Here is a 72,089-nt window from a genome sequence, read left to right as displayed (position 1 = left end):
CAACCATCACCCCTGTGTTCCAATGGCACATAGTGTTAGCTAATCCAAGTTTATATAATTTTAAAAGGCAAATTGATCATTAGACAACCCGTTTGCAATTATGTTAGTACAGGTGAAAACAGTTGTTCTGATTTAAAGAAGCAATAAAACTGTCCTTCTTTAGACTAGTTGAGTATCTGGAGCATCAGTATTTGTGGGTTCGATTACAGGCTCAAATGGCCAGAAACAAATAACTTTCTTCTGAAACTCGTCAATCTATTTTTGTTCTGAGAAATGAAGGCTATTCCATGCAAGAAATTGAAGATCTAGTACAAGGTTGTGTACTACTCACTTCACAGAACAGCGCAAACTGTCTCTAACCAGAATACAACGAGAGGAAGGCCCCCGTGCAAAAGTATTTATTTTACCTTCATATAACTAGGCAAGTTAGTTAAAAACCTCCTTTGGGATAGGCGGGATGCAAATGTCTCAACTGGCCAATTGAAAGGGAAAATGCAGAGCGCCAGATTCAAATAAAATACTATAAAATTCAAACTTTCATTAAATCACACATGTAAGATACTCAATTAAAGCTACACTCGTTGTGAATCCAGCCAACATGTCATATTTTAAAAATGCTTTTCGGCGAAAGCATAAGAAGCTATTAACTGATGATAGCACCAGCAGTAAACAAAGGGGTTAGCATATTTCAACCCTGCAGGCGCTACACAAAACGCTGAAATAAAATATAAAACATGCATTACCTTTGACAAGCATCTTTTGTTGGCACTCCAATATTTGTCATAAACATCACAATTGGTCCTTTCGTTCGATTAATTCCGTCCATATATATCCAAAATGTCCATTTATAAAGCGAGTTTGGTCCAGAAAAAAACAGCTTACAAAAAACGCAACGTCACTACAAAATATTTCACAAGTTGCCTATAAACTTTGCCAAAATATTTCAAACTACTTTTGTAATACAACTTTAGGTATTTTTAAACGTTAATAATCGATCAAATTGTAGAAGGGGAAATCTGTGTTCAATAAGGAATGAAAACAAACCAGCACCGCTTTTCACGTCTTGCGCAACTCACAAAAGTGTTACCCAGTTCCTAGTTGTCTACTTCTTCATTGCACAAATGAATAACCTCAACCGAATTCCAAAGACTGGTGACATCCAGCGGAAGCTATAGGAACTGAAAACAGGTTCCTAAGAAATATCTCTTGGCAATAACAACTCAGGGAACAGAGAGGCAAAAAATAATAATAATTCTGAACAGTTAGTCCTCAGGGTTTTTCCTGCTACATAAGTTATGTTATACTCAGACATGATTAAAACAGTTTTAGAAACTTCAGAGTGTTTTCTATCCAAATCTATGAATAATATGCATATCTTATATTCTTGGCATGAGTAGCAGGAAGTTGAAATTGGGCACGCTATTTATCCAAAAGTGAAAATTCTGCCCCCCAAGAGGTTTTAAGAACAAATTCTTATTTTCAATGACGGCCTAGGAACAGTGGGTGAACTGCCTTGTTCAGGGGCAGAACTACAGATTTTTACCTTGTCAGCTCAGAGATTCGATCTTGCAACTTTTCGGTTACTAGCACAATAGACGCCTCGCAAGTCTAGCATCCCGGAGTCGCCAGCATCCCGGAGTCGCCTCTTCACTGTTGACTTGTTTTGCGGGTACTATTTCATGAAGCTGCTAGTGAGGACTTAGGCGTCTATTTCTCAAACTAGACACTCTAATGTACTTGTCCTCTTGCTCATTTGTGGATCGGGGCCTCCCACTGCTCTGTCTATTCTGGTTAGAGCCAGTTAGATTGACGAATTTCAGAAGAAAGTTCTTTGTTCTTGACATTTTGAGCCTGTAATCGAATCCAAAAATGCTGATGCCCCAAGATACTCAAGTAGTCTAAAAATGGCCAGTTTTACTGCTTCTTTAATCAGAACAACAGTTTAACTGTGCTAAGATAATTGCAAAAGTGATAAATGATAAACTTAGATTAGCTAACACAACGTGCCATTGGAACACAGGAGTGATGGTTGCTGATAATGGGCCTCTGTGTGCCTATGTAGATATTCCATTTAAAAAAAAATGGGCCGTTTCCAGCTACAATAGTCATTTACAACATTAACAATGTCCACACTGTATTTCTGATCAATTTGATGTTATTTTAATGGACAAAAAATAATAATAGTATTTTCTTTCAAAAACAAGGAAAATTCCCAAACATTTGACCGCAAACTTTTGAACAGTAGTGTATATGTAAAAGTACAGCTTCCGTCCCTCTCCTCATCCCTACCTGGGCTCGAACCAGGGACCCTCTGCACACATCAACAACAGTCACCCACGAAGCACCGTTACCAATTGCTCCACAAAAGCCACGGCCCTTGCAGAGCAAGGGGAACAACTACTTCCAAGGTCTGAGTGAGTGGCGTCACCGATTGAAATGCTATTAGCTCGCACCACTGCTAACTAGCTAGCCATTTCACATCGGTTACATATGCAGTACACTAATGTTTTAGAACAACTATTCAATCAAGGATTTATTTTTATTTGGACTATTTTTTACATTGTAGAATAAGAGTGAAGACATCAAAACTATGAAATAACATATGGAATTATGTAGTAACCAAAGAAGTTTCAAACAAATCGAAATATATTTAATATTTGAGATTCTTCAAATAGCAAAGCCTTGATGACAGCTTTGCACACTTGGCATTTTCTCAACCGGCTTCATGAGGCCTTTTGCATTTTGGTAGGCCATCATCATAAATGAGAATTTGTTCTTAACTGACTTGCCTAGTTAAATAAAGGTTAAATAAAATAAATAAATTAGGTAGTCACCTGGAATGCATTTCAATTAACATGGGTGCCTTCTTAAGTTTATTTGTGGAATGTCTTTCCTTCTTAATGTGTTTGAGCCAATCAGTTGTGTTGTGATAAGGTAGGGGTGGTATTCAGAAGATAGCCCTATTTGATAAAATACCAAGTCCATATTATGGCAAGAACAGCTAAAATAAGCAAAGAGAAACGACAGTCCATCATTACTTTAAGACATGAAGGTTAGTCCGGAAAATGTGAAGAACTTTTAAGGTTTATTCAAGTGCAGTCGCAAAAACCATCAAGCACTATGATGAAACTGGCTCACATGAGGATCGCCACAGGAATGGAAGACCCAGAATTATCTCTACTGTAGAGGATAAGTTTAACACTTTCTTGGTTACTACATGATTCCATATGTGTTATTTCATAGTTTTGATGTCTTCACAATTATTTTACAATGTATAAAATAGTCAAAATAAAGAAGAATGAGTACACTAAAAAAACGGGACAAGGTGGGCTGTCAGATTTACGAAAACATTGTGTAATTTACTCAAACATAAAACGCCTGGTTACAGTTTGAAGTTTTTTCCTGAGTGGGCAGCTCGACGATAGCCAGTCAATATTGATATCACCCAGAAAATATACTTCTCTCTTGATATCACATACATTATCAAGCCTTTCACACATATTACCCAGATACTGACTGTTAGACCAGACAGGAGAGCATTACAGTAACCAAGCCTGCTTGTAATAAAAGCATGGACGGGTCTCTCTGTATCAGCCTGAGATAGAAAAGGACAGACCTCGGCAATGTTCCTCGGGTGGTAAAAAGCTATTTTGGTCACATTCGTAATGTGTGATTCAAAATTTAGTTCAGAATCTAAAATGACACCCACAGTTGAAGTCGGAAGTTTACATACACTTAGGTTGGAGTCATTAAAACTTGTTTTTCAACCACTCCACAAATTTCTTGTAAACAAACTATATGTTTTGGTAAGTCGGTTAGGACATCTACTTTGTGCATGACACAAGTAATTTTTCCAAAAATTGTTTACAGACAGATTATTTCACTTATACAGTGCCTTGCGAAAGTATTCGGCCCCCTTGAACTTTGCGACCTTTTGCCACATTTCAGGCTTCAAACATAAAGATATAAAACTGTATTTTTTTGTGAAGAATCAACAAGAAGTGGGACACAATCATGAAGTGGAACGACATTTATTGGATATTTCAAACTTTTTTAACAAATCAAAAACTGAAAAATTGGGCGTGCAAAATTATTCAGCCTCTTTACTTTCAGTGCAGCAAACTCTCTCCAGAAGTTCAGTGAGGATCTCTGAATGATACAATGTTGACCTAAATGACTAATGATGATAAATACAATCCACCTGTGTGTAATCAAGTCTCCGTATAAATGCACCTGCACTGTGATAGTCTCAGAGGTCCGTTAAAAGCGCAGAGAGCATCATGAAGAACAAGGAACACACCAGGCAGGTCCGAGATACTGTTGTGAAGAAGTTTAAAGCCGGATTTGGATACAAAAAGATTTCCCAAGCTTTAAACATCCCAAGGAGCACTGTGCAAGCGATAATATTGAAATGGAAGGAGTATCAGACCACTGCAAATCTACCAAGACCTGGCCGTCCCTCTAAACTTTCAGCTCATACAAGGAGAAGACTGATCAGAGATACAGCCAAGAGGCCCATGATCACTCTGGATGAACTGCAGAGATCTACAGCTGAGGTGGGAGACTCTGTCCATAGGACAACAATCAGTCGTATATTGCACAAATCTGGCCTTTATGGAAGAGTGGCAAGAAGAAAGCCATTTCTTAAAGATATCCATAAAAAGTGTCGTTTAAAGTTTGCCACAAGCCACCTGGGAGACACACCAAACATGTGGAAGAAGGTGCTCTGGTCAGATGAAACCAAAATTGAACTTTTTGGCAACAATGCAAAACGTTATGTTTGGCGTAAAAGCAACACAGCTGAACACACCATCCCCACTGTCAAACATGGTGGTGGCAGCATCATGGTTTGGGCCTTCTTTTCTTCAGCAGGGACAGGGAAGATGGTTAAAATTGATGGGAAGATGGATGGAGCCAAATACAGGACCTTTCTGGAAGAAAACCTGATGGAGTCTGCAAAAGACCTGAGACTGGGACGGAGATTTGTCTTCCAACAAGACAATGATCCAAAACATAAAGCAAAATCTACAATGGAATGGTTCAAAAATAAACATATCCAGGTGTTAGAATGGCCAAGTCAAAGTCCAGACCTGAATCCAATCGAATCTGTGGAAAGAACTGAAAACTGCTGTTCACAAATGCTCTCCATCCAACCTCACTGAGCTCGAGCTGTTTTGCAAGGAGGAATGGGAAAAAAATTCAGTCTCTCGATGTGCAAAACTGATAGAGACATACCCCAAGCGACTTACAGCTGTAATCGCAGCAAAAGGTGGCGCTACAAAGTATTAACTTAAGGGGGCTGAATAATTTTGCACGCCCAATTTTTCAGTTTTTAATTTGTTAAAAAAGTTTGAAATATCCAATAAATGTCGTTCCACTTTATGATTGTGTCCCACTTGTTGTTGATTCTTCACAAAAAAATACAGTTTTATATCTTTATGTTTGAAGCCTGAATTGTGGCAAAAGGTCGCAAAGTTCAAGGGGGCCGAATACTTTCGCAAGGCACTGTATGTACATGAGTGGATGCATAAATCTATACATAATTGAATCAAATGAAAAAATAAATGTAATGAACAAAATGTATATTTACAGGTCCATGATGTTTGTCTACTACATTTGTGCTGCTTTGTCTACCCATTCAAAGGCTGTATAGTGTTAGTGAGCATTGTTAGAGGTTGTTTTAATACCCCCCCAAAAAAATTGCTCTGAATGTCAGTCGTTAGGTCTTATAGTATTTCTGTTCTCTTTTTTTCAGTGTTGTGGAAATGTAAGGAGTGTTCAGAATTGGTGTCAATTAGGTCCCAATTTTTGCATAATTACAAGTTAAAGCACCCATATTACGGCCGTACTGTCCGTTACCCATATACAGTACATACAAAAGTGAACTTTTGCCCCACATATCCCTCAGGAGAAACAGAAGAGAGCCTCAGTAAAGTTCAAAATGGAGAAGGTGTTTGCATACAGGAGACATGAAGTTGTCCGTGACGCACCCATGGTAGAGGACTTCATGGCAAGATGGCCTGCACTCTTTGAAGTCATTGAGATAAATTAGCCATGCTTGTCTTATTGTTGATCTATTGGGTATGTTATTTGGGATTTGTTGGTGAGAGTAGAATATTATTTTCCCTCAGCTTGCCACATAAGTGAGCCTTATTTAGAGTTATCACCATTTGTGCTGACTGCCTATTTATTTCTCTCCATATAGAGAAGGTGGCGCTACAAAGTATTAACTTAAGGGGGCTGAATAATTTTGCACGCCCAATTTTTCAGTTTTTGATTTGTTAAAAAAGTTTGAAATATCCAATAAATGTCGTTCCACTTCATGATTGTGTCCCACTTGTTGTTGATTCTTCACAAAAAAAATACAGTTTTATATCTTTGTTTGAAGCCTGAAATGTGGCAAAAGGTCGCAAAGTTCAAAGGGGCCGAATACTTTCGCAAGGCACTGTAATTCACTGTATCACAATTCCAGGGGGTCAGAAGTTGACTGTGTTTTTAAACAGCTTGGAAAATTCCTGAAAATGATGTCATGGCTTTAGAAGCTTCTGATAGGCTAATTGAAATAATTTGAGTCAATTGGAGTTGTGGATGTATTTCAAGGCCTACCTTCAAACTCTGTGCCTCTTTGCTTGACATAATTGGAAAATCAAAAGAAATCATCCAAGGCCTCAGAAAAACAATTGGAGACCTCCACAAGTCTGGTTCATCCTTGAGAGCAATTTCCAAACGCCTGAAGGTACCATGTTCATCTGTACAAACAATAGTACGCAAGTATAAACACCATGGGACCACGCAGCCGCCATACCGCTCAGAACAGAGACGTTCTGTCTCCTAGAGATGAACATACTTTGGTGAAAAAAGTGCAAATCAATCCCAGAACAACAGCAAAGGACCTTGTGAAGATGCTGGAGGAAACAGGTACAAAGGTATCTATATCCACAGTAAAACAAGTCCTATACAAGAAGCCACTGCTCCAAAACCGCCATAAAAAAGCCAGACTAAGGTGTGCAACTGCCCATGGGGACACAGATTGTTATTTTTGGAGAAATGGTCTGATGAAACAAAAACAGAACTGTTTGGCCATAATGACCATCGTTATGTTTGGAGGAAAAAGGGGGAGGCTTGCAAGCCAAAGAACACCATCCCAAACGTGAAGCACGGGGGTGGCAGCATCATGTTGTGGGGGTGCTTTGCTGCAGGAGGGACTGGTGCACTTCACAAAATATATGGCATCATGAGGGGGGGAAATGATGTGGATATATTGAAGCAACATCTCAAGACATCAGTCATGAAGTTAAAACTTGGTCGCAAATGGGTCTTCCAAATGGACAATGACCCCAAGCATACTTCCAAAGTTGTGGAAAATGACTTGAGGACAACAAAATCTAGGTATTGGAGTGGCCATCACAAAGCCACTCCAAATCATTCTCGCTACTATTATTCTGACATTTCACATTCTTAAAATAAAGTTGGGATCCTAACTGACCTAAAACAGGGAATATTTACTGGGATTAAATGTCAGGAATTGTGGAAAAACTGAGTTTAAATGTATTTGGCTAAGGTGTATGTAAACTTCCAACTTATGTTAGCACATCTGAAAACTGTCGCTCTGATTAAAGAAGCAATAACACTGGCCTTCTTTAGACTAGTTGTGTATCTGGAGCATCAGCATTTGTGGGTTCGATTACAGGCTCAAAATGGCCAGAAACAAAGGACTTTCTTCTGAAACTCATCAGTCTATTCTTGTTCTGAGAAATCAAGGCTATTCCGTGCGAGAAATTTTCAAGAAACTGAAGATCTCGTACAAGGCTGTGCACTACTCCCTTCACAGAACAGAGCAAATGGGCTCTAACCAGAATAGAAAGAGGAGTGGGAGGCCCCCGTGCACAACTGAGCAAGAAAACAAGTACATTAGAGTGTCTAGTTTGAGAAACAGATGCCTCACAAGTCCTCAACTGGCAGCTTCATTAAATAGTACCCACAAAACATAGTAGTACCCGCAAAAGTCTCAATGAAGAGGTGACTCCGGGATGCTGGCCTTCTAGGCAAAGTGGCAAAGAAAAAGCCATCTCAGACTGGCCAATAAAAAATATATATTAAGATTGGCAAAAGAACACACACTGGACAGAGGAAGATTGAAAAAAAGGTGTTTATGGACAGACTAATCTAAGTTTGAGGTGCTCGGATCACAAAGAAGAACATCCATGAGACGCAGAAAAAATTAAAAGATGCTGGAGGAGAGCTTGACGCCATCTGTCAAGCATGATGGAGGCAATGTGATGGTCTAGGGGTGCCTTGGTGGTGGCAAAGTGGGATATTTGTACAGGGTAAAAGGGATCTTGAAGTAGGAAGGCTATCACTCCATTTTGCAACACCATACCCTGTGGGCGGTGCTTAATTGAAGCCAATTTCCTCATACAACAGGACAATGACCCAAATAACTATTTAGAGAAGAAGCAGTCAGCTGGTATTCTGTTTTCTTACGTGACCGTATGGTACGTAAAAAATCCTACTCTTCTTTAGAACAACTTCAGCAGGTTATCTGAGTGTATATCAAGTTTAGAAAGACATTTGGACTGGAGTGGGGTTGTGGTGATTCTCTTAAACTCAGCATTGATCTGAAAATAGTAATGAAACAAATTAGATTAAAAACTGCAGAAAGGAAAATAGACTGGAGGTGATCAACCAAGCAGCAAACTAGAGGGTTCTCTATATGGAGAGAAATAACTAGGCAGTCAGCACAAATGGTGATAACTCTAAATAAGGCTCACTTATGTGGCAAGCTGAGGGAAAATAATATTCTACTCTCACCAACAAATCCCAAATAACATACCCAATAGATCAACAATAAGACAAGCATGGCTAATTTATCTCAATGACTTCAAAGAGTGCAGGCCATCTTGCCATGAAGTCCTCTACCATGGGTGCGTCACGGACAACTTCATGTCTCCTGTATGCAAACACCTTCTCCATTTTGAACTTTACTGAGGCTCTCTTCTGTTTCTCCTGAGGGATATGTGGGGCAAAAGTTCACTTTTGTATGTACTGTATATGGGTAACGGACAGTACGGCCGTAATATGGGTGCTTTAACTTGTAATTATGCAAAAATTGGGACCTAATTGACACCAATTCTGAACACTCCTTACATTTCCACAACACTGAAAAAAAGAGAACAGAAATACTATAAGACCTAACGACTGACATTCAGAGCAATTTTTTTGGGGGGGTATTAAAACAACCTCTAACAATGCTCACTAACACTATACAGCCTTTGAATGGGTAGACAAAGCAGCACAAATGTAGTAGACAAACATCATGGACCTGTAAATATACATTTTGTTCATTACATTTATTTTTTCATTTGATTCAATTATGTATAGATTTATGCATCCACTCATGTACATACAGTGCCTTGCGAAAGTATTCGGCCCCCTTGAACTTTGCGACCTTTTGCCACAATTCAGGCTTCAAACATAAAGATATAAAACTGTATTTTTTTGTGAAGAATCAACAACAAGTGGGACACAATCATAAAGTGGAACGACATTTATTGGATATTTCAAACTTTTTTAACAAATTAAAAACTGAAAAATTGGGCGTGCAAAATTATTCAGCCCCCTTAAGTTAATACTTTGTAGCGCCACCTTTTGCTGCGATTACAGCTGTAAGTCGCTTGGGGTATGTCTCTATCAGTTTTGCACATCGAGAGACTGAATTTTTTTCCCATTCCTCCTTGCAAAACAGCTCGAGCTCAGTGAGGTTGGATGGAGAGCATTTGTGAACAGCAGTTTTCAGTTCTTTCCACAGATTCGATTGGATTCAGGTCTGGACTTTGACTTGGCCATTCTAACACCTGGATATGTTTATTTTTGAACCATTCCATTGTAGATTTTGCTTTATGTTTTGGATCATTGTCTTGTTGGAAGACAAATCTCCGTCCCAGTCTCAGGTCTTTTGCAGACTCCATCAGGTTTTCTTCCAGAAAGGTCCTGTATTTGGCTCCATCCATCTTCCCATCAATTTTAACCATCTTCCCTGTCCCTGCTGAAGAAAAGAAGGCCCAAACCATGATGCTGCCACCACCATGTTTGACAGTGGGGATGGTGTGTTCAGCTGTGTTGCTTTTACGCCAAACATAACGTTTTGCATTGTTGCCAAAAAGTTCAATTTTGGTTTCATCTGACCAGAGCACCTTCTTCCACATGTTTGGTGTGTCTCCCAGGTGGCTTGTGGCAAACTTTAAACGACACTTTTTATGGATATCTTTAAGAAATGGCTTTCTTCTTGCCACTCTTCCATAAAGGCCAGATTTGTGCAATATACGACTGATTGTTGTCCTATGGACAGAGTCTCCCACCTCAGCTGTAGATCTCTGCAGTTCATCCAGAGTGATCATGGGCCTCTTGGCTGTATCTCTGATCAGTCTTCTCCTTGTATGAGCTGAAAGTTTAGAGGGACGGCCAGGTCTTGGTAGATTTGCAGTGGTCTGATACTCCTTCCATTTCAATATTATCGCTTGCACAGTGCTCCTTGGGATGTTTAAAGCTTGGGAAATCTTTTTGTATCCAAATCCGGCTTTAAACTTCTTCACAACAGTATCTCGGACCTGCCTGGTGTGTTCCTTGTTCTTCATGATGCTCTCTGCGCTTTTAACGGACCTCTGAGACTATCACAGTGCAGGTGCATTTATACGGAGACTTGATTACACACAGGTGGATTGTATTTATCATCATTAGTCATTTAGGTCAACATTGTATCATTCAGAGATCCTCACTGAACTTCTGGAGAGAGTTTGCTGCACTGAAAGTAAAGAGGCTGAATAATTTTGCACGCCCAATTTTTCAGTTTTTGATTTGTTAAAAAAGTTTGAAATATCCAATAAATGTCGTTCCACTTCATGATTGTGTCCCACTTCTTGTTGATTCTTCACAAAAAAATACAGTTTTATATCTTTATGTTTGAAGCCTGAAATGTGGCAAAAGGTCGCAAAGTTCAAGGGGGCCGAATACTTTCGCAAGGCACTGTATAAGTGAAATAATCTGTCTGTAAACAATTTTTGGAAAAATTACTTGTGTCATGCACAAAGTAGATGTCCTAACCGACTTACCAAAACATATAGTTTGTTTACAAGAAATTTGTGGAGTGGTTGAAAAACAAGTTTTAATGACTCCAACCTAAGTGTATGTAAACTTCCGACTTCAACTGTGGGTGTCATTTTAGATTCTGAACTAAATTTTGAATCACACATTACGAATGTGACCAAAATAGCTTTTTACCACCCGAGGAACATTGCCGAGGTCTGTCCTTTTCTATCTCAGGCTGATACAGAGAGACCCGTCCATGCTTTTATTACAAGCAGGCTTGGTTACTGTAATGCTCTCCTGTCTGGTCTAACAGTCAGTATCTGGGTAATATGTGTGAAAGGCTTGATAATGTATGTGATATTAAGAGAGAAGTATATTTTCTGGGTGATATCAATATTGACTGGCTATCATCAAGCTGCTGGAAAAAACTTCAAACTGTAACCAGTGCCCAGTGCCTGCAACCTGGATCAGGTTGTCAGTCCACCTAACAGGGTAGTTACAAACAGCACAGGAATTAAATCAACATGTATTGATCACATTTTTACTAACGCTGCAGATATTTGCTTTAAAGCTGTATCCAAATCCATAGGATGTAGTGATCACAATATAATAGCCATATCTAGGAAAACCAAAGTTCCAAAGGCTGGGCCTAATATAGTGTATAAGAGGTCATACAATAAGTTTTGTAGTGATTCATATGTTGATGTAAAGAATATTTGCTGGTCTGTGGTGTGTAATAAGGAACAACCAGACGCACTTGACGCATTTATGAAACTACTTATTCCAATTACTAATAAGCACGCACCCATTAAGAAAATGACTGTAAAAACTGTTAAATCCCCTTGGATTGATGAGAAATTGAAAAATTGTATGATTGAGAGGGATGAGGCAAAAGGTATGGCAATTAAGTCTGCCAGCCCAACTGATTGTCAAACATACTACAAATTAAGAAATCATGTGACTAAACTAAATAAAAAAGTAAAAACACTATTAAACAAAGATAAATTATACAAAAAATGATAGGAAAAAGCTTTGGGGCACCTTAAATGAAATGTTGGGGAAAAAAGGCAACTCGGCTCCTACATTCATTGAATCAGATGGCTCATTCATCACAAAGCCCACTGTTATTGCAAACTACTTTAATGACTTTTTCATTGTCAAGATAATCAAACTTATGGATGACATGCCAGCAACAAATGCTGGCACTACACATCCAAGTATATCGGACGAAATTATGAAGGACAAGAATTGTACTTTTGAATTCCGGAAAGTCCGTGTGGAAGAGTCGAAAAAATAATTGTTGTCTGTCAACAATGACCAGCCACCAGGGTCTGACAATCTCGATGGAAAATGACTGAGGATAATAGCAGACGATATTGCCACTCCTATTTGCCTCATCTTCAATTTAAGCCTACTAGAGAGCATGTGCCCTCAGGCCTGGAGGGAAGCTAAAGTCATTCCGCTACCCAAGAATAGTAAAGCACCCTTTACTGTCTCAAATAGCCAACCATTCAGCCTGTTACCAACCCTTAGTAAACTTCTGGAAAAAATTGTGTTTGACAAGATACAATGCTATTTTACAGTAAACAAATTGACAACAGAATTTCAGCATGCTTATTGGAAAAAACACTCAACAACCATAGCACTTACACAAATGACTGATGATTGGCTGAGAGAAATTGATGATAAAATGATTGTGGGGCCTGTCTTGTTAGACTTCAGGGCAGCTTTTGACAATATTGATCATTGTCTGCTGCTGGAAAAACATGTGTTATGGCTTTATACCCCCTGCTATAATGTGGATAAAGACTTACTTGTCAAACAGAACACAGAGGGTGTTCTTTAATGGAAGCCTATCAAATATAATCCAGTTAGAATCAGAAATTCCCCAGGGCAGCTGTTTAGACCCATTGCTTTTTTCAATTTTGACTAACGACATGCTACTGACTTTGAGTAAAGCCAGAGTTTCTATGTATGTGGATTACTCAACACTATACACGTCAGCTTCTACAGCGACTGAAATGACTGCAACACTCAACAAAGAGCTGCAGTTAGTTTCAGAGTGGGTCGCAATAAATAAGTTAGCCCTAAATATTTCTAAAACTAAAAGCATTGTATTTGGAACAAAACACTCACTAAACCTAAACCTCAACTAAACATTGCAATAAATAACGTGGAAATTGAACGAGTTGAGAAGACTAAACTGCTTGGAGCAACACTAATTGAAAACTGTCATGGTCTAAACATATTGATGCAGTAGTAGCTAAGGTGGGGAGAAGTCAGTCTATAATAAAGCGATGCTATGCGAGAGATTGGAAGAGAGATTGACTTCATCGCTACTTTTATTTATGAGAGGTATTGACATGTTGAATGCACCAAGCTGTCTATCTAAACTACTGGCACACAGCTCGGACACCCATGCATACCCCACAAGACATGCTACTTCCGGCGCCAACAGAGATGACCGCCTCGCTTCGCGCTCCTAGGTAACTATGCAGTATTTAGTTTTTTTTTACGTGTTATTTCTTACATTGGTAATCTTAGGTTTTATTCCAATTTGCTTACCGCCCCAATAGGTCCACAGACGACGCAATCGCCACCACACTGCAAACTGCCCTAACCCATCTGGACAAGAGGAATACCTATGTGAGAATGGTATTCATCGACTACAGCTCAGCATTTAACACCATATTACCCTCCAAACTCGTCATCAAGACCCTGGGTCTCGACCCCGCCCTGTGCAACTGGGTACTAGACTTCATGACGAGCCGCCCCCAGGTGGAAAGGGAAGGTAACAACATCTCCCCCCCGCTGATCCTCAACACTGGGCCCCACCTGTACTCCCTGTTCACCCACGACTGCGTGGCCATGCACGCCTCCAACTCAATCATCAAGTTTGCGGACGACACTACAGTGGTACGCTTGATTACCAACAACGATGAGATAGTCTACAGGGAGGAGGTGAGAGCCCTCGGAGTGTGGTGTCAGGAAAATAACCTCACACTCAACGTCAACAAAACAAAGGAGATGATCGTGGACTTCAGGAAACAGCAGAGGGAGCACCCCCCTATCCACATCGACGGGACAGTAGTGGAGAGGGTAGTAAGTTTTAAGTTCCTCGACGTACACATCACAGACAAACTGAAATGGTCCACCCACAGCGTGGTGAAGAAGGCGCAGCAGCATCTCTTCAACCTCAGGAGGCTGAAGAAATTCGGCTTGTCACCAAAAGCAAACTTTTACAGATGCACAATCGAGAGCATCCTGTCGGGCTGTATCACCGCCTGTACGGCAACTGCTCCACCCACAACTGTAAGGCTCTCCAGATGGTAGTGAGGTCTGCACAACGCATCACCGGGGGCAAGCTACCTGCCCTCCAGGACACCTACACCACCCGATGTCACAGGAAGGCCATAAAGATCATCAAGGACAACAACCACCCGAGCCACTGCCTGTTCACCCCGCCATCATCCAGTGCAGGTGCATCAAAGCAGGGACCGAGAGACTGAAAAACAGCTTCTATCTCAAGGCCATCAGACTGCTAAACAGCTGCCACTAACATTGAGTGGCTGCTGCCAACATACTAACTCAACTCCAGCCACTTTAATAATGGAAAATTGATGTAAAAAAATGTATCACTAGCCACTTTAATCAATGCCACTTTTATATGTTTACATACCCTACATTATTCATCTCATATGTATATACTGTACTCTATACCATCTACTGCATCTTGCCTATGCCGTTCTGTACCATCACTCATTCATATATCTTTATGTACATATTCTTTATCCCTCTACACTTGTGTGTGTATAAGGTAGTTGTTGTGGAATTGTTAGGTTAGATTACTCGTTGGTTATTACAGCATTGTCGGAACTAGAAGCACAAGCATTTCGCTACACTCGCATTAACATCTGCTAACCATGTGTATGTGACAAATACAATTTGATTTGAAAAGGTCTCTCCACAGTCCAAGTCCAGAACAGACTATGGGAGGCACACAGTACTACATATAGCCATGACTACATGGAACTCTATTCCACATCAAGTAACTGACGCAAGCAGTAAAATTACATTTAAAAAACAGATAAGGATATAGGACCCCTCCTGGGGTTGGCCCCGCTCTCCCTGGGTAGTCCCCATCCCTTTCTGCCCCTCTCCCCTGATCTCCCTAGTGCAGGGAGCTGGCTGGATGGAGTGGTGCCCCCTTGCAGCCTTGGCAGCGGGCAGAGATCAGGCACCCTGTCTGGGGTCGTCAGGCACCCTGTCCGGGGTCGTCAGGCACCCTGTCCGTGGTCGTTCCCCCCTCTCCCCCCTTTTCCTGGTGCAGGGGAGCTGGGTGGATGTAGTGGCCATGGGTGGGGATTGGCCCCCCTCCCTGGGTCGGCCTTAGCTCTTTCTGGCCCTCTCCCCATATCCCTGGGGCAGGGAGCTGGCTGGATGTAGGGTGCCCCCCTGGTGACTGCTGGTCGGGGTCAGCAACGATTTGAACCTTTTGGCTTTCCATACTCAATTCAATTAACTTTCAATCCGGATTCACCCATCAAAGTGCTGAGGGTTGATATTAGATTTAAAAAATAAAAAAAAATTTAGTGCATATTGACAGTGCATATATTTGTTCTCAAAACCGTACCTGGGAACATCTGCAGAAGGAAACTATCTACTAGGTAATGTTAAATGATAACTTTCTATTTTTCTCAGTCACAAGTTAACTTTACTTCTCATTTGCTGGACAGCAAATTCAATCCGTATCGTGGAAATTCAGCATTGTCCCGGAAGTGCTGGCTGGGACCAGAAAGGCTGGGGCGGTCCTATGTAAAACAATAGTTCATGATTCGTTCCATTCGAAACGTGCATATCCAACCAGCGTAGGGTGCCGGCTTGAAGTCTGAGGGCAAATTCCCTTCATTATCGTAGCTTCCTCAAATAATATGGATATACTGAGAAGTACACGTCTTTCCACCCTAACAATGTCGTTGTTCACAAATCGACAGGGTGGGCTGTTTAGCTTCAGCCAATTATTTCTTTGGATTAGTGGATACATCTCATTATTGTAATAGTTTAAGTATTCAATGAGGGTTGTTGACGTCAACCGCCGGTATTAAACAGAGAGAGATGCTATGTCACAAGCCTCATGACATGAATGAGCATAGCCATCTCCGTTATAGTGTTTAAAAAAAAATAGAAGTTGTCAAGTGTCCTACTTATATCAGTATAATCGTAGCAACTTTACTTATATTAATTAAGCATTACTTATATTTGATCAAGTAAAAATCGCGTAGCAAATAAGCCATTCATTTTTTTTGGTTCACCAAATTCGACACGCTTATTGACCATACAAAAAAAACTCGTTACATTGGTGGGCGAAACAATGAAAAAACGTCACCTGCTGGAGGGAGACGATTTTCCGCCGAGTTGGACTTCTCTGTCTTCGTTTAACACAAAGCAGCCGTTCCTGACACTGAAGTTAAGGACGTAGTGAGGCTGGTGTTAGCAAAACTACCATAAATATCGAAACAGCTAAAATATATTGATGATTTCCTTTCACTGAGATCATATAGCATTTTGTTTTTACAGCGAGCTTTTATTTTGAAGGCGGAATCGAAAACAGGAAGTCTACATGCTGCCAGCTGTTACAAAACCAATCGTCAGTTCCACTTTCCCGATAGGTTGGAATGTGTCCTGTCCAATGAGAACAGAAGTGATATTTTTGATTCTCAACGGTTTGGCTACACTGCAAGTCTGCTACGGGTGAGTTTGTTTGTTTACTAGCTAATTTACAAGTTGTTTCCCCCCCCCCCCGGCTACTTAATCAAAAAAACCTGGGTACTTTCGTTGGCAAAACTTGCACTAGCTAAAACGATGGTAAATTGGTTAAAATGTTAAATTTTAGAGTTCGCTATACTGCTGCTAACGTTAGCCAAATATTTTACTTAAACTATAAGGCATGAGGGGTGTGGTATTTTGCCAATATTCCACCGCCAAAGGCTGATTTTATCACGACACACCGCGGATTGCCTGGATGCAGCCCTTAGCCGTGGTATATTGGCCAAGTATCACAAAGCCCACAGATTCCTTATTGCTAGTATAAACTGGCTACCAAATTAATTAGAGCAGTACAAATATGTATTGATGTATCGTTGTGACATATGAAATACGAGTGATTGTGTAATAACTACGTAAACAATTTTATGAACGTGTTAAAGTATGTGACGTGCAGTCATATTCAGGTCCTGATTGGTCAACAAACTTAATTGACACGTAAAATTGTATATTTTGACTCAAAGACGCAAAACGGCATTCCAAATACATCCTGGTTGTGAATGAAACGACTAAACAAAGGAACGAAATAGCACAGCAAGTAAGTGAAATAAATAGGTTTTGATTATGTTTTACTGTTAATGAGAATATGCGTAATGTGTGTGTGGATTTGAACCAGGGACAGTACTGTAGTGACTGCTGCGTCCGTAACTATTTAACTGTGCGAGGAATACTTAAAAGGCCGCTAAAATTGTAAATGGCGGTTATCGGTATAAGTGTCCTTTGACCTTTGGTGCGTCACTAATTAAAACTAAATGCCAAGAAAGCTGTAGGCTATTACACCATTATTTATTATCACTGCATGTAAGGCACATGAAAAGAGCAAATGGACTTGAAAGTGTGGTTTGATGAGAACACCAATATTTCGCCAAGGCACATATGTATGGCTGAGTCGCGCACAGACTGCAGTGGACACATCAATTCAGGCTACAAGACAAATGCCAAATATCATTACACGTTTTGGAACCATATGTCTCTATCCATTCTTGTGGTGGGTGCACAGTGTGCTATTTGAATGGAATTATTTTAGTGGATGAATGTGCATGGGTGACTTACAGTAGGAGCTTTTTGAAGTAATCCGATGAAAACAACATGACTTGTTGTCACATTAAAAGGTACATTCTAAAAGCTACATTTTACTGGTAAAATGTTATCAATCCTGCAGCAGCCCTCTCTTCTAGCGAGCTAGCTACTTATCGACTCATTAGCCAGTTCGTTTTAGCTCTTGCTAATAATGGCCTACCTAATGACGAATGCTCTTAGAATTGTCAATATAAGCATTTTATTTTGTACAGTTAACAAAAAAACATTAAACATAAAGACAAGATGACAGAAGAGCTAAGTCAAGTAGAAAATGTTAGTTTAGCTAGCTAGCGACCTTGCCTCATTTTGGCAGATTGTCTACTCGGCTTGTTAACTTGTGATAATTTCAGGCTCCTCAATTGGAGAGAAAAAATTCTCACTGAACAAAAATATAAACGGAACATGCAACAATTTCAAAGATGTTACAGTTCATATAAGGAAATCAGTCAATTGACAAATTCATTAGGCCCTAATTTATTTTATTTAACCAGGTAGGCTAGTTGAGAACAAGTTAGCATTTACAACTGCGACCCGTTCCAGTCATAGGCAGCAAAGAACTGGAAGGAAAGGCGGCCAATGGAGGAATTGGCTTTGGGGGTGACCAGTGAAAATATAACTGCTGGAGCATGTGCTATGGGTTGGTGCTGCTATGGTGACCAGTGATCTGAGATAAGGTGGGGCTTTACCTAGCAAAGACTTATAGATGACCTGGAGCCAGTGGGTTTGGCGATGAGTATGAAGCGAGGACCAGCCAACGAGAGCATACAGGTCGCAGTGGTGGGTAGTATAGGGGGCTTTGGTGACAAAAAGGATGGCACTGATGGCACTGATAGACAGCATACAATTTGCTTCCGTCCCTCTAGTTAGAGTGCGCTAACTAGCTAGCCATTTCACTTCGGTTACACCAGCCTCATTTCGGGAGTTGATAGGCTTGAAGTCATAAACAGCGCAATGCTTGACGCACAACGAAGAGCTGCTGGCAAAACTCACGAAAGTGCTGTTTGAATGAATGTGTACGCGCCTGCTTCTGCCTACCACCGCTCAGTCAGATACTTGTATGCTCAGTCAGATTATATGCGACGCAGGACACGCTAGATAATATCTAGTAATATCAACAACCATGTGCAATTTCCGGTCGGAGCTATTTCACCTACAAAAATAATATTTTGGAAAAAATGAACTTTGGCTATCTACCTGGGAGTCTCATGAGTGAAAACATCCGAAGTTCAAAGGTAAACGATTTGATTGCTTTTCTGATTTTCGTGACAAGGTTGCCTGGCATAATGCTATGCTAGGCTATCAATAAAATTACACAAATGCTTGTCTAACTTTGGCTGTAAAACATATTATGAAAATCTGAGATGACAGGGTGATTAACAAAAGGCTAAGCTGTGTTCCAATACACTTGTGATTTTCATGAATAGGAAGATTTTCTAGGAAGATTTATATCCATTGCGTTATGCTAATTAGTGTCAGTTGATGACAACGGTCCCGTTCACGGGATGGGGTGTCACTAGAGGTTAAAACCTCTTGGAACTACCCATCCCGGATCCGGGAGAATTGTCATCACCTACACTAATTAGCATAGCGCAACGGTCAAAAAATATTACTAGAAAATATTCATATTCATGAAATCACAAGTGAAATATATTGAAACACAGCTTAGCCTTTTGTTAATCACCCTGTCATCTCAGATTTTGAAATTATGCTTTACAGCCAAAGCTAGCATTATGTCCAGCTTTATTATTTTTATACCCAAAATATCCTACCCAAAATACCTCCGTTTGTTTGTCACGTTATGTTCAGAAATCCACCGGAAATAGCGGTCACGACAGCGGCGGAAAAAAATTCTAATTATATCCATAATATCGACAAACATGGCAAATGTTTTTAGAATCAATCCTCAAGGTGTTTTTCAAATATCTATTCGATAATACACTGCTAAAAAAAATAAAGGGAACACTAAAATAACACATCCTAGATCAATATTCTTATTAAATACTTTTTTCTTTACATAGTTGAATGTGCTGACAACAAACTCACACAAATTATCAATGGAAATCAAATTTATCAACCCATGGAGGTCTGGATTTGGAGTCACACTCAGAATTAAAGTGGAAAACCACACTACAGGCTGATCCAACTTTGATGTAATGTCCTTAAAACAAGTCAAAAATGAGGCTCAGTAGTGTGTGTGGCCTCCACGTGCCTGTATGACCTCCCTACAACGCCTGGGCATGCTCCTGATGAGGTGGCGGATGGTCTCCTGAGGGATCTCCTCCCAGACCTGGACTAAAGCATCTGCCAACTCCTGGACAGTCTGTGGTGCAACGTGGCGTTGGTGGATGGAGCGAGACATGATGTCCCAGATGTGCTCAATTGGATTCAGGTCTGGGGAACGGGCGGGCCAGTCCATAGCATCAATGCCTTCCTCTTGCAGGAACTGCTGACACACTCCAGCCACATGAGGTCTTGCATTAGGAGGAACCCAGGGCAAACCGCACCAGCATATGATCTCACAAGGGGTCTGAGGATCTCATCTCGGTACCTAATGGCAGTCAGGCTACCTCTGGCGAGCACATGGAGGGCTGTGCGGCCCCCCCAAAGAAATGCCACCCCACACCATGACTGACCCACCCCCAAATCGGTCATGCTGGAGGATGTTGCAGGCAGCAGAACGTTCTCCACGGCGTCTCCAGACTCTGTTACCTGCTCAGTGTGAACCTGCTTTCATCTGTGAAGAGCACAGGGCGCCAGTGGCGAATTTGCTAATCTTGGTGTTCTCTGGCAAATGCCAAACGTCCTGCACGGTGTTGGGCTGTAACCACAACCCCCACCTGTGGACGTCGGGCCCTCATACCACCCTCATGGAGTCTGTTTCTGACCGTTTGAGCAGACACATGCACATTTGTGGCCTACTGGAGGTCATTTTGCAGGGCTCTGGCAGTGATCCTCCTTGCACAAAGGCGGATGTAGCGGTCCTGCTGCTGGGTTGTTGCCCTCCTACGGCCTCCTCCCTGTCTCCTGGTAGACTCCATGGGTTGATACATTTGTGATTTTGTTGTCAGCACATTCAACTATGTAAAAAAAAGTATTTAATAAAAATATTTCATTAATTCCCATCTAGGATGTGTTATTTTAGTGTTCCCTTTATTTTTTTGAGCTGTGTATGTGTGTACATATACACACACATTTTGAAAATAACAGGGGTAACAATTTACACACTTACAATATTTGGAAGACCCTCAGTCCTCTATCAAATCTATTTATATAGCCCCAACCTAAAACCCCAAACAGCAAGGTGTAGAAGCACGGTGGTGAGGAAAAACTCCCTTGAGAGGAAAAAACCTAGGTTTCTCAAACAAATTTGGAGGTGGTTTATGGTAGAGAAATTAACATTACATTTTCTGGCAACCACTCTGGCGGACATTATTACAGTCAACATGCCAATTGCACACTCCCTCAACTTGAGACATCTGGTGCACCGAGACAATGTTTAATCAGCTTCTTGATGTGCCACACCTGTCAGGTGGCTGGATTCTCGGCAAATGAGAAATGCTCACTATCAGCGCCGTAAAAAGAGTTTGTGCACAAAATTTGAGAAATAATTTTTGACATAGGACCAACACTTTACATGTATTATTTTTGTTCAGTGTATTATCATTATAAAATGAATTGTATACAGTTTCTTACCTTTTTAATATTCTCAATGGCAGAGCTGTCAAAGTTGTGAGAAACCTTTCAGGTCTGGTGGAGGCGAAGTGCCTCCCTGTGGCAGTGTCTCCCTGCCAAAACAAAACATTTGTTAAATCCTGCCAAGATTACGCTACCCATATTGTTAATAAACATTGTTCAAGATCAGAATCTGAAAAATAGAGATGTTTCTATGTTAAATGCACATGTTTAACATTAGTGGATTGAATACATTTCTTTAGTTAGGATTGTTTAGTGTTTCCAGTCCCCTTTAAAACGCCATAATGTTTCATCTGTAGACGCTACAATGCAAACGTTGGTGTATTGTAAAGCTTTACAGTTTGATCTGTAATGTGATTATTATTTAGATTGAAAATATGTTTAATCTATGAAGGTTGAAAAATATTAATTTGAATGTTACCCATATAAACTCTACATTTAGCCCCTGTTCCTCCCATTTGTTCCATATTGGGTCTATCCTATTATGGTTGAACTCATAAAATATTCAGTTATTTAACCTAGTCATAGCTGCAGCCATTGCCTGTTGGGCATATCTAATTTTGTTTGTACATTGATTTGATTATGGGAATTTCTATTTCTACCCTACAGGCCACTGACAAGAGCAATCTGAACCTCACTGCCAATGATCTCTGGGGTCACAAACATGTTTCTGCATTGAAGCATAAAACACGGAATCTGCCACCTGGCTCTGTGGAGCAAAGAAGTACCCAAGAGACACCAACAGTGTCAATTAGTCCCATTCCACCAATGTCAGGCCTATTGATTCTAAGTTAAGCAACCAATTTGCAAGGAAGATCCCATTCAGTCTGAAAGCAGCCCAGAGATAACCAGTCAGACAGCGCAACTGAATTGTCCAACTATCCACCTTGACTGCCCCGGGCCAAATACAGACGTCCCCTGTATGTCACTCCAAATGGAGACTCTGCCAGACTTTAGTGTTATAAGTGGAGAAACTTCACCTCTTTCAGACAGCGGTCATTCATCTACACCATCACAGCACAGTGGTATCAGTGGGGAGCCCAGAGCCAAGCGCTGGTCCTCTAACCCAATAACCATGCGCACCCATATTTTAAAACCCAGCCATCTGGGATTCAATGGGCAGAAGTCTTGCTCCCCAATTTTGAGTCCCATACGTGCTTCAAAGATCTTCAGGATTCAAGATGAAACTTTACCGAACTGCACCGGAGAAAGTTTATTTGAGGACACTATAGACCCCTGCTTTTTGCCTATGGTGGAGCCCACTGTTGGCAGCTCTACAATGGCTTTGTCACACACACCTCCGGAGACTTGCATTTCTATGAAAGAGAGTTTCACTAAACCAGAGGATGCAAATAAAGATTTGCAAAGGGGCTCTAATTTTAGTCTCAGTTTGCAGGGAAGTCCAACAGCTCTCAGGGAGACTATATCAACCAGTAGCTGTTCCAGAGCTTCCCTGGAGGGCACACATGACATATCTGCATTCGAGGGCAGCAAAGAAAGTCTGCATTCCTTAGAACATAAGGTACAGAACCTGACGACCGAGGTTGCTGTGTCTGTTGTGGTGCAAAAATCAAGTGTTGCCTCTTCCTGTCTCTCAAATGCTAATGTCACATACATAATTTGCCCTGATAGTGAGATGTCTGCGTCCTATACGGTGCCATTGTCCTCGTCAACATCTGGTTCCTTGTGTGATGACAAGAGGGTGAACAACGTCACCTTTGAACTTATGGTTGAACCAACACTGGAGCCCAAAACTGGGACCAACGAGCCCAATGTCACGACTACTGCGCTGGAGGCTGTGGAGATTAGTAGGCCAATGAAAGACACTTTTGAAGCTTGCCGTCCTATGAAGTTCAATGCAATCACTGAGCAAGAGACTTATGATGGTACCAAACAACCTCTAAATAATACTTTTCAAACTAACCCCCATGTAAATGCAACCACTGAGCCAGTGACCATTGTTGGCAATGCACGCCCCCCTTTTCAAACTGACCACGAACCAACAAAAAGTGCTGAAGTTGATGTCCGTGAACATATGGTACAGTCCCAACCAGGCCCGTCCGGGAGAGATGGTGACCCCTTCACCTTGGATGATACTCTGGCGTTGGGTCCCAACTTTCTGCTGACATCCACTCCCATGGTTACATCTACGGCTTTAAGGAAACCAGAGAGACACTCAGATGTGCGGAAAAAGTTATCTTCGGGCATCCTGCCAAAACCAGCTAAACCACCTGCTGTCTCTAAACTTGCCACTTATAGGAAGATGTTCCTTCAGCCCCAGGGTGTCACCTCCAAACCCAAATCACTGCTACCCCCACTGAGATCTGTGTCCCAGCTTCCATCATGGACTCGCCCACCAAAGACCAAGACAGTCCCCGTGGCTTCAGCCCCCTCGGAGCCATCCTCTGCCATGCCCAGCAGAAGATGCAAAACACGAGCAGATGCCTTGGGACATGCTGCGGTCACTGTTTCTCAGCAGGTAGGCTATGGGGAATGCTAAGTGTGGTTACATCTCAAAAGGATATATTTAAAAAAAAAAATCTAAACATTTTAATATGAAGGCTATATTTATGAGTTTGATATTATCCTCTACCAACCCATCCACTGTATTTAGTAAGATTGAATCAACAGATTCTACAAGGCTGTCCAGTTCTTTCCCTCCATTTCTCTCCTAGGCCTCGACAGATGATACTTCCAGTTGTAGGCGTAGCACAATTGCAGGTGAGCAGCTGTTTCTTTGAATCTGTTGGGTATATATGGCTCTCTCAAAGTTTTAAACCTTTCCTCGTATCCTATCCTCTGCTGATTACTGATTTGGCAGAACATGGCAGGTGAAAGCAATATAGTGGAAACTTATCTTTTCCTTTTACCTCTGTGTTCATGAAGGAAAGGATATGGGGAGAAGAAGCCATTTTAGAGTACTGAGACAGACTAAAGGGACTCTCAATCATACTTCCCTGATTCCTTACATCCTCTTTCTCAAACGCATTTGATAAAAAGGTTCTAGGAGGAGGCAGCGGCGAAAAATCAAGAGATACAATTTAAGATTTACGTCTTTACACACACTCAGTACGTTCGGAAAGTATTCAGACCCCTGGACGTTTTCCACATTTTGTTACAGCCTTATTCTAAAATGTCATCAATCTATCTCATAATGACAGTGAAAACAGGGTTAGACATTTTTGCACATTTATTGCAATGCAAATAGTCTGGGTATCCATTGGATTAGATGTTCGAGTCTTATGGCTTGGGGGTAGAAGCTGTTTAGAAGCCTCTTGGACCTAGACTTGGTGCTCTGGTAAGCAGAGAGAACAGTCCATGACTAGGGTGGCTGGAATCTTTTACAATTTTTAGGGCCTTCCTCTGACACCGCCTGGTATAGAGGTCCTGGATTTTGGCTCCACTTATGTACTGGGCAGTTCGCACTACCCTCTGTAGTCCCTTACGGTCGGAGGCTGAGCAGCTATCATACGAGGCAGTGCTGCAACCAGTCTGGATGCTGTAGACCTTTTGAGTATCTGAGGACCCAGGCCAAATCTTGTCAGTCTCCTGAGGGGGAATAGGTTTTTATTGTGCCCTCTTCACATCTTGGTGTGCTTGGACCATGTTAGTTTGTTGATGTGGACAACAAGGAACTTAAAGCTCTCAACCTGCTCCACTACAGCCCTATCGATGAGAATGGGGATGTGCTCGGTCCTCCTTTTCCTGTAGTCCACAATCCTCTCCTTTGTCTTGATCACATTGAGGGAGAGGTTGTTGTCCTGGCACCACACGGCCAGGTCTCTGACCTTCTCCCTGTAGGCAGTCTCATCGTTGTCGGTGATCAGGCCTACCACTTGTCATCGGCAAACTTAATGATGGTGTCAGAGTCGTGCCTGGCCATGCAGTCAAGTGTACAGGAGGGGACTGAACACGCACCCCTGAGGGACCCCTGTGTTGAGGATCAGCGTGACGGATGTTGTTACCTACCCTTACCACCTGGGGGAGGCCCGTCAGGAAGTCCAGGATCCAGTTGCAGAGAGAGGTGTTTAATCCCAGGGTCCTTAGCTTATTGATGAGCTTTGAGGGCACTATGGTGTTGAATGCTGAGCTGTAGTCAATGAATAGTATTCTCACATAGGTGTTCCTTTTGTCCAGGTGGGAAAGGGCAGTGTGGAGTGCAATAGAGACTGCATTGTCTGTGGATCTTTTGGGGCGGTATGCAAATTGGAGTGGGTCTAGAGTTTCCTGGATAATGGTGTTGATGTGAGTCATGACCAACCTTTCAAAGCACTTCATGTCTACAGACGTCAGTGCTACAGGTTGGTAGTCATTTAGGCAGGTTACCTTGGTGTTCTTGGGCACAGGCACTATGGTGGTCTGCTTGAAACATGTTGGTATTAGACTCTGACAGGGAGAGTTTGAAAATGTCAGTGAAGACGCTTGCTATAGTTGGTCAGCGCATGCCGTCTGGCCCCGCAGCCTTGTGAATATTGACATGTGTAAAGGTCTTATTCACATCGGCTGCGGAGAACGTGATCAGTCTTCCGGAACAGCTAGTGCTCTCATGCATGTTTCGGTGTTATTTTCCTCGACGCAAGCTTAGCGGTAGTTTAGCTCGTCTGGTAAGCTCGGAACCGGTGTAGTACGATTCGACCGTAGTCCTGTATTGCGCTTTGCCTGTTTTATGGTCCGTCAGAGATCGTAGCGTGTTTCTTATAAGCTTCCGGGTGAGTCCCGCTCATTGAAAGCGGCAGCTCTAGCCTTTAGCTCAGTGCGGATGTTGCATGTAATTAATTTATTCTGGTTGGGGTATGTATGTACAGTCACTGTGGGGATGATGTCATCGATGCACTTATTGATGTAGCCAATGACTGACATGGTGAACTCCTCAATGCCATAGGAAGAATCCCGGAACATATTCCAGTCTGTGCCAGCAAAACAGTCCTGTAGCTTAGAATCTGCTTCATCTAACTACTTTTTTATTGACCGGGTCACTGGTGCTTCCTTCTTTACTTTTTGCTTGTAAGCAGAAATCAGGAGGATAGAGTTATGGTCAGATTTGCCAAATGGAGGGCAAAGGGAGAGCTTTGTATGTGTCTCTGTGTGGAGTATAGGTGGTCTAGACTTTAAAAAAAGTTTTTTTCCCTCTGGTTGCAAATTTAACATGCTGATAGAAATTTGGTAAAACAGATTTAAGTTTCCCTGCATTAAAGTCCCCGGCTACTTGGAGCTCCGCCTCTGGGTTAGTGTTTTCTTATGGCGGAATAGAGCTTATTCAATGCTGTCTTAGTGCCAGCCTCAGTCTGTGGTGGTATGTAGACAGCTCTGAAAATACAGATGAATTCTCTAGGTAGATAGTGTGGTCTACTGTTTATCATGAGATACTCTACCTCAGGTGAGCAATAGCTCGAGTCTTCCTTAGATATCGTGCACCAGCTGTTATTTACAAAAATGTACATAGGCTGCCGCCCCTTGTCTTACCAGATGCTACTGTTCTGCTTGTACAGCGTATAAACCACCAGCTGTATTTTGATTGTGTCGTCGTTCAGCCACGACTCCATAAAGCATAAGATATTACAGTTTTGAATGTCCCCTTGGTAGTTTAATCTTCTGTGTAGGTCATAGATTTTATTCTCCGGAGATTGCACTTTTACTAGCAGAATGGAATGAAGTGGGGGTTTATTCGATCGCATACGAATTCTCGGAAAGCAGCCTGCCCCTCTGGCCCATTTTCGCCGCCGCCTCTTCACGCAAATCACGGGAATCTGGGCCTGTTCCCGAGAAAGCAGTATATCATTTGCTTTGGACTCGTTAAAGGAATAAAAGTATTCTGTCACTCCATGGTGAGTAATCGCAGTCCTGATGTCCCGAAGTTATTTTCAGTCATAAGAGATGGCAGCGGCAACATTAAATACAAAATAAGTAAAACTATTTTTTTTTAAACAATCGGTTGGGGACACGTAAAACGTAAGTCTTCTCCGGCCACCCTTGTTATGACACTCATCTTTGAGATGTTTCTATGACTTGGAGTCCACCAGTTGAGGTACTTCTGTTTTTTTATGAGGCTGTAACGTAACAAAATGTGAAATAAGGGAAGGGTTCTGACTACTTTATGAAAGCATTGCCAAGTTATTGTTACTCATTGTATGTATTACTTGTTTTACTTTTCTATTGTTCTATATTCTTTCTCTGCATTATTAGGAAGGGCCAGTAATAAAGCATTTCACTGTTAGTCTACACCTATTGTTTACAAAGCATGTGACGCTTTTTTGTTTTGATTCCCTCAGTCATCACCTCTAATTTATTGTTGAATTTATAGAATCCAAGCTGATGAGCACTGGCCTGAGGAAACCTCAATCCTATGGCACTCAGAGATCCATAGCTAGCCTCAGGCATCCTGCAGTAAGAGCTATGGCAACCTGCTCCACTGAAAACCCCAGCCTCTCTTCAGGTATGAACAGCATTGTATGAGAGTGTTGGGATTAAACCTAACTGCCCATTATGTGAATCTTACAAGCTTGATCCCGCAACTTCATGTACAGTGCATTTGGAAAATATTCAGACCCCTCGACTTTTTCCTGATTTTGTTGCATTCTAAAATTTAATATTTTTCCCCTCAATCTATACACAACACTAGATAATGACAACGTAAAAACAAGTTTATACATTTTTCAAAATTTATAAAGAATAAACATACCTTATTTACATAAGTATTCAGACCCTTTGCTATGACTCCAAATTGAGCTCAGGTGCATCCTGTTTCCATTGATCATCCTTGATGTTTCTACAACTTGATTGGAGTCAACCTGTGGTAAATTCAATTGATTGGACATGATTTGTAAAGCAACACCTGTCTATAGCGGTTCCCACAGTTGACCCTGCAGCACTCCACCAATCAGGCTTCAAACATAAAGATATAAAACTGTATTTTTTTGTGAAGAATCAACAACAAGTGGGACACAATCATGAAGTGGAACGACATTTATTGGATATTTCACTCTACTATATAGAGTGGCCAGACAGAAGACACTCTATTAAAAGGCACATGACCGGCCGCTTGGTTTTTTCCAAAAGGCACCTAAAGCACTCCATGAGAAACAAGATTCTCTGATCTGATGAAATCAAGATTGAACTCTTTGCCCTGAATGCTAAGCGTCACGTCTGGAGGAAACCTGACACCATCCCTACGGTGAAGCATGGTGGTGGCAGCATAATGCTTTGGATGTTTTTCAGCTGCAGGGACTGAAGGGAAAGATGAAGAGAGCAGAGATCCTGAATGAAAACCTGCTCAGGACCTGCGACTGGGGGTCGGTTCACCTTCCAACAGGACAATGACCATAAGCACACAGTCAAGACAATGCAGGAGTGGCTTTGGGACAAGTCTCAATGTCCTTGAGTGGCCCAGCCAGAGCCTGGACTTGAACCCGATCTAACATCTCTGGAGAGACCTGAAAATAGCTGTGCAGCGAAGCACCTCATCCCACCTGACGGTGCTTGAGACTATCTGCAGAGAAGAATGGGAGAAACCCCCCCCAAATAAAGGTGTGCCAAGCTTGTAGCATCATATCCAAGAAGACTTGAGGCTGTGATCACTGCCAAAGGTGTTTCAACAGAGTAAAGAGTAAGGGTCTGAATACTTCTGATATTTCAGTTTTGTATGTTGTACAGTACAGGAGTGGACTAAGAACACACCCCTGAAGGGCCCTGTGTTTGTCAGCGTGGCGGATGTTGCCTACCCTCACCAACTGGGTGGGGCGGCCCGTCAGGAAATCCAGGATCCAGTTACAGTGGAAGGTGTTCAGTGCCAGGGTCCTGAGCTTGGTGATGAGCTTTGAGGGCACCATGTTGTTGAATGTTGAGCTGTAGTCAATGAACAGCATTTTGTCTTTAATTTTGTGAAGGTGGGTAAAGGCAGTGTGGTGTGCAATACAGTGCCTTGCGAAAGTATTCGGCCCCCTTGAACTTTGCGACCTTTTGCCACATTTCAGGCTTCAAACATAAAGATATAAAACTGTATTTTTTTGTGAAGAATCAACAACAAGTGGGACACAATCATGAAGTGGAACGACATTTATTGGATATTAACTTTTTTAACAAATCAAAAACTGAAAAATTGGGCGTGCAAAATGATTCAGCCCCCTTAAGTTAATACTTTGTAGCGCCACCTTTTGCTGCGATTACAGCTGTAAGTCGCTTGGGGTATGTCTCTATCAGTTTTGCACATCGAGAGACTGAAAATTTTTCCCATTCCTCCTTGCAAAACAGCTCGAGCTCAGTGAGGTTGTAAACAATACATTAATTACTTATGAGTATTCCACCTGTAAGTGTTAACCCAGTTATTTGTTGTCCATGTTTCCTTATCAGACAAATCCCTGACAAGGTTGTTTTTGTCAAACATTTGAAAATAGAATCCTGTTTTTGGTCAATATTTTCCATTTCATCACAGGTTTAAATGGAAGGAGTCTACAAGCACCCAACCAAGGCCAGAAGCACTTGCCAACCAGCAGTGATGCTTTTCCTGTAGCAAAGAGGAAAAAAATAGGTGAAGGTGGGTGTGTATTTGTCAATAACTGCTTGTGTGCGATGTCTAATATTAAAGAAGTCTTGAGATATTGCTTTTCTGAGGTAGAATACCTCATGATAAGCTGTAGACCACCCTATTTACCAAGAGGTTTCTCGTTTGTATTATTTGTATCCGCCTATTTACCACCAAACTGATGCTGGCACTAAGACCGCACTCAACGAGCTGTATAAGGCCATAAGCAATCAAGAAAATGCTCATCCAGAAGAGGCCCTCCTAGTGGCCGGTGACTTTAATGCAGGTAACGTTAAAATTGTTTTACCTCATTTCTACCAGCAAGCCACGTGTAACCAGATGGAGAGAGACTCTAGACCACCTTTACTCCACACACTCATTCAAAGCACTCCCTCGACCTCCATTTGGCAAATCGGACCATAATTTCATCCTGATTCTTCCTTACAAGCAAAAACTAAAGCAGGAAGTACCAGTGACTCACTCAATAAGGAAGTGATCAGATGATGTGGATGCTACGCTACAGGACTGTTTTCCTAGCGCACACTGGAATATGTTCCGGGATTCTTCCTATGGCATTGAGGTTTACACCACCTCAGTCACCGTCTTCATCAATAAGTGCATCGACGACTAAGTTGTCCCCACAGTAACCGTACATAGATATCCCAACCAGAAAGCATGGATTACAGGCAATATCTGCACCAAGCTAAAGACTAGAGCTGCCGCTTTCAATGAGCGGGTAACTAATCCAGACGCTTATAAGATATCCCGCTATGCCCTCAGACGAACCATCAAACAGGCATCGAGTCAATACAGGACCAAGATTAAATCTAACTGCTCGCCAGATGTGGCAGGGCTTAAACTATTACGGACTACAAAAGAAAACCCAGCCGCGAGCTGCCAAGTGATGTGAGCCTACCAGATGAGCTAAATGCCTTTTTTTTTAATTTTTATGTTCTCTTTGAGGCAAGCAGCACTGAAGCATGCACGAGAGCACCAGCTGTTCGGGAAGACTGATCACGCTCTCCGTAGCTGATGTGAATAAGACTTTTATTAACAGGTCAACATTCACAAAGCCGCAGGCCAGACGAATACCAGGACGTGTATTCCAAACATGCGTGGACCAACTGGCAAGTGTCTTCACTGACATTTTCAACCACTCCCTGACCGAGTCTGTAATACCAACATGTTTCAAGCAGACCACCATAGTCCCCTGTGCCCAAGAATGCAAAGGTAAACTGCCTAAATGATTACTGCCCTGTAGAACTCACATCGGTAGCCATGAAGTACTTTGAGAGGCTAGCTTTGGCTCACAACACCACCATGCCGGAAACCTAGACCCAATTCACATACCACCCCAACAGATCCGCAGATGATGCAATCACACTACACACTGCCCTTCCCCACCTGGACAAAAGGAACACCTGTGAGAATGCTGTTCATTGACTAGTGCTCAGTATTCAACACCATAGTACCCACTAAGCTAAGGACCCTGGGACATCTTCCTCTGCAACTGGATCCTGGACTTCCTGACGGGCTGCCCCTGGTGGTAAGGGTAGGCAACACATCTGCCACGCTGATCCTCAACACTGGGACCTCTCAGGGGTGCATGCTTATTCCCTTCTTGTACTTCCTGTTCACCCACAACTGCGTGACCAAGCACAACTCAAACACCATTAAGTTTGCTGACTACACAAGTGGGCCTGATCACCGACAATGATGAGAGCCTATAGTAGAAGTCGACCGATTATGATTTTAACGCCGATACCGATTTATTGGAGGACCAAAAAAGCCGATACAAACTAGGCCGTCATTGAAAATAAGAATGTGTTCCTAAAGACCTAGTAATATTTTACATCAATAGCAGTCAATATCAATCTTCTTACTTCAGTCTCATAATCTGAAAGTTGTAAATTCTTGGTTATCTGCAAGAACCCTGGCTAACAAGTTGAATCTGCAATACAAAATTGGTTTTATTTATTTACTAAATACCTAACTAATCACACAGAATTCACATACACACAATAAATCATAACTTGATTACAAATTACGTCATAAAGGAAAACATCCCTAGAGGGCGGAACAGATATGACAGCTTGTTACACAAAGGAAAAGGGACTGGGTTGAGTGAAAGAGCGGGAGACTGAGGAACAAAGGGAAAAATCTGTGCTATCGTAAATACAGTATCTTATGCATTCTTATCGCCCATTAGGAAAATGCAATAAATATTTACTCTGAGCTGCGCTTCAGTACGTTGGTGGTAGATGGAAGGCCGTGTTGCCAAACCGAGTCCTTTGTCCTTTGAAGAATGTCTCCGGTTGTCAATTGGATACGTAGTAATGTCTTTGGGTGATAGATGGGATACTCTGTCTGTTCCTTCCTAACCCTCGTTGCATCTGCTGTTGCTAACTCAGCGGCTAGGGGGTATCACTTCTGTAGTGAATAAGAGTTCAAAGTTCATATCATTCGCCGCCAAAGCTCACGCTGATGTTGGCTTCGTTTTGTAGTTATCTGAACCATTCTGACATAGGACCGTCGTCCCCACATCTTCAGAACAGGAAGTTATGTTGTCGTCAAGGCTTTATATAGGAAGGGAGAAGAGGGCAAGTTTGAAATGTTTTATAGCCCATGTCCCTTCAGAGGCGGGCCACTGATTATCTCAGCCTTATCTTATGAAAATCCACATCTCTCATTTTAGAAGCTAAAATCACATTTCATCCCATCACAAATAATTTCATATTCAAACATTTAAATTGAACAATTCCATGTGAATCCAATAACTCCGATAAGACTTTCCACTGTAGAGTTTGTCATCTTATCATTGATAAGAATGTCTCAGATGACAGACATATTCATTAAATACCACCGCATAAGTTCAATTGTTCGTATTACCAGAATATAGTTAATTTCTCCCCACCTACTGATGTTCCCAGAATCTCTATGTTAACCAAGGGGTTTTTAAATGTAACCTCAGTAGGTTAGAGGAAAAAGGGGGGGGGGAAGAGGTATTCATGACTGTCTTAAACCTATCACCCAGGCCAACGTCATGACACCTTTGTGGGTGGACCATTTCAGCTTGTCTGTGATGTGTACGCCGAGGAACTTAACTTTCCACCTTCTCCACTACTGTCCCGTTGATGTGGATAGGGGGCTGCCTCCTCTGCTGTTTCCTGAAGTCCACGATCATCTCCTTTGTTTTTTTGACATGGGGTGTGGTGTCAGGAAAATAACCACACTCTGAGGGCCCTCACCTCCTCCCTGTAGGCCATCTCGTCGTTGTTGGTAATCAAGCGTACCACTGTAGTGTCGTCTGCAAACTTGATTGAGTTGGAGGTGTGCATGGCCACGCAGTCATGGGTGAACAGGAGAGGGCTGAGAACGCACCCTTGTGTGGCCCCAGTGTTGAGGATCAGCGGGGTGGAGATGTTGTTACCTCACCACCTGGAGGTGACCCGTCAGGAAGTCCAGGACCCATTTGCACGGGGTGGGGTCGAGGCCCAGGGTCTCGAGCTTAATGACGAGTTTGGAGGGTACTATGGTGTTAAATGCTGAGCTGTAGTCGATGAACAGCATTCTTACATAGGTATTCCTCTTGTCCAGGGTCAGAAGTTTTAAATACGCCTTTAAACTAACTATGGTCAAATGTTTCGGGTAGCCTTCCACAAGCTTCCCACAATAAGTTGGGTGAATTTTGGCCCATTCCTCCTGACAGAGCTGGTGTAACTGAGTCAGGTTTGCAGGCCTCTTTGCTCGCTTATACTTTTTCAGTTCTGCCCGCAAATGTTCTATAAGATTGAGGTCAGGCTTTGTGATGGCCACTCCCAATACCTTGACTGGCTGTATGCGAATGAGTGATGCGCGTTTGTAGCAATACTTGCTGTATCCAAAACTCAGAAGGCAGCACGTGACTGAGAAGAGAACCAGTGGAAAGGCAGTTTGTGGAAAGGCAGTTTGCCTGTTACAGCAGCGCGTCCCTTGGATGACAACGAAGAGGTGGGTGAGAGGGTGATGAAGCGTACTTCATGAGCTGAGCTGTAACTGAAAAACAACTGCCATTTTGGAAGTTTGAGGTAAGGGAGGTCCCCCGCTACCAGTTGAAAAAAATGTATGGAAGTATATACAGTGCATTCGGAAAGTATTCAGACCCCTTCACTTTTTCCACATTTTGTTACGTTACAGCTGTTGTCTTTACTATCATTAAACTGAAGACTTCGTTTTTATCAAAGATTCTCTAATTAGTTACTCGATTTAAACTGAATAATCATGTAACTGTATTTAACTAGGAAGTTGGGGCACCAAGGAAAGTATTCAGATTAGTTATAATTTCCCAATATAACCTTTCAAATATTTTCATATCTGATCAATAGTCTTCTGATTAATGATTTATTTTACCTCACGTTAGTCATTCCAAATGTCGTAAATTGTTGGTTATTTGCACAAACCCAGTCTTCACTGAGTCATCCATACATCAATTGTCTTAAATCATTTATTTATTACTAAGTAATTCACAGAAATGCATAAACAAACTAACTTGGTCAATGTAATGATAGGAAACTGCGCCGTAGTGGGCTAAACCGGCATGGCGGCCTGTTAAACAAAAAGGGAAATGGGGGGTCGACTAAAGTCACTACAGAGTTAATTATAACAATTAAAATGCTAATCCTTTACACATGAATGCTCACTCATTCGGGAACAATTGCAATCAATATATATATATTTACGCTCAGTGTGTCGTCTTGATCGCTGGTGAAAAGTTTGTCTTTTGTAGAATTGTCCATCTCTCTCCCTCTCTCTGTCTTTGTTAGAGGGGATATTTCAAAGTAACATTCGTTATAGAATGGATATTTTGGCGGTTGTCGTACTTCGCGCTAAATGATACCGAATTCCTAGCTGCAGACTAGTAATCAATATCAAAGACTTGTTCTTATTCTGTCGGTATCGATAGTCTAAGTTTAACCACGTGGTATGGTTAAAAGATTCAGCAATGGTCTGCAACCTTTGTACTCCCGTGATTGAGAGAAACATGGTCTGCTGATTATTTCTCAAAGTTGGGTTTTATTCGGAATGGCAGAAGAGGGCTGTCCCAGGATGTCTGACCCTAACTGGGCTCAGGGGCGGTCCTCTGATTTAGTTCAAATCAAAAGGGAATTGTATTTTTCTTCATTAAACATGTCACAATCATATTATACAAACAGGATCATACTCATTCATCTTATACAATAATTAGATGTAAACCTCATATCTGAGGCTATTATATAAACAGCGTTATGGTAATGTGGCCACACCGTCTCTCTTGAGCTTCCCAAGTTGTGCCAAACGGACCAGTTCGTAGCATATGTGTGTATAACGACAACATCAAAAGTAACTAACAGTATTCTCGGAGAGGACCAAGAGATTCATTAAGAGATCATACTGCTGGTGTCCTTTACAAAGGGGAGCTGTTCTGTGTGTGGTCTAATACAAAAGTAGATAGAGGGTCCGTTACAATAGGGCGCCCTGGAGGATTTGTAACATTGTGTAATTTCTGGCAAAGTATAAAAAGTGCCAATTTTAGGGTGTTGAATAGCCAAAAGCCAAAAAGTTGTTTTAATTTTACTTAAATACCCATCTAGGACCATAAAGATTGTGTTCTGAAATTGGGCAGTGGGTTCACTTCTGAGTTTCTGGTAAAAGGTGTTGTCAAACAGTTGTCTATGACCCTCATTTACATAAACTGTCCTATCCATGAGTACAACCGACCCACCCTTATCAGCAGGGCGGGTAAGGACTGACGTATCGGATTGTAAATCAAGCGACGCTTGTTAGGTAAATTATGGAAAGTTATGTACTCCTGTTTGTTCTAAGATGAACATCCTTTTTCAGCAAGTCTGCAATATGTCTTAATAGAGTGATTGTGATTGGCTGGAGGTACAAAATAACTCTTACTTCTAAAAGGAGTTGGAGTATATGCAGGTGAGAAACCTACATGTTCAGTAGAAATATCACGAATAGGGGAGCTAAAGTATTCCCCTAAGGTTGTTTCTAAAGAACTTAAACATGTCTACCTTAACATCAAAATCGTTGCACTGAGTTGTAGGCACAGAAGATAACCCTTTATTACACAATGAAATATGGGCAGTGCGCTATCTTGCTTGATAAATTAAAAACCTACAGTCTCGTGGGTTCTGGGACTTTGTGAACGGTCCCTTCTGCCTTGGGGTAAGAAGAAATTACTACCAGTCGGGTGCGGCATCTCGTCGGTACCCACGGCCACCTCCGTCCTTCCGTCGGCCCAGTCTCTCGTTGTATAAGAGAACTGGCACTGGAAGCAGATGAGGCGCTGGTTGTAGAGCGTTGATCAGACGGGGGTGGATAGAAGTAAGCGGCATCCCTCCTGCGTCTGTCATGGAGAGGAGGAGCAGGACCTCGTTTTTTGTCAGGGTTTCTCCAGAAGTTGACTTTGTCCTCTGCCTTTTTTTTTTGTCTTGGTTTAATTTCTTGATTTTTAAGTTGCTTTATTTCTGTAGACAATTTGTCCTGGCGCGCGCTTGGTTAGTTTATCAGTTCATTGACATATGCCATCATTAACAGCTCCTTGCAGAGCTGTGTGTTTTTACTTGCTTTTTTTAAAAATGCGTGCTTATTAGTAACTGGAATAAGTAAGTTTCATAAATGTGTCAAGTGCAGCGTCTGGTTGCTCGTCATTACACACCACAGACCAGCAAATATATTCTTCACATCATCAACATATGAATCACTACAAAACTTCTTGTATGACCTCTTATACACTATATTAGGCCCAGCCTTTGGAACTTTGGATTTTCTAGATATGGCTATATTGTGATCACTACATCCTATGGATTTGGGTATTGCTTTAAAGCATTTTTCTGCAGCGTTAGTAAAAATATGATCAAGACATTGATTTAATTCCTGTGCTGTTTGTAACCACCCTGGTAGGTTGACTGACAACCTGATCCAGATTGCAGGCACTGGTTACTGTTTGAAGTTTTTTCCTGAGTGGGCAGCTTGATGATAGCCAGTCAATATTTAAATCACCCAGAAAATATACTTCTCCGTTGATCACATGCATTTCACACACATTATCCAGATACTGACTGTTAGCACTTGGTCTATAGCAGCTTCCCCACAAGAATGGGCTTTAGGTGAGACAGATGAACCTGTAGCCATATTACTTCAACAGTATTTACCATTAGATCGTCTCTAAGCTTTTACAGGAATGTGGTTCTGAATATAGACCGCAACACCACCTCAGTAGGCATTTCTGTCTTTTCATTAGATGTTAAAACCATGTATTGCTACCACTATCATCAAAGGTATTATCTAAGTGAGTTTGAGAGTCATAATATGAATGTCATCTGTTACAAGCAAGTTATTGACTTCATGGACCTGGTTTCTTAGGCTACATGTTAAAATGGGCTATTTTTAATGCTTTACTGGGACGCTTATCAGAGGTAGACTTACTCATTTTATTTACATTGTAGCTGATAGTGCAGGGTGAGCTGCATAAAGTGGTCTTCCTACTTGCACACTGCCTCAGTGCTAACAGTGTAACTCTGTTTTTTAGCTGTAGGATAAACCAATGCATTTGGTGCAATTAGGGGTACATACAATTTAAACTACTTACATTGTGTTTGTCAATGCCCCTAAGATCATGTACATTTGGTGCAGCATTATGATGACTCATTGTCACAGTGGTATGGATTAACTGAGCTGGTCTTGGATCAGTTACTAGTCATTGTTTCAACACAGCCTTGAAATGATTTGGATGGACTCCATCATTCCTGTAGAGTATCTTCTGTTTCCAGAAGGTGTCAAAGTTATCAATAAAATTGACTCCAGCAGAGCTACAGTACTCTTAGCCAGATGTGTAAAGCCAGCAGTCTGCTGAATCTTTCACACCCGCGGCCCAACGATGGTATTGGACCTGAAATTATTGGCTGTTTTTTTGTCGTTTAATGCTAAAATCAGTTATTTTTAAAAACCTATTTTCAAATGTTCCGAGCTAGCCCTCCGGATGTCGTTTGACCCCACTTGGACTACGACAGTGTCAGCTCCCGGCATCTGTGGTAGAACAGTCGGAAGAAGCATTGTTATGTCCTGTGCTCCTGGGTCGCACAGGGTTTTTGCCTTTGGGACCGAGATGTTTCTCACCATAAAGCTGCCTACAATGACAACCGCTGATGTTGAATGGGCTGGTCTCTCAGGCAGCCTCGTGGTCTGGTGAGGCTGGGAGCTCTGAGGATCTGAACCGATGTAGATCCACCGAAAAGTGAGACCGAGCTGAGGACGAAGACGCAGGTACCTCTGGATCCAAAAGCTGTTTCTGGTCTGTCAGTTCCGGGCTCGACATCTTTATGGAGATTCCCTTTGTCAGAGGACGCCTTCAACTTCCACAGCGAGTGATGTGGCTGGTTGGTTGAGTCTAGGTCAGCTTTGTTCTCCAGAGAAGGGGGAGACCCCTTCGGGGATCGTCACCTTTCCTTCAAATGTTCAATGTAGAGTCAAATTCCATGATAACATCAAGGCACTAAAATAAGTTGTGCAAATGATCCAATCTGCACCCCTGCATCAATCTTCATTGGACCAATAGAAATTGTTGCCCTTATCTTGCCCGTGTACTGAGGACATGTTTGCATAAGATATGTGACTTTAGCACCCGCATCTACAAAATAAATCTACTGCAAAGTTGACCATGTTCTGATTTCATATGTACACCGTCTGAGATGGGACGTAAGAGGGGTCTGTTTACCTCCACAGCATTGTTGTTGGGGCGGTTGTCTTATTTCTGTTTTTCCTTGGATGGTCCCTGCTTCTCCTGGCCAGTCTCCATAAGAACACGTTATCTTTTCTGACATTCTCGTTGCCGGTGACCAGAAATCTCGCAATAATGACATACACCAGGTTTCTCTTTTGCTGAACGAGTAATGTTATTGGTTTCACTTGGAACCTGCACGGTTTATTATGTTAATTTGATGTCTCTGTCCAGTCGTGACAACCTGTCGACGATTGCGCCATCGTTTTGTCTCTGTCATTAGTTATGGGAATTGTTGAATCTCTTATTTCAAGGTTCTGTTCACCAAGAGCCATTAAACTTTCTATCTCTCTTCAATGTCCGTTCATGATTCTCCAGAGAAATTCTCATCCCGTTTCCTTACTTTGGCTAAAATGGTTAAATACTGGTGTCTTTGTCAAGGAATTAGACATTCTGTATTTTTCCCCAAGCTTTTTGTATATCAGACAAATTCCATCTTTGTCAACAATGATGGAATATTTCTTTCTTGCCTACACTTCTCTACTTTGAAATGGTTCTTCATAGACTAGACAGTGAATTTAAAATGTTTTTCATGCTCTCATCCGGAGGAGCTGTTCTGCCCTTTTCCAGAGTGTTTTTCTCACTTAATAATGCCATTATAATATCTATATTTTGATATTTATTTAACCCAAAAAGATATGTTTGTACACTACTGTTCAAAGGTTTGGTGTCACTTAGAAATGTTCTTGTTTTTGAAATAGACAAACAATTTGCTTTAAGGTGTCTCCGGAATGCTAGCCTTCTAGGCAGAGTTGCAGAGAAAAAACCATATCTCAGACTGGCCAACAAGAAGAAAAGATTAAGATGGGCAAAAGAACAGACACTGGACAGAGGAACTCTGCCTAGAAGGCCAGCATGCTGGAGTCGCCTCTTCACTGTTGACATTGAGACTGGTGTTTTGCGGGTACTATTTAATGAAGCTGCTGGTTGAGGACTTGTGAGGTGTCTTTCTCAAACTATACACTAATGTACTTGTCCTCTTGCTCAGTTGTGCACATGGGCCTCCCACTCTTTCTATTCTGGTTAGTAAGTTTGTATTCTGTGACGGGAGTAGTACACAGCCTTATACGAGATCTTCAATTTCTTGCATGGAATAGCCTTAATTTCTCAGGACAAGAATAGACTGACGAGTTTCAGAAGAAAGTTATTTTGTTGTAGCCATTTTGAGATTAATCGTCTAATCCAGATTCTCATCTAGCCTAAAGAAGGCCAGTTTTATTGCTTATTTAATCAGAACAACAGTTCAGCTGTGCTAACATAATTGCAAGTGCTTTCTAATGATCAATTAGCCTTTATTAATGATACACTTGGATTAGCTAACATAACGTGCCATTGGAACACAGGAGTGATGGTTGCTGATAATGGACCTCTGTATGCCTATATTACATTTTTACAGCTACAATAGTCATTTACAACATTAACAATCAATTTGATGTTGATCAATTTGATAATTTAATGGACAATGTGCTTTTCTTTCAAAAACAAGGACATTTCTAAGTGACCTCAAACCTCTTCTAGACCACATTTGTCTTTGTAAGGCCTGCCTACCCATAAAAACTTATGTTCACTTCAAAAAGCTTGTTGAAGGCTTATGTTAAGATGATATTGGTCTAGACGCAGCGCTTCTGCCATCAGTCTGGATCAACACACAGTTGGTCTCAACAGCAAGAAAAACAATTAATCCGGGTCATGGCACCAACTGTTAGCAGTTGATGTTAATCTTCAATAACAGACGCCAAAGCAAATCAAGGGGAGGTAAATGGGTTTTATTCAAAGAACAAATCATGCGGTTAGGTAGATGTATATGCTCCCCTGTCCTCAGTAATTCTCTCCACGGAACAGTGACAGGATGCAATTTATAACCCCCTAGCCTGTGGCTGACCAATTTCGAAGTCCTTGCGGTACAACTGGGCCAATGGCCAAATAACAAGTATCCTGCTCCAGACTCAATGTATAGCCGATTCTGACCAATGAAAACATAGCACATGTAGCTATGCGTTCAGGACTGACAGTCGTAACTGATTCTAAACATATATTTGAAAAACCTAACTGAAATAACTTTCCATTTATAGTTAATTCTAGTCCTCTGCGTTTCTTTGACATTCTTACACTACAAATGCCAAACGTTTAGACCCAATTACCATCTCTTCAAAGTTACTAAATGTAGTCGCGTTTAACGTTCTTTATGAAATGGGCTTTGAAATTGTGTAATACAATGTAGTGAGCTTTGAAATGATTGATGTATACTACCGGTCAAAAGGTTTAGAACACCTACTCATTCAAGGGTTTTTATCTTATATTTACTATTTTCTACATTGTAGCATAATGTAGACATAACTATGAAATGACACATGGAATCATGTGTTAAATAAATCAAAATGTTATGTTTGAGATTCTTCAAATGGCCACCTTTTTGCCTTTGACAGCTGTGCACACTGCACATTACTACAAATGAATGTATGCCTACCTGGCAGAATGATATCATGATTATTGGCATCACACCAGTGGTGATTTTATTTAGAAAACTCTGCAATCACGTTTGCACACTTGAATTTAACCAGTTGCGGCGAGCAAACCCGGATCCGGGATCCTATTTATAGACCTAAGCTCATTACCATAACGTAACGTTAACTATTCATGAAAATCGCAAATGAAATAAATATGCTAGCTCTCAAGCTTAGCCTTTTGTTAACAACACTGTCATCTCAGATTTTCAAAATATGCTTCTCAACCATAGGAAAACAATCATTTGTGTAACAGTAGCTAGCTAGTGTAGCATTTAGCGTTAGCATTAGCGTTAGCATTTAGCAGGCAACATTTTCACAAACAAAAGTATTCAAATAAAATAATTTACCTTTGAAGAACTTCAGATGTTTTCAATGAGTAGACTCTGTTAGATAGCAACGGGCACTTTTTTTTATCCAATAATGAAATAGCGCCCCCATAGACAGGTTAAAGGTATCTACACCCTAAAATTGCAGTTTCCTACATTTTTACCACACATCTAAAGTGGTATCCTGATGTGATTTAAGCATTGTTGCAGACTTAGAACCTAATTTTGTTTTGTTTCTATAAAAAAATGTGATTTTTGATAGCGAAAACGGAACTTTGAAAAATATATATTTTTAAGAAATTTAAATATTGCTTTAATGGTGGCATCTATTTAGGCGAGTTAAACCAATGTGTGCATTTTTGGTTTCTCGTGAACTTGGAGTGAAGAAACCAACTACATTTACTACAAAGCTGCCAAAGAACAAGGCCAATTGCCAAACCGGTGAGTTACTTGCTTTGTTAATTAAATGACTGTTTTTACCATATTTACCCCCCTGGAAATGGTAACCATAAGTTATTCAACTAGTTCTGCCTTTTTATATAGTTATTACATGAACATCATTAATGGTACTTTAAAAAAATAATATTTAACCTTTTATTTAACTAGGCAAGTCTGTTAGGCCGTCATTGTAAATAAGAACAAATTCCTATCAAAAGGCCAAAGGCCTCCTGTTGGGACGGGGGCTGGGATTTAAAACGTGTGTGTGTGTGTGTGTGTGTGTTAGGACAAAACACTACATAGAGACAACACCGCATGGCAGCAGCACATTGCAGCAGGACAACATGGTAGCAGCACAAAAAATTGTTCAAACATTGTCTGTGCCCAATTAAGGCAAGAAGGTAGATAATGCATCACACAAAGCTGTCAGTAAGTGTCCATAATTGAGTCTTTGAATGAAGAGATGGATATAAAACTGTCCAGTTTGAGTGTTTGTTGCAGCTCGTTCCAGTCGCTAGCTGCATCGAACTGAAAAGAGGAGTGACCCAGGGATGTGTGCTTTGAGGACCTTTAACAGAATATGACTGGCAGAACGGGTGTTGTATGTGGAGGATGAGGGCTGCAGTAGAGATCTCAGATAGGGGGGAGTGAGGCCTAAGAGGATTTTATAAGCATCAACCATTGGGTCTTGCGACGGGTATACAGAGATGACCAGTTTACAGAGGAGTATAGAGTGCAGTGATGTGTCCTATAAGGAGCATTGGTGGCAAATCTGATGGCCGAATGGTGAAGAACATCAAGCTGCTCGAGAGCACCCTTATCTGCCAATCTATAAATGAGGTCTCCGTAATCTAGCATGAGTAGGATGGTCATCTGAATCGTGGGTTTGTTTTGGCAGCTGGGGTGAAAGAGGAGTGATTTACAATAGAGGAAACCAAGTATCTTTAACCTTAGCCTGCAGCTAGGATATGTGCGGAGAGAAGGATAGTGTACAGTCTAGCCATACTCCCAACCAAGTACTTGTATGAGGTGACTCCTTCACGCTCTAAACCCTGAGGTAGCAATCACACCTGTGGGGAGAGGGGATTTTTCTTACCGAACCACATTCACTTTGTTTTGGAGGTGTTCAGAACAAGGTTAAGGGCATTGAACGCTTTGTTGTAGAGAATTTAACCTCTCTGGGGTAGGAGGCAGTATTTTGACGGCCGGATGAAAAGCGTGCCTAAAGTGAACTGCCTGTTACTCAGGCCCAGAAAATAGGATATGCATATGTATGGTAGTATTGGATAGAAAACACAAGTTTCTAAAACTGTTAAAATAATGTCTGTGTATAACAACTGATATGGCAGGCGAAACCCAGAGGACAAAATTTCAACTAGGCAGGTGCGCCACGGAGAGACAGGCTTGGCGATGATAGGGGCTGCAACCTTAAAGGATCTGACCCAATGTTTTTTGGGTGTCAAGTGTAAGGAGCTTCTTTAGCACCTCAGACTTAGTGACCGCCTGCAGCGAAAACATTTGTAGCTGGGCAGGGGAGAAAGGGCGAGGAACATGAGGGCTAGTAGCATTAGAAGGGCTCTGAGATGAGGAAATGTTGGATGGGCAAGGAGGAATGGCTGAGTCAAATAAGAATCCTGACTTAATGAAGTGGTCATCTTAAAGAGCTCAGTCATGCACTCCGTGTCAGTAACAACCATATTAACATTAAGGAACATGGGCAGCTGCGAGGCGGGTTTATTCTCCAGGTCTTTAATGTTCCAGAACTTCTTGGTTAGACCCACAGAGAGAACTGCTCCTTAAAGTAGCTAACTTTAGCCTTCCGGATAGCCTGAGTGCACTTATTTCTCTTTTGCCTGAACTAGAGCCAGCCAGTCTGAGTATGTGTTTGCCGAGCCTTACGCCAAATGGAATTCTTGAGGTAGAGTAACTGCCAGATCATGGTTGAACCAGTTTTTTAATTCTAATTGTCTTTTATGTGGGCGTGTTTAACAATACCACTGAAAATACAAAAAAAGAAGGTCCAGGCATCTTCGACAGAGGGGATCAAGCTGATTCTATACCAATTTACAGAGGCCAGAGGTCATGAAGGAAGGCTTGCTTATTAGTTTTTTAGCAAGCGTCTATGACAAGTCAGGACAGGTTGTTTCACTGAGCAGCGATTACGATCACTGGCTGTAAAGCATTGGTCATTACAGAAAACAGCAGACTCATACCTGTCAGGATTATTTGTGAGGATAACATCAAGGAGTAAGTAGCCTTTTATGGGTTTTTGGAGTAGGGATGTACGATATATCGGAATCTGACGATTATTCGCTAAAAATGCCAACATCGGTATTGGCCCGATGTCTAGTTTAACCCCCGACATGCATACCTATATAACGTAGGTACATGCCCTAATGACGCCACTTTAAAATTTTGCGCTACACGTGCAACACACCATTCCTAACTTAGCCCACAATGTCTGCTGTGTGGATCGAGCAGTCAAGTCGAGCAGTCATTTGAAAGAGTAAGAATTTCCGCGAGACAACTCAAAGGCAAAATCCATTAAAGCCAAGATAATGGAATTAATTTCCCATGACAATCAACCGTTCTCCGTATTGGGTGATGATGGTTTTCGAGATTGATCGGGCACCAGTACACACTAACCTTACCATGTGCGCTATTGTTCAGATGTTGCCTTACCGGAGTTGCACAGTAACTGCGTCACTACTATTAGCTTTACAACATACTATGGAATGCTGTTTAGGTCTTTGCGTGTCAAAAAAGATGCACGTCAAATAACACAGTTCTATTATAGAAAGTTGTGTTTTCTGAATTTGCACATGCAAGCCAAGCGCCACCACTATCAGTAGCACTGTCAAAGCTGTACAAAAACAGTATGCAAACACCTGCCACGAACGATGTGTTTACAATAGCACTTTGGTAATAAAGCATTATTTGCTAGACTAACTTCTGGGGTAGCTGGCTAGCTTTAGCTTGGTAGCACCGATACAACCAGCCTGAAAACAATGACCAGTAAAAACTGCAGTCATTTTCACTTTTCTTAGCACTGATTTAGGAATCCTTGTGAGTAAGTATTGTTGTTCGCCTATTGAAATTGAACTTCAGTTCATGAAAATAAATAAAGCCAGCTACTTAACCCTGTTGCCCTTTATAAAGTTATAAGCAGCCAGCTAGCTTCATCTGGCTAGTGAGGCTAGACCTGACCAGGCTGTGTGTTGTGAAGCTAGCCACAATAAGGATTAGGCACAATAAGATTTGCGGTTTGCCTTCAAAATTAAAGTGCCTCTTTGAAAGTGATGCATAAGGTTAGAATTGGTGGAATCATTCCATATTTAAACTCGATAATGTTTAACAAGGTTGGAATGTGACGCAATGAAATGGGGTATCAGTCTACTGTGACACTCACAACACAACTGTGAAGAATTTACGCACATTTTGGCATTTGTAGCTCTTATCACGGGACTGTGACTGTGTGAATTCACCTCCCCTGTCAGCCTATTGGGTGTGTGTATAGACATTCATATTGCACTGTACAGATTTACATATGGACTGGGGATCAATGAAATGGAGTAAGTCTACTCAATACCCAATATATATTTTTCCCCCCAACGTCCTCAGTTATCAGACTCAAACATTCACGCAGTATTGTTTTTTTCTCAGGAATAGTGTTCAATACACATAGGTTGACAAATGTGTTTCAATTAAGTTTGTTTCAAAGTCCAGCAATAAGAGCTACTGTTCTCTGGGTGTCACTGAGTAGACTGATACCCCATGGCATTGATCCACAATCCATAGGTAAGTCTGTACAGTGAAATAAGTATGCAATTCTAAGTCTAATACATTCTGTGTGATTAACAGATTTGACATATCAAATTATTGTCTTTTGTTGATTTTATATAACATTCCAATCTTGTTTAGCATGATCTACTAAGTTATGGCATAATTCTACTATTTGTATTCATTCGCATCACTGTCAATGACATTTTTATTTTATTTTGAAGGTTAACCTCAAAGTTCCACTACTGTGGCTGGCTAATCCTTATTGTGGCTAGCGTCACATAGATGGGTCCGACCACCATTAATCAAATAAGAACTGTCTTAACAAATTAGGGTTATTTTAGCTGACACCTAGCCATATAGTTAACTAGCTAGCTACTGAAACAGATTGTTGTTTTTGGGCAAGAACATTTTTTGCATTCATGAGCTAGCTAGCTTTTTTTGACCAGCACTGTAGGTACGCGAGCCAGCTTTACCAGCATCATGAGTCGTTGTGACATAAAATACGAGTGATTGTGTAATAACTACATGAAAAATGTATGAACGCATTCAATTGTGACATGCAGTCATATTCAGGTCCTGATTGGTCAACAAGCTTATTTTGACACGTCAAATAGTGTTATTTGACGTAACTTTTTTGACATGCAAAGACCCAAGTGGCGGTCCATAGAAATCCTGGTTGAGAATAAAACGACTGAACAACAAAACAGCACAGCAAGTAAGTGGGGGTTGATTTAGAGTCCAGTGGAAGAATGTTCTCATTCTTCTCATGTTCTCATTCTTCCTCGTTTTTCAGCCTGAAACAATGTCTAAAGACTGTTGACATCTAGTGGAAGCCATAGGAACTGCAATTTGGGTCCTATCCAAATACATACTGTATAGGCATTCAATAGAAAAGTACCCACATCAAAAATATCCCACTTCCGGGATGGATTTTCCTCAGGTTTTCACCTGCCATATCAGTTCTGTTATACGCAGACATTATTTTAACAGTTTTGGAAACTGTTCTATCAAATACTACCATGCATTTACATATCCTAGCTTCTGGGCATGAGTAACAGGCAGTTTACTTTGGGCATGTTTGTCATCCAAACTTCAAAATACTGCCCCCTACCCAAGAGAGGTTAAATAAGTTAATTGTTTTGCCCCACAGTTAGTGAAACAGCTAAAATGGTTTACATACCAAGTGTTGTCATCGATTCCTTGTAGTGACTCCACACTGCTGCCTTTGTCACATGGGATGGCAGCAGCTTGCCACCAAAGTGTTTGTCCTGTGTTGTGGAAAAGTTCTTACACGGACACTCAGTCTATCTTAAATGAGTCACTGTTCGTCAGCGAGCTGGATGGGTTCCAACCAACTCAATGCACCATATTACAAATCAAATGTATTTATATAGCCCTTCGTACATCAGCTGATATCTCAAAGTGCTGTACAGAAACCCAGCCTAAAACCCCAAACAGCAAGCAATGCAGGAGTTGAAGCACGTTGGCTAGGTAAAACTCTCTAGAAAGGCCGAAACCTAGAGAGGAATCGGGCTATGAGAGGTGGCCAGTCCTCTTCTGGCTGTGCCAGGTGGAGATTATAACAGAACATGGCCAAGATGTTCAAATGTTCATAAATGACCAGCATGGTCAAATAATAGATCTGGGACAGGTAGCACGTCCGGTGAACAGGTCAGGATTCCATAGCCGCAGGCAGAACAGTTGAAACTTGAGCAGCAGCACGGCCAGGTGGACTAGGGACAGCAAGGAGTCATCATGCCAGGTAGTCCTGAGGCATGGTCCAAGGGCTCAGGTCCTCCGAGAGAATTAGAGAGAGCATACTTAAATTCACACAGGACACCGGATAAGACAGAAGTACTCCAGATATAACAGACTGACCCTAGCCCCCCGACACACAAACTACTGCAGCATAAATACTGGAGGCTGAGACAGGAGGGGTCAGGAGACACTGTGGCCCCATCCGATGATACCCCTGGACAGGGCCAAACAGGAAGGATATAACCCCACCCACTTTGCCAAAGCACAGCCCCCCCACCACTAGAGGGATATTTTCAACCACCAACTTATCATCCTGAGACGAGGCCGAGTATAGCCCACGAAGATCTCCGCCACGGCACAACCCAAGGGGGGTGTGCCAACCCAGACAGGAAGATCACCTCAGTGACTCAACCCATTCAAGTGACGCACCCCTCCTAGGGACGGCATGAAAGAGCACCAGTAAGCCAGTGACTCGGCCCCTGTAATAGGGTTAGAGTCAGAGAATCCCAGTGGAAAGAGGGGAACCGTCCAAGCAGAGACGGCAAGGGCGGTTCGTTGCTCCAGAGCCTTTCCGTTCACCTTCAAACTCCTGGGCCAGACTACACTATGACCCGCTGAAGAGATGAGTATTCAGTAAAGACTTAAAGGTTGAGACCGAGTTTGCGTCTCTCACATGGGTAGGCAGACCATTCCATAAAAATGGAGCTCTGTAGGAGAAAGCCCTGCATCCAGCTGTTTGCTTAGAAATTCTAGGGAGAATTAGGAGGCCTGGGTCTTGTGACCGTAGCGTACGTGTAGGTATGTACGGCAGGACCAAATCAGAGAGAGGTAGGAGCAAGCCCATGTAATGCTTTGTAGGTTAGCAGTAAAACCTTGAAATCAGCCCTTGCCTTAACAGGAAGCCAGTATAGGGAGGCTAGCACTGGAGTAATATGATCAAATTGTTTGGTTCTAGTCAGGATTCTAGTAGCCGTATTTAGCACTAACTGAAGTTTATTTAGTACTTTATCCGGGAAGCCGGAAAGTAGAGCATTGCAGTAGTCTAACCTAGAAGTAGCACAAGCATGGATTCATTTTTCTGCATTTTTGGACAGTTTCAGATTTTTGCAATGTTACGTAGATGGAAAAAAGCTGTCCTTGAAACAGTCTTGATATGTTCGTCAAAAGAGAGATCGGGGTCCAGAGTAACGCCGAGGTCCTTCACAGTTTTATTGTACACATCTCAATCGGGAGCTCTCCTGCGGCAGTCCCAACAGTTGTCTGTGTGTAGCCATATATAAAGACAAGTTATATTTGCATGATTTAGCATAATTAATCATTACCATTTTGTTTCATGTGACCAACCAATACTGTTTCATAACGTGACAGACCAACACCTCACAAGGCTTCTCTCTAAGCTGAGACCTTAACTGAGAAATCTTAAGTTCTCAAAACAACTTCATTTGTACTGATAGTTGATTTGTACAGTCAGCCACTTGCATGAACACAGAAATTGGTTATTAGAACAGCACAAACATTCTAATTCCCATTCCACCTGGGTGGCGTCCTGGCAATACTATTCCATTATCCTATGCGTAGTTGAAGTTCACCACTCGCTGCAAGTCCTCATGCTTCAGGTGTAACCTGTGCTGGATTGGGCCAGCTCTTTTTGATGGGAGGCATTAGACAGTTCTCTTTTATATGACTGGTGGCGGAGAGTCAGGTGTGTCCTACTGATGCTGAAAGACAAATTCCAGATACAAATATTTTAGCATTCTTGTACAATAGCAATGCTGCCATGTCAATAACATGTCTCCAAAAATGACACGGTGTCTCCAGTTGTTTACATTTAGTAATTGGGACGCACCTTCCATATTCACTTTCCATGCACTTTTTTTTGAGACGGAACCCATGTGAAACACGGTTGTTGGTACTGGTCCCTCAGGGTCACTCTACCGGCCTTACGCCACAGATGGGAAGACTAAGTTTATTCCCAAAAAGCCATCAATGCACTTTGTAACCACTGGCCAAGTAGTCACAGAATTCTCAATCTGTCTATTGATTTTCTTGCAGGGTGTGCAAACTATGTGCTACTTCAGCAAGAACTGGAGACGTGTCGTCAAGAAAATGAGAGACTGCGAGCAGGTATTATTCAAATGGAACATTTCTATCATGTTTTTTCTTTGGGGGGGGGGTTACAGCCTACAGTTGAATGGAGGGAACCCTGCCTACTGAGATTTACCATCCAAAACAATTCCCTTTTCCCGGGATAAAAATCTGTGAGAAACTGGTCAATTATAATACCTTTACATGAACAGCATGGCGTGAAATGGAACTGCTAAATTATATGCAACGTCTAAATATGGCTTCTCTACGGCCTCTGCGTGATGAATTGACGCTCAAGGTGGGGACAGACAGCCCATCTCAATATGGAGCGCAGTTCACAATGCACTTAGACCTACGTATCTCATCATTGTAAGCGCTTTAAAACAGCCCATCACTCGAATATTGTTGCTTTAAATCAGTGAACTCGCAAACACTCTCTCGCAGTCTTTCTCTCTTTCTCTCTCTCTCGCAGTCTTTCTCTCTCTCTCTCGCAGTCTTTCTCTCGCAGTCTTTCTCTCTCTCTGTCTTTCTCTCTCTCTCGCAGTCTCTCTCTCTCTCTCGCAGTCTTTCTCTCTATCCATCAACCCTTTTACTCTGAAGCACCTTTGGTAGCGATTTCAGCCTCGAGCAGGTTAATAGCTTCAAGTTCTTTTGGTGTCCACATCACCAACAAACTAGAATGGTCCAAACACACCAAGACAGTCGTGAAGAGGGCACGACAAAGCCTATTCCCCCTCAGGAAACTAAAAGGATTTGGCATTTGTCCTGAGATCCTCAAGGTTCTACAGCTGCAACATCGAGGGCATGACTGGTTGACTGGTTGCATCACTGCCTGGTACAGCAATAGCTCGGCCTTCGACCGCAAGGCACTGCAGAGGGTAGTGCGCACGGCCCAGCACATCACTGGGGCTAAGCTGCCTGCCATGCAGGACCTCTACACCAGGTGGGTTCAGAGGAAGGCCCTAAAAATTGTCAAAGACCCCAGTCATCCCAGTCATAGACTGTTCTCTCTACTACCGCATGACTTGGCACTCCAGCGGTACTGGAGTGCCAAGTCTAGGACAAAAAGGCTTCTCAACAGTTTTTACCCCCAGGCCATAAGACTCCTGTTGTTTGTATTGTGTAACCCCCCCCCCCCCCCAACACCACTTTTACACTGCTGCTACTCTCTGTTTATCATATATGCATAGTCACTTTAATTATACATTAATGTACATACTACCTCAATTGGCCCGACCAGCCAGTGCTCCCGCACTTTGGCTAACTGGGCCATCTGCATTGTGTCCCGCAACCCACCACCCGCCAACCCCTCTTACGCTTCTGCTACTTTCTATTCATCATATAGGCATAGTCACTTCAACCATATCTACATGTAAAATGAACGGCATGCAATCGGTCACGCACTCAAAACAGCTCTGGTTGATTTAGAGTCCAGTGGAAGAATGTTCTCATTCAAGCCTGAAACTGTCTAAAGACTGTTGACATCTAGTGGAAGCCATAGGAAATGCAATTTGGGTCCTATCCAAATACATACTGTATAGGCATTCAATAGAAAAGTACCCACATCAAAAATATCCCACTTCCGGGATGGATTTTCCTCAGGTTTTCACCTGCCATATCAGTTCTGTTATACGCAGACATTATTATTTTTTATTTTTTTTATTTATATGGTATGGATATCTCTGTTTAAAATATTTTTTATTAAACACACACAAGAATGGTGTATAGGTAGGTATACAAGACAGGTATACAATTCATATCTAAACATAAAAGAGCATACAGGAACAACAAGACCCAGAGTTCTGGGTGCAGAGCAAATAATACAAAACACGACATACAAAACAAGGACACGTAGAAAGAAAGAGGGAAGATGTCCCCCCTATTTCCCCCCCCCCCAACTGCTCGGGTGGCAGGGCCAGCACATGCTGCCCAAAGGTAGATTAAAATATTACAATTGAGAGTGCGTTAATAAGTACAAATTCACAGCGCCGACTCGTCCAAGTAGGAGAGGAAAGGCTGCCAGATTTGATCAAATGTTGATAATTTATTGTTCAGAATATATCTAATTCTTTCTAAGTGTACAGTGTTTGCCAATTCACTGAGCCATAATTTGGTAGAGGGCGCTTCCCTCTTCCAAAACAACAAGATTAGTTTTTTTACCGAGATGAGACCGTACGAGATTAGTTGTTTTTGGGGGTTGGTTAATCCGTTTAGGGACTCAGATACTCCCAGGATTAACAGAAGCGGGTCTGGATCTATTGAAGTCTCAAACTTCAGAGAGGATCCCAAAAATTCCACTCCAATAACCATGCAAGCTAGAGCATAGGGCAAAGCAGTGGAGTAGTGTACCCTGCGTAGCCTGACATTTATCACAGGGGATGTGTCAGGAAATATCCTATGCAGTTTAGTTTTGGAATAGTGTAATCTGTGTAAAACCTTGAATTGTATGAGACGATGTCTGGAATTAATGGAGCATGTGTGGATATACTCCAAGCTCTCTTCCCGGTCTGCCACCGAGATGTCAGTCCCTAGTTCTTCCTCCCATTTTGCGTTGATGGCATCAGTGGAAGGTGTGCGAACAGATTGAAAAGCATCATATAGACGCGATATCAGTTTATCGGAGGTGGGGCATATTTTTATGCATCCGTCAAACATGGAAGGTTTGGCATTCCCAAATGTTGGGAGGTGTTTCCTAACGTAGTCTCTAATTTGTAGGTATCTGAAAAAATTACTTCTGGGAAGGTTATAAGTTTCCCTCAGCAACTCAAAGGAAGCAAAGGTCCCTTCTATGTATAAATCCCCTATGGTACTTATCCCCAACTCTCCCCATCGCTCAAAGGTGTTATCAAGGTTAGAAGGGGCAAAGGAGGGATTCCTGGCGACAGGGAGCATGAATGACATTGGTCTAAGCTCAAAGTGGACTTTAATTTGCTTCCAGATTCGGACTGTGCTATGTGTATATATAATAGGATTGTTACAATAAAGTGACATCTCCAGATTGACAGGTGACAAAATCACAGCGCCAATAGAGAAGGGGTGACACTCTTGCTCCATACTAAGCCAGCTGGATGCCGGAAGTGCGTCATCCAGCAGAAACGTAACAATGCGGAGGTTAGCGGCCCAGTAATAAAATATAAAATTTGGGAGAGACAATCCTCCTTCCATCTTGGATTTACAGAGGTGTTTTTTTTACCTATCCTGTGTGTTTTATAATCCCAGATGAAAGGATTGATAATTGAGTCCAGTTGTTTATGAAAGGATTTAGGTATGAATATTGGGATGTTCTGATATAGGTAGAGCAGTTGTGGGAGGAAGACCATTTTAATTGCATTAATTCTTCCGAGGAGAGAAATTGGGAGAGTTCTCCAAAATAGTATGTTTGCTTTGAGTTTTTGTATCAGAGAGGGGAAATTCTCTTTAAGTAAGGAGTATTGTTTGGTAACTACAATTCCTAGGTAGGTCAATTTTTCTGAAGGTAACTTAAATGGGAGAGGTTCTAGCCAGGAGGTGTTTTGCGACCGTATGGGCATTAATTCACTCTTGTTCCAATTTATTCTGTATCCCGAGAAGGTACCAAACAAATTGATCACATCAAGAATAGCTGGGATACTAGCCTGGGGTTCTGTTACATAGAGGAGGATGTAATCTGCGTATAGGGAGATCTTATTTAGAGTATCTTTAGTATTATAGCTGTGTATTGCTGCATGAGATCTAATCGTCTGAGCGAGCGGTTCGATAATTAGGGCGAAGAGCATAGGCGACAGCGCACAACCCTGCCTTGTCCCCCTGTTGAGGTTAAATCGGGGCGACAATGATTGGTTAGTGAGTATTCTGGCACAGGGGTTCCTATATAAAAGCTGCATCCAATTTATAAACCCATCTCCAATATTACATTTCTGTAGGACCTTGAATAGATAGGGCCACTCAACTTGGTCAAAGGCCTTTTCGGCGTCAAGAGATATGACGGCAAGGACCACAGAGGCGCCTGAGATTGAAGAATGAGTTTCTGTTAGGGATAAAGCCGGTCTGATCCGAATGGACCAATTTGCAAATTAAAGTGCTAAGCCTGTTAGCCAGAGTTTTTGCTAAAATCTTTTGGTCTGTATTAAGGAGAGATATTGGTCTGTATGACCCTACCTCTTCTGGATCTTTACCCTTCTTATGTATAACTGTAATGAACGCTTCGTCCAAAGTAGAAGGGAGAGCTCCATCCTCATTGGCCTGAACCAACATTTTGTGCAGATTGGGAGAGAGCATGTTGCTGAATGTTTTATAGAATTCACCAGGGTATCCATCTGGGCCCGGGGTCTTGCCACTCTTTAGAGATTTAATTGTTTCTCGAATTTCATCGAGATATTTCCTTATTCAGGAAGTTAGAATCTTCCTGGTTCAGGGCAGTTAGGATCCGCTTTAGATGTATATAGAGTCTCATAAAACTGCCGGAATCTGTCATTGATGTCTTTGGGGGAAGAGAGTAATTCCCCAGATGCAGATTTAACCCTGTGAATCATTCGGTCACTCACATTTTTTCGAAGTTGTCTGGCGAGTAATTTGTGTGGTTTGTCACCAAACTCAAAATATTTTTGCTTGGCATAGAGAAAAGATTTAGCAATTTTAGCTGAGAGAATCTGATTATATTCAAATTTTAAAGAGGTCATTTTTTTATGTTTCTCCATAGATGGGTGGCTAGCATTCTCCCTATCCAGTAAGTGAATTTGTCCCTCCAGTTCTTCCAGTTTTCCTCTGTTTTGCCTACTCCTGGCAGCCTGAAAGGAGATGATACAGCCTCTCAGATAAGCCTTCAGTGTTTCCCACAATAATCCTGTGTTGTCGTTGGTATCAAAGAAAAGTGTAATTTGGTCTTTAAGATATTCACAGAATGTTGGTTCTGTGAGGAGCTGAGGATTCAACCTCCAGACCCTCTCGTTTGGTACAATGTCACCCAATCTCAGGGAGAAGGTGAGTGGACTGTGGTCCGAGATTATAATATCATGATACCTCACATTACAGGTATAGGGGAGTAGTCTAGCATCCAACAAAAAGTAGTCAATTCGAGTGTAAACCTTGTGAACATGAGAGTAAAAGGAGTATTCCCTACCCGTAGGGTTAGCGATCCTCCATATATCAAATAAGTTTGAATTTTTTATGTAGGTATTCAAGAATTCGCTTGAATAGGAGGTAGGGGTTCGCCGGGTTGAGGATCTATCCAAATATTGGTCTAGCACACAGTTAAGGTCATCTCCAATGACCAGGTTAGTATGGGAGATATCTGGAATCAGGGCAAGGACTCTTTTGAGAAAAGAGGGGTTGTCAATGTTTGGCCCATAGATATTTAGTAGAGTTACTGAGGTAGAGTGGATTTCTCCTATTGCGATCACATACCGACCCTCTTTATCCGCAATGGTGGTTTTATGTAGAAAGGGAATTCCTTTCCGTACCAGAATCGCTGTGCCTCTGGTTTTGGCAGAGAAGTTAGAGTGATACACTTGCCCCACCCACCTACACTTAAGTCTGCTATGAGAGTTATTCTTCAGATGGGTTTCTTGCAAAACTATAATATCAGACGGAGTGTTTTCAAGTGGGCTAGGACCTTGCCTCTCTTAATTGGTTCGTTTAAACCCTTGACATTCCAGGAAGTGAATGTAAGCCCCGCCCTCCTCTCGTTTGTAGTTCCTATGGTGGCCTGCATACCATGTAACTTGATAAAAAGGTAAGAAAGCGCACCAAACCATCACGATCAGCATATGTAGCACCTACACCTGAGCAGTATCCAACCCACCCCTCCCCCCCTGCAAGCACCTTTACTTCCCACCCTGTTCCCCTAATTTCCCCAACACTTACCCCCCCCCCCCCCCCCCATCAACCCACATTTAACAGGCATGTACAAACAGGAGAGAAAAAAAAGGATAAATAAAAATAATAAACACATTGTCTGGCCGATGCCAAAAAAGCACGGCGCGACCTCGAACAAGAGGTAAAACAAAAATAAAATCCCAACTATACGTTCACCTCTCACTATCCTAGAACTTCTACTAACATATGAACTGAGGAGGCTCCCGCGAATAAAGTGTTCAGTTAGCATCTAATAAACCTAAACAGAATAAGTTGCAACTTAAACATATTGCACATTTAAGCGTCATCCTGGGTCAATCCCAGAGATAAGCAAGATATAGCCTCAAGATTATATTGCTAAGCACTGCCGGTCAAAAAATAAACCATCCGCAACCGACATAGTCAGCCGTACCTTTACATACTGTGGGTCAGGAGATCGGAACAAGGATTTGTTAAATTAAACTTTCCCCCCATAAAAAAAACATGTTTAAATAAAAAAAAAAAATATATATATATATATATATATACACATACATACATACATACATACATACATACAGATACACATATACATGTATGTATACATACCCACACAAACAAATCATATATAAAAATATATATTTAAAGAATATGTATATACATCCATATGCACATATACACATACAAACATTCATACCCCAGAATAACAATCTACACTGATTTAAAATATACACATACATAATACTAAAATGCTAAGAGAAAATAGTAATAAAGTACAAATAGTAATTATATGTACGCACACCTACACAGACATAAGCACTACAGAGGGCTGGTGGGACTCTAGTCGGGAGAGAGGCCCACGGCCAGACAAAGGCAGAACGGCACAAAACATCAACCTGCTAGCCAGGTGTCTGCCCCCTCCCAACCATCACCCCCAGTCCCCTGCAAGCAATAAATAAATGGTATGGTAGTAAGAATAATGTAAGGATTGTAAAATAAATAACGAAACAAAACAAAAGTGGGGGAATATAAGTATATCCGTCCGAAGGTGTCAGTGATCAAACCTGGAAGTAAAAAATATGCATCGCTCTGAGCACAGCCGGGATGAAAGTGAATGTAACGTTAATTGAGAGCTCTGACCGCCATCCATTGGTCTGCTCAGCGTCTTACATGTTCGGTAGCCCTTGTTGAGCCCGTTTAATACGTTTTCACCCAATATGGTATAGTATGGATTCGAGTCCATGAGCAGACCCTAACATGCAATGACAAGGCACTCTAACCTGTACGGGGGATTGGTGTATATCCCCGGATAAACTTCTCTGCGTCCAAAACCGAGGAGAGCCAAATCTTCTCACCGGAAGGCGGGGTAATTCTTAGTCTTGCAGGGAAGAGTAAGGCTGGGCGAAGATGGAGTTTGTAGAGTTTGGTCATGACATCTCTGTAGTCGGCGCGATGCTTTGCCACATCGGGCGCATAATCCTCATAGACACGGAATGGATGCCCTTTATGTGACAGGTTGCCCCTCATTCGAGCTTCACGCAGGATAAGATCCTTGGTCTTGAAACTGTGACAACAGATGATTACTGGGTGAGGACGTTTGCCCGGTCCAGGCACTGGGACAAGGGAGCGATGTGCGCGGTCCAGCTGGGGATCCGAATCCAAAACATCCGATCCCATTGCATCCTTCAATAGCTTGGCGAAGAAGTCGGTGGGGCGAGAGCCCGCCTCTACCCCCTCTGCCAGACCAACAACGCGAAGGTTATTACATCTGGATCGGCCCTCCAGGTCCACCACTTTCACAGAAAGCCTCTGCACAGTATCCTGCAATGACGTGCATAGCTTCTCTAACTCGTCGATCCTACCAGCGTTGAATTCAGAAGCTTTCTCAAGGTCCACAATACTCTGGCCATGCGACGCGACCGTTCGAATGATGCTCTCGATTTTGGTGTCCAGTTCAGCAATAGTGGCCTTAAGATCCTCAGCCATAGCAACACGTAGCTCCCCCAAAGCCCGGGTAAGTTCTGTAAGTGTCATGTTGTTGCATGTGCCTCCCGCCATGTCTGTCTCGTTGTTTAGTGGGGAGTAGGCCTCCGCTGTGGGTTTATTGTCCTTTGGTCGCTTATTACTCGGCATTTTCATATAAAAAGTTACAATCTTGTATTAGAAAGAAACGTTTGTTGTAAGAAGTGCCATAAAGTAGGTTAAATTAGATTATTTAGCAAAAAAGTTGCAGGAGCCATGCATTTACATATCCTAGCTTCTGGGCCTGAGTAACAGGCAGTTTACTTTGGGCATGTTTGTCATCCAAACTTCAAAATACTGCCCCCTACCCAAGAGAGGTTAAATAAGTTAATTGTTTTGCCCCACAGTTAGTGAAACAGCTAAAATGGTTTACATACCAAGTGTTGTCATCGATTCCTTGTAGTGACTCCACACTGCTGCCTTTGTCACATGGGATGGCAGCAGCTTGCCACCAAAGTGTTTGTCCTGTGTTGTGGAAAAGTTCTTACACGGACACTCAGTCTATCTTAAATGAGTCACTGTTCGTCAGCGAGCTGGATGGGTTCCAACCAACTCAATGCACCATATTACAAATCAAATGTATTTATATAGCCCTTCGTACATCAGCTGATATCTCAAAGTGCTGTACAGAAACCCAGCCTAAAACCCCAAACAGCAAGCAATGCAGGTGTTGAAGCACGTTGGCTAGGTAAAACTCTCTAGAAAGGCCGAAACCTAGAGAGGAATCGGGCTATGAGAGGTGGCCAGTCCTCTTCTGGCTGTGCCAGGTGGAGATTATAACAGAACATGGCCAAGATGTTCAAATGTTCATAAATGACCAGCATGGTCAAATAATAGATCTGGGACAGGTAGCACGTCCGGTGAACAGGTCAGGATTCCATAGCCGCAGGCAGAACAGTTGAAACTTGAGCAGCAGCACGGCCAGGTGGACTAGGGACAGCAAGGAGTCATCATGCCAGGTAGTCCTGAGGCATGGTCCAAGGGCTCAGGTCCTCCGAGAGAATTAGAGAGAGCATACTTAAATTCACACAGGACACCGGATAAGACAGAAGTACTCCAGATATAACAGACTGACCCTAGCCCCCCGACACACAAACTACTGCAGCATAAATACTGGAGGCTGAGACAGGAGGGGTCAGGAGACACTGTGGCCCCATCCGATGATACCCCTGGACAGGGCCAAACAGGAAGGATATAACCCCACCCACTTTGCCAAAGCACAGCCCCCCCACCACTAGAGGGATATTTTCAACCACCAACTTATCATCCTGAGACGAGGCCGAGTATAGCCCACGAAGATCTCCGCCACGGCACAACCCAAGGGGGGTGTGCCAACCCAGACAGGAAGATCACCTCAGTGACTCAACCCATTCAAGTGACGCACCCCTCCTAGGGACGGCATGAAAGAGCACCAGTAAGCCAGTGACTCGGCCCCTGTAATAGGGTTAGAGTCAGAGAATCCCAGTGGAAAGAGGGGAACCGTCCAAGCAGAGACGGCAAGGGCGGTTCGTTGCTCCAGAGCCTTTCCGTTCACCTTCAAACTCCTGGGCCAGACTACACTATGACCCGCTGAAGAGATGAGTATTCAGTAAAGACTTAAAGGTTGAGACCGAGTTTGCGTCTCTCACATGGGTAGGCAGACCATTCCATAAAAATGGAGCTCTGTAGGAGAAAGCCCTGCATCCAGCTGTTTGCTTAGAAATTCTAGGGAGAATTAGGAGGCCTGGGTCTTGTGACCGTAGCGTACGTGTAGGTATGTACGGCAGGACCAAATCAGAGAGAGGTAGGAGCAAGCCCATGTAATGCTTTGTAGGTTAGCAGTAAAACCTTGAAATCAGCCCTTGCCTTAACAGGAAGCCAGTATAGGGAGGCTAGCACTGGAGTAATATGATCAAATTGTTTGGTTCTAGTCAGGATTCTAGTAGCCGTATTTAGCACTAACTGAAGTTTATTTAGTACTTTATCCGGGAAGCCGGAAAGTAGAGCATTGCAGTAGTCTAACCTAGAAGTAGCACAAGCATGGATTCATTTTTCTGCATTTTTGGACAGTTTCAGATTTTTGCAATGTTACGTAGATGGAAAAAAGCTGTCCTTGAAACAGTCTTGATATGTTCGTCAAAAGAGAGATCGGGGTCCAGAGTAACGCCGAGGTCCTTCACAGTTTTATTGTACACATCTCAATCGGGAGCTCTCCTGCGGCAGTCCCAACAGTTGTCTGTGTGTAGCCATATATAAAGACAAGTTATATTTGCATGATTTAGCATAATTAATCATTACCATTTTGTTTCATGTGACCAACCAATACTGTTTCATAACGTGACAGACCAACACCTCACAAGGCTTCTCTCTAAGCTGAGACCTTAACTGAGAAATCTTAAGTTCTCAAAACAACTTCATTTGTACTGATAGTTGATTTGTACAGTCAGCCACTTGCATGAACACAGAAATTGGTTATTAGAACAGCACAAACATTCTAATTCCCATTCCACCTGGGTGGCGTCCTGGCAATACTATTCCATTATCCTATGCGTAGTTGAAGTTCACCACTCGCTGCAAGTCCTCATGCTTCAGGTGTAACCTGTGCTGGATTGGGCCAGCTCTTTTTGATGGGAGGCATTAGACAGTTCTCTTTTATATGACTGGTGGCGGAGAGTCAGGTGTGTCCTACTGATGCTGAAAGACAAATTCCAGATACAAATATTTTAGCATTCTTGTACAATAGCAATGCTGCCATGTCAATAACATGTCTCCAAAAATGACACGGTGTCTCCAGTTGTTTACATTTAGTAATTGGGACGCACCTTCCATATTCACTTTCCATGCACTTTTTTTTGAGACGGAACCCATGTGAAACACGGTTGTTGGTACTGGTCCCTCAGGGTCACTCTACCGGCCTTACGCCACAGATGGGAAGACTAAGTTTATTCCCAAAAAGCCATCAATGCACTTTGTAACCACTGGCCAAGTAGTCACAGAATTCTCAATCTGTCTATTGATTTTCTTGCAGGGTGTGCAAACTATGTGCTACTTCAGCAAGAACTGGAGACGTGTCGTCAAGAAAATGAGAGACTGCGAGCAGGTATTATTCAAATGGAACATTTCTATCATGTTTTTTCTTTGGGGGGGGGGTTACAGCCTACAGTTGAATGGAGGGAACCCTGCCTACTGAGATTTACCATCCAAAACAATTCCCTTTTCCCGGGATAAATAGCTGCGAGAAACTGGTAAATTATACCTTTACATGAACAGCATGGCGTGAAATGGAACTGTTAAATTATATGCAACGTCTAAATATAGCTTCTCTACGGCCTCTGCGTGATGAAATGATGCTCAAGGTGGGGACCGACAGCCCATCTCAATATGGAGCGCAGTTCACAATGCACGTAGACCTACGTATCTCATCATGGTAAGAGTTTTAAAACAGCCCATCACTCGAATATTGTTGCTTTAAATCAGTGAACTCGCAAACACTCCCTCGCAGTCTCTTTCTCTCTATCCATCAACTCGTCCCTAACCCGGACGACGCTAGGCCAATTGTGCGTCGCCCCACGGACCTCCCGGTCGCGGCCGGTTACGACAGAGCCTGGGCGCAAACCCAGGGACTCTGATGGCACAGCTGGCGCTGCAGTACAGCGCCCTTAACCACTGCGCCACCCGGGAGGCCCTGTTTTTTCCATTCATCAATTTATACACAGTACCCTATAATGATAAAGCAAAATGGGTTTATAGATTTTTTGTTGTGATATTTCATTTTGTATTTAAAAAAAAAAATGTTTTACATAAGTATTCAGACCCTTTTACTCTGTACTTTGTTGAAGCACCTTTGGCAGCGATTACAGCCTTGAGTGTTCTTCGGTATGACTCTACAAGCTTAGCACACCTGTATTTGGAGTTTCTCCCATTCTTCTCTGCAAATCCTCAAGCTCTGTCAGGTTGGCTGGGGAGCGTCGCTGCGCAGCTATTTTCAGGTCTCTCCAGAGGTGTTATATCGGGTTCAGGTTCAGGCTCTGGCTGGACCACTCAAGGACATTCAGACTTGTCCCGAAGCCACTCCTGTGTTGTCTTGGCTGGGTGCTTAGGGTCGTTGTCTTGTTGGAAGGTGAACCTTCTCCCCAGTCTGAGGTCCTGAGCACTCTGGAGAAGGTTTTCATCAAGGATCTCTGTACTTTGCTCCGTTCATCTTTCCCTCCACCTGGACTAGTCTACCAGTCCCTGCTGCTGAAAACCATCCCCACTGCATGATGCTGCCACCACCACGCTTCACCATAGTGGTGGTGCCAGGTTTCCTCCAGCTTGGCATTCAGGCCAAATAAGTGCTGGTACTGCTTGATCTGTGGCAGCGGCCTGAAGTACGGAGTCAGGTGTTGTTGCCAGCCATAGCTTTCCACCAGCACCGTATCGTCCATATCTTTATTTGTATGCAGTTGAAGTCAGATGTTTACATACACCTTAGCCAAATACATTTAAACTCAGTTTTTCACATTTCTTGACATTTAATCCTAGTAAAAATTCCCCGTCTTAGGTCAATTAGGACCAAAAAGTACCATCTTTGCCCCCATATGCAGTTGTAAACCGTAGTCTGGCTTTTTTTTGGCGGTTTTGGCGCAGTGGCTTGCTTGCTTCCTTGCTAAGTAGCCTTTCAGGTTGTTTCGACAAAGGGCTCATTTTACTGTGTATCTACAGTGGGGCAAAAAAGTATTTAGTCAGCCACCAATTGTGCAAGTTCTCCCACTTAAAAATATGAGAGGCTTGTAATTTTCATCATAGGTACACTTCAACCATGACAGACAAAATGAAGGGGAAAAAATCCAGAAAATCACATTGTAGGATTTTTAATGAATTTATTTGCAAATTATGGTGGAAAATAAGTATTTGGTCACCTACAAACAAGCAAGATTTCTGGCTCTCACAGACCTGTAACTTCTTCTTTAAGAGGCTCCTCTGTCCTCCACTCGTTACCTTTATTAATGGCACCTGTTTGAACTTGTTATCAGTATAAAAGACACCTGTCCACAACCTCACAGTCACAAACTCCACTATGGCCAAGACCAAAGAGCTGTCAAAGGACACCAGAAACAAAATTGTAGACCTGCACCAGGCTGGGAAGACTGAATCTGCAATAGGTAAGCAGCTTGGTTTGAAGAAATCAACTGTGGGAGCAATTATTAGGAAATGGAAGACATACAAGACCACTGATAATCTCCCTCGATCTGGGGCTCCACGCAAGATCTCACCCCGTGGGGTCAAAATGATCACAAGAACGGTGAGGAAAAATCCCAGAACCACACGGGGTGACCTAGTGAATGACCTGCAGAGAGCTGGGACCAAAGTAACAAAGCCTACCATCAGCAAGGGCATTGAAGATTAAACGTGGCTGGGTCTTTCAGCATGACAATGATCCCAAACACACCGCCCGGGCAACGAAGGAGTGGCTTCGTAAGAAGCATTTCAAGATCCTGGAGTGGCCTAGCCAGTCTCAAGATCTCAACCCCATAGAAAATCTTTGGAGGGAGTTGAAAGTCTGTGTTGCCCAGCAACATCCCGAAAACATCACTGCTATAGAGGAGATCTGCATGGAGGAATGGGCCAAAATACCAGCAACAGTGTGTGAAATCCTTGTGAAGACTTACGTTTGACCTCTGTCATTGCCAACAAAGGGTATATGACAAAGTATTGAGACACTTTTGTTATTGACCAAATACTTATTTTCCACCATAATTTGCAAATAAATTCATATGATAAATTACAGGCCTCATCTTTTTAAGTGGGAGAACTTGCACACTTGGTGGCTGACTAAATACTTTTTTGCCCCGCTGTAGATTCTTTTGTACCTGTTTCTTCAGCATCTTCACAAGTTCCTTTTGCTGTTCTGGGATTGATTTGCACTTTTCACACCAAAGTACGTTCATCTCTAGGAGACAGAATGCCTCTCATTCCTGAGCGGTATGACGGCTGCGATGTCCGATGGTGTTTATACTTGTGTACTATTGTTTGTACAGATGAACGTGGTACCTTCAGGCGTTTTGGAAATTGCTCCCAAGGATGAACCAGACTTTCTAAGGTCTTGGCTGATATCTTTTGATTTTCCCACGATGTCAAGCAAAGAGGCACTAAGTTTGAAGGTAGGCCTTGAAATTCATCCATAGGGACACCTCCAATTGACTCAAATGATGTCAATTAGCCTATCAGAAGCTTCTAAAGCCATGACTTAATTTTCTGGAAATTTCCAAGCTGTTTAAGGGCGCAGTCAAGGGGCTGGTGATGCTTTAGTGGGTCTCTGACCACATTTATCTTTCTGTTTTGGCTGAGTATAGGCTACTTACAGTAGGCCCATAAAACAGTTGGGGGTATAGGGTTGGACTGTTTTGTCATGATAGGACAATAAATCAAAATATATTAATTTATTATTAAATGTATATCCCATATCTGCACAAAATTGAAAGTGATCTCACAACCCCTGCTCGCAGACAAACATGGGCTCTGGGATTTGCATCCACTTTTTTTTCTCACTCAAAGCCACATTTTTTCCAAACACAAAAACACACACCACTATCAAAATTCAACCGCACATACCCACATACTGTGTCTTCTGTTTGCTGTGTTTTTATCCCTACAATTAGTACTTTTGTGTTCCAGTTCCTTATATTTTAGGATGTATTATTTTGTTACCCTTCTGATGCTGTCTTATCTAATTATAAAATACTATAAATAGAAAGTGGAATACTAATTATTTTACAGCATTCTCTGTCTTGTGGTGTAGTTGTGGTTTATTTATTTTTCAATTGTTTTATTTTATTTTGATATTACAATCCCTAACATGGATATTATTGGGTCTTCCATTTTTTGACTTCTCTATGGGAACTTAGTCATATTTAGGATAGCTAGGATAGTCTTGGTGTCTCGGAACATTTAGTTATCAATAATCAGTTTATAGGAGAGCTGGAAGTTTTTTTTGTGTTTAAAAAAAATATATCTATTCTCTTTGCGCTGTTCTGCAATTTCCTTCTGGTACGGATCATTCGTGCCTATTTTCGTGCTAGCGAGTCTTTCACCCAGTTTTTTAACCATTTTATCTTTGAAGAATGCAAATCTGCCAACGATTGGGCGCTCATCCTCTGTCCAAACGGTGTACATGTTCGAGTTGGATTTTGTCGACAGGATCGCCTGGGATCTGTAGCGCTGTCAGAATGATTTCACCACAATTTCAGGATCTTCGCTCTCATTTGGTTTGATACCAGTAAGTACCAGATTCTCTGATAGATCTAGTCTGTATGTCAAGTAAGGCTTCTCGCAGAAACATTTTCTCCTTTTTAAGTTAACCTCCATTTCAATCTTATTGACTCACGTTTTAGCTTGTTTGTTTCTCCGTTGTCGCAGCTTTTTCGTCACTCATCGCGAAGCTTGCCTTCAATTCTTTTTTTATATCTTTACGGACTCATTCAAGTATGCCAAGTTGATCATTTATCGACTTTAACAGATTGGTTTCCACCCTTGCCATTCCCGGTGGTGAAAATCATAAATCGTCTGTGTCCGTCAGACACATTTTCGTTTGGGGTTGGGCTCTCTGTTTACTCCGTCATGTTTGGATGTTTTGTTTTTTGGTAATATTGGTTTATAAATGTGTCTAGCCTAATTTATTTTTTGTGGTGTTATCCAGATTGAAGACCCATGAGTATATGGAGTTGAAGTGCTAAAATTTAGTCAGACTTTTTTTCTTCTTTTTTCTTGAAGCGATCCGCACCGCTGTTCAGTCCGCCATTTTACCTGGCCCAGACTACCTGAAAACAAACCTGTTTTCGCTTTGTCATTATGGGGTATTTGTGTGTAGATTTTTATTTTATTCAATCCAATTTAGAATAAGGCTGTAACGTAAGAAAATATGGAAAAAAGGAAGGGGTCGGAATACTTTCGATTGCGCTGTATACATTTAAGTCAGGTTACTGAAAATACGAGCTTGGTTCCCAAGTTTCTAAACCATACCAAACCATCTTAGGTACAGTGTCGCTATAATATTTGAATTGAAGTGTGATCATAAACATTATGATATTGTAGCGATCCGCAATTGAATTCCCCCCCAGCCTTCAGATGTGAGCTAAACAGTGCACTTGAGATGCGTTGCAAAAGTGAACTTTATCATTTCCAAACGTATAGGTCAGTTGTATGCTGCTTTGCTATCAATCAAGGGCGCAATATTTAACTGATGCATTTCGCAATATTCAATTTATTTACACAAAACATATGAACAAAAGTATTCACTGTTGAAGTTGATCCATGTAGGCCCTTCATATATAGCCTATGCGCAGCACTTCGTTCAATTTATCTAATCAGTTCTTGTTTTCGTGCCTGAAATGTCAGCAAAACCTGTCACAGACATTTCTCTCAAAACACTGGGATGTCGATTCGCACGGGACTACTATTATCAGAGGACCTTGGAGTTGGTTATTCTGTCTGGAATTGTTACTCTTGCCATGTACAAATTACTGACGTTTTGTGCTTGTGCACATAATTACCCCCAGTAAAACTAATCCTAGGCCTAGTTCTATGTGTAATCAGGTGTGTTCTTAGTCAAGGTTGATGGGAGCACTCCAAACAAAAGACAATTTAATAAATTGACAACTCATAAATGGAATGAAATAAACCAAAACTTGTTTCTCACAAATGTAGCCTAGGTTGTGCGTTCTGCAAACATGTCCACTCCTACATTGACAATGGTAAGATTGTCATATGATTTGAATGCATTAACAGAAATAACCTTAACCAAACAGACATTTTAGATTAGAATTTATATGGTAAATGTACTGCTGGTGATACGGTCATCCATGTGGCCGCCACAATGGAGGAGTCTACTGAGACAGGTGTGAATCAGGCAGGTGTCTTGTGTGGCGTAAAATATATATTTTCCACTGCTCAACTGAACTCTTGATCGACCAAATGGGGTCAGCCCTAAATGAAAGTCATCTGTTCCCGGATGAATAACAATGAAAATAATTGTCTTTCAAATGAAAAGCACAATGTGTCTGCTTTGTACAGACACATGAACACTGAAATTGTAAATGACTTACAAAAGTACAGTTCAAATCAACTGTTTTCAGACGAGTTCATTGGAAAGTTGTGTTCAGTTATTCATTTTTTGGGCAGACAATCATCTCCGTTGTCATTCATTTGGGAACAGATGACTCCCATTGAAAAAGCACTGGCTCCATCCAAAATACTCGACACAAAATTCCAATACATTTGACTTGACAATGATGTAGTACATCATATATGGTTTTAATCCGTGTTCATGTGTCTGTGGCCGTACTCTTTTAGAGGTAAACCAATAAAAATCTGGATTCTCAGATCATTTGGGGAAAAAATTGCTAACTGGTATGTCCTGCAGGACTACAATTCCATTTAGTCGCAGTCAGGACGTGGAGCAAGTGTTTTGATGTCACATTGCTAATGGCTGTAAGTTGTATTGAAGTCTCATTTCAGGTAATTTAATCTAACTTTTTGACTTTGACAAATTTATTCCAGAGCTATGTAATCGTGACAGGATGGATTTGTAAAGGAAGACACACAAATGGAATGGATTGCACAGATGAATGGAATAAGTAACAGATTCAAATGAAATTGTTTCACTTTTAAGATTTAATAAAGATTTGATATACCTATTGGTTGTTTTTCTTTTAGGTTTAGAAGAGGACATACACTGAGCATACCAAACATTAGGAACACTGTCCTAACATAGTCCCCCCCCAATAGGCCTCCATTGTAATTTTGTCGGTGAATGGACTCTACAAGGTGTCAAACGTTTGACAGGGATGCTGGCCCATGTTAACTCCAATGCGTCCCACAGTTGTCAGGTTGGCTGAATGTCCTTTGGCTGGTGGACCGTTGTTGATACACATGGGAAAGTGTTTAGCGTGACAAACACAGCATTTTGACATAACGGTGCACCTGGCACCAACTCACATACCCTTTTAAAAAGCTCTTGAATCCTTTTTCATGCCCATTCACCCTCACATACAATCCATGTCTCAAGGCTTAAACATCCTTCTTTAACCAGTCATCTCCCCTCCATCTACACTGATTTTAAAGTGGATTAAATAAGGGATCATAGCTTTCACCTGGTCACTGTCATGGAAAGAGCAGGTGCCCTTAATGTTTTGTACATTCAGTGTATATTGCCGGTTTTCCAGACCCAGATAAAGCTTAGTCCTGGAATAAGTGATTTCCGTGGAGAATTTCCATTGCGAGTGCTTGTTAGTCCAGGACTAGGCTTAAAGAGGGGGCGGCAGGTAGCCTAGTGGTTAGAGGTAGATCGAATTCCTGAGGTGACAAGGTAAAGATCTGTCATTCTGCTCCTGAACAAGGCAGTTAACCCACTGTTCCTAGGCCGTCATTGTAAATCAGAATTTGTTCATAACTGACTTGCCTAGTTAAATAAAGGTAAAATAAATAAATATTAAACAAATGAGTCTCCGAAACCGTCCCATAAGTGTTTTCTAGTAGTTAAATGGAGGTTCAGCTCCATGGACAACATCTAACCAGTTTGGACTATTGATTACCCCCAAACTGGATCACCAGTGGTTATTAGCAAGATGTGGTGATTGTGACAAGTACCGTGTGAATATACTGGTCCCGTTCCAGGCTGATTTTATTTTTCAGTCCTGCTGCATGAAGCAACCTAAGGTTGCATGCAACGTTGTGAATGTACACAGTCAGGCATGAGGTTGATATATGTGGTTAGCTAATATGTAAACCCTTATCCAGGCTTTGTGATTTCTGGAAGGAGATTGCAATGTAGGGGATGATTTACCTCTTGGAACTAAAACTAAAATAAGTGGAGAATTTCAGGGTCTATAAATTATGCACGGTTGAATAGTCTGGAATACTGGTTGAAAAGAGTCTGGAATACTGTTGAAGGAATGCACCTCTTTCATGAGGAAATTGCTGGCATACTTTTGCTGGCATACTTACTGTCCCCAATTTATGCAGTTCTCTGTTTTTTTGTCCACTACCTGTAGGTCATAGACTACAATGTAGTGAGGTCTGGTTGAGTTATGATCACTCAATGGGGTCTATCTACAAAAGGAAGCTGGAGAATGGAGATGTAATCAGTGGATGTTCCCAAATCGCCCCCTAACCCCTTGGCTCTGTAACCCTTCATCTCTGCAGATCTGTAAGGTGTAAAGCAAAATGGTGGAAGCTTTACCATTGCACTGCTTATAGCTAACGAGACCGTACAGATCTGCAAATATCAAGTGACTTGACTTGGAGCGATTTTTGGGACCAGCGTGTGTTAGAGCATCTAGATTCTCCTACATGGTAATGATGGTCCAGTTCATGATTAACCAATCGTGTAAATTGGTTATATGCTGTCCACAGTTCTGAATCCTAGTATTGCAGGTAAAAAAGTATATAATCTACACATGCATAGGGGGTAGGGGACTATTTTGAAATGGGCATCCAAGATCCAACAGAGTAGGGCACACCTGAAATGTGCCTGAGGGATGTAACGGCAGTGTTACTTGATTACAGTCCTGAGTTCACCTCAGAGGCCTACACTTAATTATTTTTTTACTTTTGGGGTAGCAAGATCTTGATTGAGCAAGAGCATTCTTGTAGAATAGGATATATTCCTACTGAATTGTCCAAATTAAATCCATGAATGTTAAATATTTAGAATGTTGCAAGCATTGTGTTATAGTGGGTGTATTAATTTCCACAATAATGCTGTTTTTAAACCAATACAGGTATCTCAAATGAAGCGTAACCTTTACTCGGCCATTTTCACTTGTACCTATGACCCCCCTGAAATGGGATTGTCACTAATTGCCACAAAATCAGTGTCCGCATACTCAACCAATCAGATTAATGACTGTGAGTATGATTAATGAGATTAATTAAGTATGAGATTAATGAGTATGCCGACCTACTTGCCGGGGTTGATAAGACACGCATTTTATTTTTTGTCTTGTTCAATTAAAGTGTGCAAGCTTAACATGAAGTTTGCCCTTACTCATGCTATAGTTACTTGTCCTAACCCAAAATAGGTTTACTCCAATAGCTGCATTGTTTTTAAAATTGCATGGAGATGAACTGATATCTTGATTTTTAGATTTTCATTTGAAAAATACCACAGTTTCACTGAAATTTCGTGTTTTGAAATTGGCATATTTTAGGCATTTTCAAGAACTTTGATGCATTCTGACTTCAAAACATGAATATGAAACATGCTTAGTCTTGTTAGGAGAATGCAGAGTTTACATTCTGTCAGAACGTTATTGTTAGATATTAGGTATCCAGTGGAGAGAAGGGCCACAGTCTGGTTTCAGTTGTTTGGTTGTAATTTGAAATACTTGCTACACCAGAAGTTAATGGATATGTGTAGGAGGAATGTATATTGTGGAGGTTGGATGTGGGCCAGGGTCTTGGAATGTTACTAAGTAAGGGGAAAAGCAATCACATGCTTTCGGTCACTGATAAGGGTGGATAGCTGTTGATTAGTGCATAATGGGGGCCGAGGTCAGGTCACATGTAGGGAGAAGTTTATTACCCATATCACTTAACTTCCTGCCTAGCAACAGATGTATTGGCTCTCCAGACGTGTGAGGAGACTCGGCATAGGAGGAAGTTATAAATATATGTGCTTGTGTAAACATGTTTTTCTTATGCAGCTGTGTGACCCAGTGGGTGAATAAACTTGGTTTGAGCTTTACTGGTCGTCGGTGAGTTTTTACTATGTTTATTTCGAACCTAACAGTTGGTGCTGCGATCGGGGTTCACCACAATTTACAATGGAACTACGGAGTCCAAATCAGTGGAAAAGGAGCTGGCACCAGAAACAAGGTAGGCAAAGTAGGCTGAACAATTAAAGGATACGGACCTAGAAAAGCCTGAGTTAATTTAGTAGGCCCACTGTAAATATTAGGTTAGACTGGAGCACAGCGTGTTCAGGAGGGTTTAGCCCCCTTAATAGGTTAGATTAGGGGTTGGAGTCTAAGTGTCTGTAGTATACAGTTGAAATCGGAAGTTTACAAACACTTAGGTTGACGTAATTAAAACTCGTTTTTCAGCCACTCCACACATTTCTTGTTAGCAAACTATAGTTTTGGCAAGTCGGTTAGGACATCTACTTTGTGCATGACAAGTAATATTTCCAGCAATTGTTTAGACAGATTATTTCACTTATAATTCACTGTATCTCAATTCCAGTGGGTCAGAAGTTTACATACACTAAATTGACTGCCTTTAAACAGCTTGGGAAATTCCAGAAAATGTCATGGCTTTAGAAGCGTCTGATAGGCTAATGGACATCATTTGAGTCAATTGGAGGTGTACCTGTGGATGTATTTCATGGCCTACCTTCAATTGCAGTGCCTCTTTGCTTAACATCATGGGAAAATCAAAAGAAATCAGACCAGAAATTGTAGACCTCCACAAGTCTGGTTCATCCTTGGGAGGAATTTCGAAATGCCTGAAGGTACCACGTTCATCTGTACAAACAATAGTACGCAAGTATAAGCGCCATGGGACCGCGCAGCCGTCATACCGTTCAGGAAGGAGACGCGTTCTGTCTCCAAGAGATGAACGTTAATTTGGTGCAAAAAGTCCAACTCAATCACAGAACCACAGCAAAGGACCTTGTGAAGATGCTGGAGGAAACGGGTACAAAGTGTCTATATCCACAGTAAAACGAGTCCTATATCGACATAACCTGAAAGGCAAGGAAGAAGGCACTCCTCCAAAACCGCCATCAAAAAGCCAGACTACGGTTTGCAATTGCACATGGGGACGAAGATCATACTTTTGGGAGAAATGTCCTCTGGTCTGATGAAACAAAAATAGAACTGTTTGGCCATAATGACCATCATTATGTTTGGAGGAAAAGGGGGATGCTTGCAAGCTGAAAACCATCCCAACCATGAAGCACGGGGGTGGCATGTTGTGTGGGTGCTTTGCTGCAGGAGGGTCTGGTGCAGTACACAAAATAGATGGCATGAGCAAGGAGAATTATGTGGATAAATTGAAGCCAGTGAGGAAGTCTAAGCTTGGTCGCAAATGGGTCTTCCAAATGGACAATGAAGTTGTGGCAAAATGGTTTAAGGACAACAAAGTCAAGGTATTGGAGTGGCCATCACAAAGCCCTGACCTCAATCCTATGGAATATTTGTTGGCAGAACTGAGTGTGCGTGTGCAAGGAAGCCTACAAACCAGACTCTGTTACATCAGCTCTGTCATGAGGAATGGGCCAAAATCCACCCGACTTATTGTGGGAAGCTTGTGGAAGGCTACCCGAAACGTTTGGCCCAAGTTAAACAATTTTAAAGGAAATACACTCAATTAGTATTTGGTAGCATCTAAAC

The 72,089-nt window shown here is 41.9% G+C and overlaps 1 protein-coding gene across 2 annotated transcripts; it reads left to right on the top strand.

Annotated features, from left to right (window-relative positions):
- The first annotated feature begins 15,950 nt into the window (after nucleotides 1–15,950).
- On the top strand, nucleotides 15,951–67,391 carry LOC149974452 (uncharacterized). Of its 2 annotated transcripts, none has more exons than XM_036955921.2 (8): nucleotides 15,951–16,836; nucleotides 22,291–24,160; nucleotides 24,357–24,402; nucleotides 27,983–28,114; nucleotides 30,110–30,211; nucleotides 49,873–49,944; nucleotides 60,746–60,817; nucleotides 67,255–67,391. In XM_036955921.2, exons 2-8 carry the CDS (start codon nucleotides 22,604–22,606, stop codon nucleotides 67,284–67,286), a joined length of 2,013 nt encoding a protein of 670 aa, XP_036811816.2. In that variant the 5' UTR covers nucleotides 15,951–16,836; nucleotides 22,291–22,603; the 3' UTR covers nucleotides 67,287–67,391. The 2 variants fall into 2 exon arrangements, with proteins under 2 accessions (XP_036811816.2, XP_090068750.1); XM_090212624.1 differs by lacking the exon at nucleotides 15,951–16,836 and adding an exon at nucleotides 17,058–17,446.
- The last annotated feature ends 4,698 nt before the right edge of the window (nucleotides 67,392–72,089 follow it).

Source organism: Oncorhynchus mykiss, chromosome 20, assembly GCF_057628025.1.
Source record: "Oncorhynchus mykiss isolate SJ-2025 chromosome 20, ASM5762802v1, whole genome shotgun sequence".
NCBI lineage: Eukaryota > Metazoa > Chordata > Actinopteri > Salmoniformes > Salmonidae > Oncorhynchus > Oncorhynchus mykiss.
The sequence above is the reverse complement of the archived record's forward strand: the minus strand, read 5'-3'. Positions and strand labels throughout refer to the sequence as shown.

Excerpts from the sequence above, each read along its gene's own strand:
- LOC149974452 (XM_036955921.2), top strand. The coding sequence starts at position 22,604 with ATGTCACTCCAAATGGAGACTCTGCCAGACTTTAGTGTTATAAGTGGA. Across the intron at positions 24,161-24,356 it reads CGGTCACTGTTTCTCAGCAG|GCCTCGACAGATGATACTTC; the intron begins GTAGGCTATGGG and ends TTTCTCTCCTAG. Across the intron at positions 49,945-60,745 it reads AAATGAGAGACTGCGAGCAG|GGTGTGCAAACTATGTGCTA; the intron begins GTATTATTCAAA and ends ATTTTCTTGCAG.